Below are 72,089 nucleotides of genomic sequence, written 5' to 3'. Positions count from 1 at the left end.
TTACTTACGATACATCGAAAATCCCAGATCATTATGCTGCAATGTGTGTTCACACACACAAATCAAATAGTTTTCGCCACTTGGAAGACTGTATACGCCGATCGCGATATCACAAATATCATAGCGCCAGAATGGAAATGGAAATGCCAAATGGCTAGGGCCTCCCGCCGGGTAGACCGTTCGCCTGGTGCAAGTCTTTCGAGTTGGCGCCACTTCAGCGACTTGCATGTCGATGGGGATGATATGATGATGAAGACAACACAACAACCAGTCCCTGAGAGGAGAAATCTTCGACCCAGCCGGGAATCGAACCCGGGCCATTAGATATGACATTCCGTCGCGCTGGCCACTCAGCTACCGGGGGCGGACAGCGCCAGAATTAAGCTCTCAGGTAAGTTACAGTATATACACTGATATGACAGTAGAAAATTTACAAAAGTATAAACGTTTCATTACATGCAATTTACATCCAATGAGGATTGATTACAAATAAAATAAATATTGAAAGAATACTATTTACGAGAAAACGTTATTGAAATGAATTACCGTGAATATTATGGTATGTTAACGCAGTGACACTGTTAAGCACGTAACGCACCTGGCGAGGCCACAGTGTCTGTCCAGACCACTACCCATCACAAACGAAGAGACAGTAGTAAAATTAATTATTTAATTCTGATCACAGATTCGAGCTCCCAATAATATTCCGAGTAAATTGATACCAAACACGGACAGGTCGGTCAATTAGTTAACAAGTCGTCAATCTTAATTACTCAACGAACACCACTAAACTAATTTCCCCAGGTCCACAGACACTACCGAGGCTCTATCTCCATAGAGGATCATCGGTTGGAGGGGGTAGGATACTTTTGGCATTCCTCGTTTAGTTAATATAGAAAACGCTCAACATGGTGAAATCCAGCTGGGTTTACTGGCCGTTCGAATCGTCGTAGAAGCCACGCGGTGGCGGAGACGTGCAAAGTCTTCCGCGTTGTGGGAATCGGTGCCAGTTTGGACCACTCAACTTGAAGGCAAGAACTTGGCCGCTGCAGTCGGCCAGGACAGCGCGAACGGTTACACCTTCAAACTCTGTTACGCTGGCTACAGGGAACTTACTGTATACCATGGAGGTGCACTGCATTTAATCTACCGAATCGTTAAGTATTCCAAGGAGCAGCTCTCCATCCCGTTCCGTTGCAGTTACTAAAGGTGTCGATGTCGTGAGGTCGATCGTGCAGCGGTTACTGCCATTTTGTGGAAAGTGTTGTCTTCCTTTACCTTGCGAGCAGCCTTGTATTGACCATCCACAAGTTGCTCGAGATGTTTAGAACTACGAAGCACGTTGCAACTATGATGGTTGGGTCTGTGCTGTAGCTACGTTTGCATTGCGAGATAACAGCGCTGCAAATCGATATGTAAAGTGGCAAGCTCTATTGTCCCAGTCCTGTCAGTGCGAGCACATTCTTGATACGGATAGCTTCTTTTGTTATAGTGAATCATGTTAATTCATCTTGCGCTGTCTCTAGGGACTGGTGTTTATTCTGAAGACGTTATTGTTTGTGTGAGCTCCTGGTTTTTTTAGTTGCCCAACAGCAAGTCCATTGTTCGTCTAGTGGCTGCTTTATTGTGTGAGATACGTTAGGAAATTTGTGACAGGGTTACCTCTCATTTATGTGTCAATTTCCGAATAGAATCATTGCCAGACTGTGCTGACTTGAATCGGTCTTTAGCTTCCCTACTGCCAAAATTTTGTTCATCAGTTCTTCACTAAACGACGAAACCGCTGTTGTAAGAAACGAAGTCCAGCGCCTGGTACAAAAGACCAGTAGGTGAGTCATCTACCAGAAGGCAATTCCTTCCATCTTTCGGTAATGCGTGTTAATTCGGACTCTTGAGAGCAGAGACTGTAACGTTGTTGTCGATGTTGCCTGCATTTATCTTATCTAACTTGTTTGTCTGTTTTTACTTAATGTGACTTCTGTATCACTGAGCTCTTTGATGAAAGATATGTAAATATTTTATTCACTATTTATGTCAATGTAATTACTCTCTGGATATAATTTTGAACATAATGTTCTGTAAAAAATAGAAATATTAAAAGTAGGTCCGTAATCATGTTAAACTTGAAAACAAATCGCTCCGCAACGAAACTGGCTAGGCGGGGATAACAAAAGGTGGATTTCGCGGTCGAACTGCAAGGCTCCATTTGGACAAGAGGCAAGAAGCGCAGCAAGATTATTTCACATAGCCTCGGATGTGGAAGAAATTAGGCTCATTATTCATGGCATTTATTGGTTAGCTCTGAAATACGAAAATCCTACGCCAAGAAGAGAATATTCAGAGATTGTAATACAGCAACAGCCATGGATATTTTTGTCGCCTTTTTTTGAATAGGCACAAAAGATCGATACTACTACCACTTTTATCTCAAAGAATCAGTTCAGTACTGTACAACTGGATGGACCAGTTATGTGTTTTATTAATCAATAATATGTTTGTGTTCTTTAAACTTTCTGTGGGGCACCCATATTTTATCTTCGTTCATTGACTTACACAGGGTCCAAGTACTGCAATAATCCGAATATCCTATTTTATTGAAATGAAAAGTAATTACCTTCGTTAATAAAATCTAATAACTTTTGCGGAGTAGTAAATTTCATAATTATTCAATCTGCCCAAGTTTTGAAATACTCTGTGTATTTTTCATAACAGAATAGTTGATGCTTTACTAAAGTATATTTGCCGAGAAAAGATTTAAAGTATTCAGCTTAAAGATTGTCCTCATTGCAATCTCAGTACAGTATTACAGTTATCTGCAAACATTGTGATAATTCGTAATAGTTACTGGCTAGTAGACTTGAAGGGTCAGCTTTGTTAATGAATGGCAAAATATCTGTGGAAGCGCATGGCGACGTTAAGGGAACTGGTTCGTTAACAAAGAGTGACATCTTTTTCAGCTTTCTAAATAGTATAGCTGAAATATCTATAGAGTTTTAAGCCCTTCTGATGCTTACCATCTTATAACAGATCTTTTGAGAACAATTTGATGTATGAACTAAAGCTTTTGGTCTCACGCCTTTTTCTGAATTGTATTTTATGTTGCATGTGAAATAAAGCATGTTAATTATTTATGTACAGCATAGCTACACATATCTCGAAATAAAAACAAAGCAGAAGATTGATTTTTTCCGGAAGTTCTTTACACTATTATTTTTGAAAGTAGACTTTTAGAAAGATGTTGCTGCCATAAGTTACTATTCAATATTTTTAATAATAATTATCAAAAATTTTAGTAATAAACTCAGTTTTTCTTTTAAAAACCCTTAATTTTCAAATTCAAACCATAAGAATAGTCTTCTTTTCAGTTAAGTATATTTTAAGACAGTATACAAAATTTCAGCCCTCTATCTTAAATAGTTTTTAACAAATGTGTACCAGAAAATGAGAAAAGTGAACATCGGTGAAATTAAAGTTAAAGCTTCTGTCTCTACCTATCTTGCATAACAGTAATGCATCCTAGTCCATATTCATCTTATTTCTGGAGTTGTTCTCCCTTCCTTTTCTTCTTCAGACTACTACTTATTCTTGCTTCTTTGGTGGCTCCCAACACCGACTTTTCTGCTTCGAAGTAACCCCTGCGGTCAAACGGCAATTATAGCTCCTGGTGTTTTTAGGACACTAAGCATTCTTAGCAATTTCATAACATTAAAACTTGACACTGGACAATCACTGAAACATAGCAGAGCACTCAGCACATCTATTTTCTAAGTATTTAGTCCTACAAGAATAGTTTTTGGCATCCGTTCCCATATACAATTGTTCAAACTCTCGTTTGTGTTTTAAGTCCGACGATGTAATTATTCTCTAATAATCTTTGTCACTAAGACATCAGAGATTAGTCATAAAAACAAACAAGTGAGAACAAAATTCTGTTTTTAACAGAGTTTTTCTACGTGATATGGGGGCGCGTCATCATGTGTGCGGACACTTCAAAATTCCTCTAATTTGGGATCTTTCTTCGGTACAATTTCCTCGAAGTAAACTTTTACTTTTTCAGAAATCTACAAAGAACTTAAGAAAAACTTAAAAATCGATTTTTTGACACTTATTCATGTACTAGTCCCCTTAAAAGTAAATTTGAGGAAAAGGTTACAAGATGGAGAGAACATCTGCAAAGAACGGATCCTGAAAGATTACAAGTAAAACGAAGTACAAAACAAAAGGGGAACGTAGACCAGGAAGACTTAGAAACTCACTGGGATTCGAAGCAAGTATGCAAGAAAATTCGCTTTGAGAAGGACAATGATACAATAACTTCCTATTACGTCCACGCATCTGAAGTAATGGTGTAATCGATACGGCATGGAAAGGTCAACGCAGTTATTTCCCAGTGCGCCCTCTTAACGACGAAGTCTCACGAAAATACTGTGCGCTCTCAGACAACAGTCTCTGCAAATAGAAGCGCGCATACTCAACCTCGGTGCCGGCAGCACAAAAATTACGAGCACGTAACGACAATCATTCTTCGTCGAGGGCAGCCGCTGACAGACTGAAGAATAACCCCACGTTTTTCGAAATCCTGCGCAATCGTAGGTATATTGCTGCATATAAGTATCAGCGATGCGAATGGTAACAAACTAAAAATAGACTTTCTTGACTTTTCCTTGGGAACGACTGCAATACTTTTGTTTCGTTTCACGCCAAAGTTTCTAAGACAATGTAGTGGAGAAGAACAGAGAGTGAAAAAGGCTGGGATGCTAGAAAAGAGTATTTCCTCTGGCAGAGATCGTACCGATTGTAATGATGTAATGTAATGTGTAGTTATCCTTCAAAAAGCCGCGTTACAAAGGTCGGCACATCCTGATAAAGCTCCATTTATTGAGGGGAAAATGGTGTTTCTACGTCACATTCTCTCTCTTATAATAAACATTTGTCATGCAACTAGTTTGTTGTAAATATTCGTACTTATACCTTTATCTGTGGTAAGTCGTAGGTATTACGATAAGGTAGTGTTTTGTTGAAGTAAGTGAAACAAAAGAAGACACAGGAGGTCAATAACGAAACTGGAATGACAGAAAATCAAGATTCTGACAGAACCTGCGAATTTACGAAATGAAAAGGATCGTCGGCCTGTCCTGCGTGCACTCGAAAACACCATAGCTACAGTGAAATTCAATAAATAAGCTTTTACTTGGCGTCATCGTTTCTTACATTAATGTAGGACCAAATATCTTTGAGTGCACTGACTCGGACATCTGCAGAAAGCATTCATTGCCAAAATCTGATGTCATGCAAAGCGTATGCAGTTTTAGGTGGCGAACACTCTCTCCTCGACCCAGAAATTTGACGAATATTGTTACAAGACGACAGTAAGCAACTTTCGCAACTGTTATCTGAAAAAAAAAGAAAAAGATGTAATCACATACACAGCTCTTGAGGTCAGGACTGATGAGAAATATTTTACATTTTTTTGGAGTTCAAAGGAGTGGATGTAGGATTTCGTCGTGGCTATGAGGGGTTCAACCACAGGCACTCACAATGTAGATGACAATAAGTGCGTTCGTTTAGACTAGTAACACGAAGAACGAGGTGAAAAAACGTTTTGATTTCGGGAACCGACAGTTCAAGTGGTTCTTACCTGTGTGAATACAGGCGGTTGAACGAGATATAATACGTAGTTTAGATTTAATTTCATTGAGTAATTCGAACAAAACATTCCATATAACATGCGTCCAAATTTTATTGATTACAGAGACTGAATTGGTTCATGAGGTAAGTTTTCATTTCGCGTGTTGGTACTCTAGTTGCTTTGGATTTATTTATCGATTTCCTAGCCGCAGAGTACAGGGTTCAAAACTGTTACTCAGACTTTCGCTAACTTGTGTGAGACTAGTACAGTGCCCGTCAGTTGTATCTCGTCTGAACATGCAAATGAACAGTGTGTGGATGGAGTATAAGACATTGCATGGGGGCTTAATTAAATATGATTGAAAATATTTTTTAGTTTTTTGTAGCTGTATGTCCGATTACGCTGTGTCTCGTAATCGGTTGGCCCTGACTAGTATTATTACGCTATCTGACTGCAAAGAACAACAACAAGAATGAAATGAAATTTTTCGTTAACACAATTAATTAATTAATTAAGTCCCCAGCAACTATAAAACCTACGAAACCAAAGCATAAGTATAACTGTTCTGTATGTGGAAGTATGACTCAACGGACATCTGGCACGGTTCTTCTTCAACAAGACAAGAATTTTTAAATACCAATTTTACTGACGTGATAAAAGAAAATTAGAAATACGATAATTGCGTAAGGAAAGCAGAATTACACTCTAATACAAGAACACACGCCAGATGCTTTGTTGACTGAACCTGTAATGACGCATTATTTAGGACACTAAAATAAAAACCAACTGAGTTAATTACCTCATTTATATTGATGAAAATCATTCTAATCCTTACATTATATCTCAACCAGAACTCTCCAATATCACATCTCAGCAAGCACTGCCTAATAGCACATCTCAACAAACACTCTCTGCTACAACATCTCAGCACAGACTACCACGAGACCTCGACAGGCACTGACTGCTACGAGTTCTTAACAGGCACTGACTTCTACGAGCTCTCGACAAGCACTGACTACTACGAGCTCTCGACAAGCACTGTGGAGGCGGCTTAATAATACTCTTTGGCGCAATCTCTGGCGCAGTGGCTCAGTGTAGCCACCTTTCAACATTCTGTTGGTTCACCGGAGTGTTTCACAAGCACGTAGAGAACTTCTACACGTACTGGAATTTCACATAAAAGATTATGGTGGACATTATTTAGGCCATTCCTCTATCCTTTTTCCTCCAGTGTTGTACGTATGGTCATCACTATTCTTCTGAAACTGCGATGGGTTATTTGTGACGAATTTCATTACCAAATTGTGCAGGTAAAATGGCTAGCTTCTTGAAGATATTAACCATAGAAATTTAAACGGAATTACTTATTCGTCAATACGAGAAAAATCAAAAACTCAATAAAACCCAGTGCTTCTCACTGGGTCCTTTTTTTAATGTCACATATTATACTTATTGCTGAGCTTTGTGCAGTCAGTACTTTCTTCCTAACAAGGGAACCTCCCCATCGCACCCCCCTCAGATTTAGTTATAAGTTGGCACAGTGGATAGGCCTTGAAAAACTGAACAGAGATCAATCGAGAAAACAGAAAGAAGTTGATTGGAACTATGAAAAAATAAGCAAAATATACAAACTGAGTAGTCCATGCAAAGATAAGCAACATCAAGGATATTATAAGCTCAGGAGCGTCGTGGTCCCGTGGTTAGCGTGAGCAGCTGCGGAGCGAGAGGTCCTTGGTTCAAGTCCTCCCTCGTGTGAAAATTTTAATTTCTTTATTTTCGCAAAGTTATGATCTGTCCATTCGTTCATTGACGTCTCTGTTCACTGTAATAAGTTTAGTGTCTGCGTTTTGCGACCGCACCGCAAAACCGTGCGATTAGTAGACGAAAGGACGTGCCTCTCCAATGGGAACCGAAAACATTTGATCGCATGGTCATAGGTCAACCGATTCCTCCACAGGAAAACACGTCTGATATATTCTATAGGACACTGGTGACGGCATGTGCGTCACATGACAGGAATATGTTGTCGACGCACCTAACTTGTACACTTGGCGAATGGGGAAAAAGATTCTTCTACGTTGCCCAATTTAGGTTTTCTTGTGGATGTGATAATTATTCTCAAAAAAGAGATGAAAACATAAGAGTTTGTCACATAAACTGCAACAAATGAATCCAACAGTTTCACAGTCGCACACTTTTCCCTGTACTCTGTCAAAACATATGTTTCTAACGTTTTCAAATTTTTCCATGTGTAGACCGTCAAATCCTGCATATGTCCAAGCAAATCTGAACATGTCCTGGAATTTTGGAGAGCGAAGTTGATTATGTGTGAGTGCCTGAACTTTGATTATTGACTGAAAATAAAAATTAAACTTTTCGCTCGAAGAAAGACTTGAACCAAGGCCCTCTCGTTCCGCAGCTGCTCACGCTAACCACGGGACCACGGCGCTCCTGAGTTCAGTTTGCCCTTGATGTTGCCTATCTTCCGCATGGACTACTCAGTTTGCATACTTTGCTTATTTTTTCATAGTTCCACACAACTTCTTCCTGTTTTCTCGATTGATCTGTGTTCAGTTTTTCAAGGCCTATCCACTGTGCAACTTATAACTAAATCTGAGGGGGGTGCGATGGGGGGGGGGGGGGGGTTCCCTTGTAAGTAGCAAGTTACCCCAGAGAATTATTCTGTAAGACATTATTGAATGGAAAAATGCAAAATATGTGGGCGGCTAATTCGATGGAATCCAAGATTACCAATTACAGTAAAACTTGATCAATGCGGAACGTGTATAAGTCGGAAATCTGCCCAAATCAGGACTGAGACGTACAATACACTTTTACACATTAATTTTTTTTTTGTAACGCAGAACTTGTCTAAAGCGGAAACGGAGAGAAAATTTTAAGACTTTTGTTAATAATTCATTCTGTAACACGCGGCAAGTTATTCACGACTCTACAAGAACGCTACTCATAACACAAAGCGGCGCAAAACCAAATTGCACCGCTCTGTGCAACAACGAACAAGTTAACGCGTAGTGTTGATACATGGAAGGAACTGATACCCTCGTGAGCGCTCTGTTTGTCAGGGTTTCTGGTTTTCCGTTGTTATTGACCCATGGAGGACGCACACTGGAACACTGTAGCGCAACTGTGGACACTGCTGCAATCTGCGCAGTGAAAGAGGTGTGCACAATGAAAGAGGTGAATGGTGTTCTGATAAACAGTGGTTTTACCCGGCAAAGTCAAGGTTTCCAAACGAATGCACTAACTGCATTATTTTCTGTCCGTTTCAGTTGACTAGTAGCGCTTTAAGTGATAAAATGATGTCGAACAAAAAGCATATGTGGCTAACACTTTGGTAATCGAGGCGAGTGAGAAAGACCAACTCTCTGTGCACGAAATAATGTGGCGTTTCAAATGCCAAACACAAATTTACGATACTTTAAGAAACAAGAATAAGATACTGGTAGAATGGTTTATTGGGAACGGGCAAATGAAAAGAAACGCGAAGAGCCGCGCGGGATTAGCCGAGCGGTCTGGGGCGCTTCAGTCATGGACTGTGCGGCTGGTCCCGGGGGAGGTTCGAGTCCTCGCACGGGCATGGGTGTGTGTGTTTGTCCTTAGGATAATTTAGGTTCAGTAGTGTGTAAGCTTAGGGACTGATGACCTTAGCAGTAAAGTCCCATAAGATTTCACACACATTTGAACATTTTTTTGAAAGGCGAAGAAGAAGGGAAATGAACAAAATAATGTGGGAACGGTTTGTTTGCGCGGGAAAATAACTTTGTCTGGACCTCGTTACATAGTGAGCCAAAGAGCTTGGAAATACGTGGTTTGTATTGTATTGTATGTTAACCGGGGACCTAGAAACGACGGAGAGGCTCCGTCCCCGCCGCAGTGGTCCACAACCCCACGACGACTACCGCGGTCCACTTCACCCCTCCGCCGCCCCACGCCAAACCCAGGGTTATAAATACGTGTTTTAGGCATACACGGAAAGGCTGGACAGTTTCACAACATCCTGTGGAATGAAGTGTGTGGGTGAGCTAAGGATGTGCAGGAAAGTGTAGCAACAGAACGGAAGACAATAATGTACGTCCTAATTGCGAATTATGACCCGAAAGACGTGTTCAGAGCCGATAAAACAGGTCTGTTTCACAGCGCACTGCCTTCAAAAGCTAGCAATTCGAGGTGAAAAGGAGAAATCAGTGGTGATTGGAAAGGCGGCAAAACCGCGTTGTTTCGAAAACATAGACGTCAGTTATCTGGCAAAGCAATAAAAAGGCACGGTGGTGTGTGGTCTTACGGAAGAATGGCAGGGATCTTCAACGCCAAACTGAAAACAGGAAATTGCAAAGTTTTCCTTTTCCCAGACAATGCAACCTGCCACCCGGAAGTCAAGTTATCAAACGTGAAACTGGCTCGGTTCCCGCCACAACCAATGGACCGTGGGTTTATTTACACATTCAAGTCAGATTATGTGTGATTATAGATGCAATATCGTATTCTTTGTGTTGAGGAAGCAGGAAGTGCATTTGCTCTTGCACGGTCAGTTTCTGTCCTGGTTGCAGTAAACTGGATTGACTTGGCATTAAGGGAAATGACTTCTGAAACTGTTACCAAGTGCTTCAGCAAAGCGGGGTTTGGAGCTCAAGAACAAGACGGTTTTGTGGCCATCGAAGCTCAAGGAGTAGTGCAGATGACAACATTCGAAGTTATAACTTTCTGTCATTTCATTCCACTTTTACGTCAGCAACAAATTTAACAGGAATCCGGAACACAGAAAATGATAAGGACGAAGAAAAGGACCAAAATTATGTCCATAGCGTCCGCCCCTGGTTGCTGAGTGGTCAGCACGATGGAATATCATACCTAACTGCCCGGGTTCGATTACCGGCTGGGTCGGAAATTTTCTCCGCTCAGGGACTGGGTGATGTGTTGTCGTTATCATCGTCATTTCATCCCCATCGACACGCAAGTCGCCGCAGTGGCGTCAAATCGAGACTTGCACCAGGCGAACGGTCTACCCGTCGGGAGGCCCTAACAAGGCATTTCCATTTCCATGTCCCTTGCAAAATTAATTTCCCGAAGAAGCTATTGCAAGCGTAAACGATGATAGCAATTTACAGTCCACAGAAATTCTCCCATGCTGTTGGAACTACAGTACAGTGCAAAACATTGCGTAGAAAAAAAAAAAAATTCTGAAAGGGAAATTCATACAGATTTCCCTCCTTGATGTGTGGCAAAAAAGTGAAATGTAAAGCAAACAAACACAGGAATAAAGTGTATTAGATACAACAAAATAAACGAATTTAAAGTTGAAGTAAAAATACAGGAATGCCGTATTATTTATCAGTTAGTGTAATAGTCTAGCGTTCATTTGTACAATATAGAGTAAACGAACATCTATTGTGCAGGAGTGCACATACTGCGTAAACACGTTTATAAATTTATACCTTTGTGCATGATACCTGACAAATTTTATGTAGCCTAGTGAGTTTTGTGTGATCCGGAAACATGTCCAATGTAGAAAATTATTTTATCCCATTGGATTCCATTTTGAGGGAGTTTTACTGTATACGAAGAAACGTAGCTGAACTTTTTCTTTCTTAATTTTGACCAAACAAGCCTGTAGATGGAGAATATTCTGTCAATGTATACAGTGTTGGCAGGGCAAGAAATGAGTCAGTAATACAGTAGTTGTAGGAATGGTTTACTATACTGAATAAATTAATCATATGAATTTGAAACTAAACTATTTAATCATGAATACGAAAAAATCCCAAAAACCCAATAAAATCCACTGGGTCCTTTTTCTTAACACTCAGGTTTTTCTCAACCCTACTTCTTCCAGTTCAAGTCTATGTACACCGAAAAATTTGGGGCATTCAACCGTATTTAATGTCTCTTGAAATTTATCAGTTCCATCAAATATGGTAAACGTATGACTTGGCGGGAGGCGATTACCGTGGCAATAAAGGCACCCCTAGCAACATTATTTCTGGTGAGTGGGAACGTAGTGAATGGCAAGTATAAACGTCGAATACCTGGAGTAGTTTCAACCAGACTCGTTACTGTACTCTCAAGCGCCAAAGTATTACGCCGCTGCCCACCGCGAAACTGAAAGCAGCTTGTTGATATTGCGGACACGTGACACGGTAGGGAAAGTATGTAAGCGAAGCAATGAAGGGTGGGGAATCATTCCATATGGGTATTAAATGAGGAAATGAACCAATATGAGGTATTCTGACAAAGGGAAGATTGTTACGGGCCTGTGCCTGAGAAGGAACACCTCTGAAATTGCGAAACTGGTCGACTGTCGCTGTTGGTGAGCTGCAGTCGTGAGTATTTACGGTAAGTGGTTGAAGGAGGGAGGGACAAAGTGTAGGCGACCAGGTGTTGGACGTCGACGCCTCGTCACAAACAGTGGAGGTCGGAATGTCGCCTGCTGTGTAACAACGGCGATCTGTGACAGATCTGACGGCAGAGTACAATAATGGTGGGAGGTCAAGTGTTCCGGAGCGCACAGTCCGTCGCACACGTTTGAACGCGAGGTTTCGCAGCAGACGTCCCTTACGTTTTCCCGTGTTGGCTCAACGACACGCGTTATCTGACCATAATGTGAAATTGATCACTAGATGCCACGAGAGTCGGACCCGCTAGTGAAATAGCGGGTGAGGAGAATTGCGTTGTCAGCAAACAATCAATAACAGCAGAACGAGCAGGTCAGAAAAACTCTGTGTCTTCGAACTTCGACTGGTCACTAGATGTCATGTGGGTAACAAATTCATCTGGGACATTTCAACAATTCCATAGCTACGCAAGTCCACTGTTGGTAATGTGACAGTGAAGCGGAAATGTGAAAGAACAACCGCAGCTAAACCAAGACCAAGCAGAATTGCTGGAGAAAGTTAACTGCATCGTGTGTAGTGCCAAGAGTGAAGCACTCAGGAGCTGGTGTTACGATATGACGGTGTTTTCCGTGGTTAGAGTGTGGTCCCTTCACTGCCCTTATGAAAACGCTAAGTACGGAAGGATATGAACACGTTGCACATCATTGTGTACTGCATACAGTAGAGGAACACTTCGGAGACTATCGTTGATTCCATCAGCATGATAAAGGAGCCTGTCACAGAGAAGCACTTGTGAGTGACGACCTGAACGCTAGGGAACACCTTTGGTGTGGGTCCAACGTCTACTTCGCTCCAGACCTTAGCGACTATCATTACCAACATCTCTGGTTTTGCTTCTAGAGGAAGAATGGGCTACCATTCCTCCACCTTACTGAAAGTGTTCTCAGCATAGTTCAAAGCGTCAAAGGCTAATAGGTGTCCAGAAAATTTTGGTCAGATAGTGTAATCAGCAGGATTGCAGTGGGCACAGGATCATCCAGACTGCACTCTGAATCAATGTCAACGTGTCGTCCGGTCGGATTAATCACGTTTCTAGTCGATTAGGCGATCGGCTGCTCGAAACACACTGAAACGACAAAGAAACTGAACGGGCATGCGTATTAAAAACAGGGATATGTAAACACGCAGAATACGGCGCTGCGGTCGGCAACGCCTATATAACACAAGTGTCTGGCGCAGTTGTTAGATCGGTTACTGCTGCTACAGTGGCAGATTTTCAAGATGTAAGCGAGTTTGAGCGTGGTGTTGTAGTCGGCGCTCGAGCGATGGGACACATCATCTCCGAGGTAGCGATGAAGTGGGGATTTTTCCGTGCGACCATTTCACGAGTGTACCGCGAATATCAGGAATCCGGTAAAAACTCAAATCTCCGACATCGCTCCGTCCGGAAAAAGCTTCTGCAAGAATGGGATGACTGAAGAGAATCTTTCAGCTAGACAGAATGCAACCCTTCCACAAATTTCTGCAGATTTCAATGCTGTGCCATCAAGAAGTGACAGCGTCCGAACCATTTAACGAAACATCATCGATATGGGCTTTTGGAGCCGAAGACTCACTTGTCAACCCTTGATGACTGCACGACACAAAGCTTTGCACCTCGCTTGGGCCCGTCAACACCGACATTGGACTGTTGATTGGAAACATGCTGCCTGGTCGGACGAGTCTCGTTTCAAATTGTATCTAGCTAGCGGATGGACGTATACGGGTATGGAGACAACCTCACGAATCCATGCACCCTACATGTCAACAGGGGACTGTTCAAGTTGGTGGAGGCTCTGTACTAGTGTGGGGCGTATGCAGTTGGAGTGATATGGCACCCCTGATACGTCTAGACACGACTGACAAGTGACACTTACGAAAGCGTCCTGTGATCACCTGCACCCATTCACGTCCACTGTGCATTTCGACGGATTTGGGCCATTCCAGCAGGACAATGTACTCCGCACACGTCCAGAATTGCTACAGAGTGGCTCCAGAAACACTCTTTTGAGTTTAAACACTTTCGCTGCCCACCAAACTCCCCAGATATGAGCGTTACTGAGCGTATCTGGAACGCCTTGCAACGTGCTGTTCAGAATAGATCTCCACCCTCTCGTACTCTTACAGATTTATGGACAGCCGTGCAGGATTCAGACGTTAGTCGTGTCCATGCAACGTCATGTTGCGGCACTTCTGCGTGCTCGCGGGGGCCCTACACGACATTAAGCAGGTGTACCAGTTTCTTTGGCCCTTCAGTGTATATACCACGCCAAGAACGCACGGCGATGGGAGCGGGACTGTGCTATAGGGAACATTCGCCAGGGCTTTCTTTGGCATTAATCGGAAGCACCATGAGAGAGTGGCATGCGTGAACACTGTTGAAGAGCATCTGCATCCCTTTCAACTTCTTGTCTTTCACGACAACAAGGCCAGAATCTTGCTCAAGCAGCTTGGAAAGGACGTCGGAGAAATATCGCCAATGTCTCGGCCACCTGGAGCACATCCAGGTCACTTGCGGGCGCCAGCTACTGCCCATAATGTTCGAGAATTGCACAGACTCTCATGTGGAGGACACAGTAATAGGCCTCCATGATGTTGAGAAGCAGCTTGAGAGTAGTCCTCGGCAGTGGCCTCTGACGCAGTTTGCATTTATAGCTAATCTCTTGCGTTCCAGGCGATTGAAAAGAAATCACAAGTGACGCTCGATTATAAGAAGGGTAAAATAATGGACCCGAAAAACTACAGACTAATATCGTTAACGTCTGTTTGCAGTACAATTCTGGAAAAAACGACATTTTGTCAATGGAGTGATTTATTATTTTGTAAATTTTTTTTGTTTATTTATAGACGCAATCACATTCTTATGACACAGTCATAATCGGTTTCGGCCATACAATGACCATCTTCAGATTCTATAACAAAAGAAAATTTATATCAAAACCTAAAAACAAGTGCAATATTTAACCAGGCTTATTAGTAATCTAACTGAATTTATGAGAAATACTACGAACTACATGTCATAAGAACGTGATTGCGTCTATAAATAAACGAAAAATTACACAACACATTTCTTTGTGACAGCAAAGTTTCTGCCCACAGATCAGTACGGCGAAACTCAGCTTGCCCTGGCACAGTGTACTGGGAACCACGGATGAATGGCAACAGGCAGATTCCACACTCCTAGATTTCCGGACAGCATCTGACACGGTGCCCCACTGTGGAACAGCCTTTTAACTAAGGTCTGAAAGGTCCGAGGATACGGAGTAGGTTTCCAGACATGTGAGTGGTTCGAATACTTTAACCGCTAAGGGTGGAGATGGTGACAGGAAGGGGTAACATGAGCGCCTGGGGTGACTTCATCCCAACTTAGTACTATACGACTGTCTGGAAAAATACTGTTGCCGTATGACACCCCTATCACGCTTAGGAGTGGAGAGCGGGACTGAAAGGGTGAAACGTAAAAATACCCAAAAAAGGCCGATAGTTGTGTTGAAGACATAATTTCGTGGGTCGCTGCGCTGATTGGTCACAGTTCTGTGAAAATTTAACCCGTATGTAAAGCGTAACTTCCTAGACTCCATTCCTTTCCCTATCAGTTATAAAAATGGGGTATAACAAGTATCCGGACAATTGGTTAGTAATCATTAAAATCCTTCTGTAAGATATATCAGCATCTGCCCTTTCAGACAGTAATCAAAAACAAGTATTCTACAAATGATTTTAGTGATAACGCCCTAACGTATACACTTGCGTAATCCAGAATGTAGCTTAAAGAATATTTGTATATTTCCAAGCTATACGAACGTAAAACTTTTCGATTGTGAAACTTACACTTCTGGCCATTAAAACTGCTACACTACCAACATGACGTGCTACAGACGCGTAATTTAACCGACAGGAAGAAGATGCTGTGATATGCAAATGATTAGCTTTTCAGAGCATTCACACAAGGCTTGCGCCGGTGGCGACACCTACAACGTGCTGACATGAGGAAGGTTTCCAACAGATTTCTCATACACAAACAGCAGTTGACCGGCGTTGCCTGGTGAAACGTTGTTGTGATGCCTCGTGTAAGGAGGAGAAATGCGAACCATCACGTTTCCGACTTTGATAAAGGTCGCATTGTAGCCTATCGCGATTGCGGTTTATCGTATCGCGACATTGCTGCTCGCGTTGGTCGAGATCCAATGACTGTTAGCAGAATATGGAATCGGTGTGACCCTGAGGGTAATACGGAACGTCGTGCAGGATCCCGTCGGCCTCGTATCAGTAGCAGTCGAGATGACATGCATCTTATCCGCATGGCTGTAACGGATCGTGCAGCCACGTCTCGATCCCTGAGTCAACAGATGGGGACGTTTGCAAGACAACAACCATTTGCACGAACAGTTCGACGACATTTGCGGCAGCACGGACTATCAGCTCGGAGACCATGGCTGCGGTTACCCTTGACGCTGCATCACAGAAGGAGCGCATGCGATGGTGTACTCAATGACGAACCTGGGTGCACGAATGGCAAAACATCATTTTTTCGGATGAATCCAGGTTCTGTTTACAGCATCATGATGGTCGCATCCGTGTTTGGCGACATCGCGGTGAACGCACATTGGGAGCGTGTATTCGTCATCGCCATACTGGCGTATCACCCGACGTGATGGTATGGGGTGTCATTGGTTACACGTCTCGGTCACCTCTTGTTCGCATTGACGGCACTTTGAACAGTGAACGCTACATTTCTGATGCGTTACGACCCGCGGCTCTACCCATCATTCGATCCCTGCGAAACCCTACATTTCAGCAGGATAATGCACGACCGCATGTTGCAGGTCCTATACGGGCCTTTCTGGATACAGAACATGTTCGACTGCTGCCCTGGCCAGCACATTCTCCAGATCTCTCACCAATTGAAAGCGTCTGGTCAATGGTGGCCGAGCAACTGGCTCGTTACAATACGCCAGTCACTACTCTTGATGAACTGTGGTATCGTGTTGAAGCTGCATGAGCAGCTGTACTTGTACACGCCATCCAAGTTCTGTTTGACTCAATGCCCAGGCGTATCAAGGCCGTTAATACGGCCAGAGGTGTTTGTTCTGAGTACTGATTTCTCCGGCATTATGCACTCAAATTGCGTGAAAATGTAATCACATGTCAGTTCTAGTATAATATATTTGTCCAATGAATACCAGTTTATCATCTGCATTTCTTCTTGGTGTAGCAATTTTAATGGCCATTTGTGTATTTTTGTCGCAGCTGGACTTCCACGTGACCACTGATTGCAAGTCCTCTAGCGCACACACCTACAGACGTCAGAGATCAGAATAACGAGATTAGAATACTGTTGACGCGAACCGCTATCTCAAGGCGTCGGCCGCGACTGACAACGAGCCACTCACGGACAAAGGCTGGCGCGCACGCACAGATACCCTCTAACCACGGCACAAGGCTCGAAACACTACGAATATTCTACCCTTTTACCGCTCCATTACGTCCTGTGTTCCAGCCCTCTAATCCATTTACGATGTCTGTTCAAATAATTCCGGAACATTCGTAATTTCGCGCCAATGGTGAGGTGCAGCGAAATGTGATTGGCATCCCTGCACACGCCTGTGCCTAATGTGTAACTGCCGGAAGCTTCACTGTCGTATGTCTTTTAGTTATTGTTCACTGATGTATTGAGTAAAACGTCATGTCACACAGTTCGCGAATTTCGAGATAGTAGAGTTAGAGGAGCAACGCGTGTGCATTAAATCCTTTGTGAAACTGAAGAAAACAGTTACAGAGACACAGCAAATGATACAGGAAGCCTACAGTGATCTGTGTTTAAGCCGTACTAGGCGTTACGAATGGTTGGCACTCTTTAAAAATGTCCGGACGGAAGTTAAAGATGACCGTCGTTCAAGAGGCCATTCGACAACTGCCGACGACGTTCATTTGTCAGGAACGTCAACGAAATTGTGCGTGCCAATCGGAGAATGTCTGTCCGAGAGACTGCAGAAGAATGTAACATTTCAGTTGCATCATGTCACGAAATCTTGACAAAGCATCTTGAATGCATTGTATTCCCGCCAAGCTCGTCCCACGGTTGATGAACCAAGACCAGACCTTCGCCTCGCAGTCTGTGGAGAGCTTTTGAGAACGGGATGTTTGTTAAGACAATCATAACTGGTGATGAGACGTGAGTCAACGGTTATGATGTTGAGAGCAAGGTTCAGTCTTCACAGTGGGTCGCGAGAGGTTCTCGAAGACAAAGAAAAAAAGCTCGCGTGGTCAGGTCAAATGTCAAAGCCATGTTGATAGTTTTTTTGACTTTGAAGGATTAGTTCATCATGAATTCGTGCCACAGCGACAAACTGTTGTTAAGCGATGGTTCTATCGGGACGTGTTGCGACGCCTGCGAGAAAATGTGAGAAGGAAACGGCCCGAAACATGGCGAGACAATTCGTGGCTTTTGCATCACGACAACGCAGCCGCACATTTCTCCCTGTTGGTGCGTGACTGTTGCACAATAAACGATATCACTGTCTGCCTCATTCTCCGTATTCTCCAAACGTGGCTCCTGCGGACTTTTTTTATTTCCAAAATTGAAAACCCCGTTGAAAGAACGAAGATTTGCAACGTTAGACGAGATAAAGGAAAATTCGCAGACGGCGCTTCGCGCGATCTAGCAAGAGGCGTAGCAAGACTGCTTCCGGAAGTGGAAACAACGTAGGGAGATTTGTATCAATTGTGGAGGAGAATATTTAGAAAGAGACCAATCACAATAAGTGAAAGGTAACCGTGAAAAAATTTTGTGGACAAAGGTCCGGATTTTTTTGAACAGACCTCGTACAATGTCTTGCATTTGCTTAACTAGAATACCGCTGTCCTGTGGCCATAGTTCACTAGAATTTTGTATTCGTCAGGACAAAAAAATGTACGCTGTATGTTAACAACTTGTGCGAAGATGGGGCACTGCAGACGAGAAGAGTTGGTTAAAATTCTAACATATATAGCGTCCCATACTTGCTGAATGAAATGCTGGGGAGCAGATACATGAAACATGCATCGGCATCCTGTGCAGTGTCCCAATGGTTCGCCGTTTCCTTCCTGCGTCCTGTTACGAACTGTCTGGTGTGTATCTGTGTCGCGTGGATGAGTGCTTGGATAGTGTAGTGTTAGTCTTCTGCTCCTACGTATGAAGGGCAGGGGGAGGGTGAAACCCGCTGCTGGCACGTAGCCTTCCCCTCTCTAATAGCACCAAGAGGCTAGCCGAGCGGTTGGGCGGATCACAAACAGTGTCCCATACCCATACTTCATGAGAGACTGCGGAAAGGTTCCGTATTTAAACCAGGACACTGTCGCAATGGCTTTACGCCACCAGCATCTCTCCCTCCCTTACCGGGCAAATACTGGAAGCGGAAATTATCCACTGCCAAATCCGAATGCGAATTACTGTCGAGTCGTGCGCCACCGCACTAGAGTCCGTCAGCGACATCGGCTACGGGGGCGGGTGTTAAAATTCTAGAAAGGATCAAAACAAGGGAGTATGGTCTCCCGCCTGGATGGAAGACGTAACTTATTTACGAATCAATTTAATAGTGACAGAAGAAAATAAAAAATTAGAAAACGCTTGAAAACTAAAATGGTGTTAGTTAATCTGTTAATTTATCTGCTACTGTTTCTACTTGTCACCTGCACCCTAGTAGCAACTTCAGGCCGTGTTTCACAGCTATTATTATTATTAGTAGTAGTAGTAGTAGTATTGGCGAATTCTCCCCAGAAATGGAAGACGTTAAGCAAGTAACTATCAATTTTTCTCTGACTTGTTCTTCCAATAGGCTTTCATTCTTTCCGAAAAGGCTTGTTTACGCTCGTTCAACCACTTTGGTCTGTACTGTTTTTCTTTTGATTGCTGTGATATAACTTTCCATTCGTCTCTTCCTAGAATGTCGGCTGGTCTTAGGCTTGCATTATTTAGGTCCTTTCGAATTTCATCTAGCCAAGGTGTGGTATTCTTAAGTGAGGTTACATAAGCTATTATTCTCTCCGTCAATCGATTTTCTGGTAGTCGGCAGAGGTGGCCAAAGAATTTCATTCGCCTTTTCCTTATATCAATTTCGATGTTTGAAAACTTTTCTATTGTTTTAACTGATTGTAGCCTATAACCGTCTTGGGTATGTCTTCCCCCTAGAATTTTCCTGATGCTCTTTCTCTCTTCTTTTTTGATGTCTTCAAGTTGTTCTTTTCTGTGAAGGGTTAGTGTCTCACTTGCGTAGATGATTGTTGGTTTTACAACAGTATTGTTGTGTCGGAATTTTGCCCTTGTTATAATTATCATCATCATCATCATTAATTCTCCTTGAAGGAGAGTGCTAAAGCACAATTTACATAGCATTATTTCTTTCTTTTTTCTTCCGAAAAACCAGCCCCCATATATTCACTGTGTTTCTTCATCCTCTCTCCTGTCCACTTCTTTCCTGTTCTCTTTGGGCGTTTGCTGACATTTCTGTTTCCTGAATTTTTTCTCTGTTATTTCCCTGTCTGTCGTCGCCTGTGGAGATGTTCAATTTCTTGAGGTCTTCTCGGATTTCCTTTAGCCAGTTCGTTTTCATCGCATTAGTTGTCATTACGTTAAGACTCTTCTAGTTCAGTCTGTTTTCGTTCATACTATGTATGTGTCCGAAGACCTTTCCCCTTCTTTTCCTGATTTTCGATCTTCCCGGGATTACTGCTGTTTCTGAGGCATACAAGGCCTCTTGTGCGATTACTGCACTGTACTGTCTTGCTTTGGCATTGAGGAAAATACTTCTGTTGTTGTAATGGTTCCATGTAAGTCTGTATGTTTTTTGTAGTTCTCTGATTCATTCTTCATTGGATGTTGAGTTCTGTCCTGTTTTCTGTATACTCTCTCCCAAGTATTTGAAACTTTCTACTTGTGTTACCTTTCCATACTTCATTACCAGAGGGTATCTGTCTATGTATTTTGTGTCCACGTACTGCGTTTTTTCGTACCAGATTTGTAGTCCTGTTTTGGCTGAGATTTCTTATAGTGTCTCTAGAGCTTCTTTGACAACTTTCCTCTTATTTGTTATGATGGCTATATCACCAGCAAAGGCCAGACATTTTACGATCAAGGGTTTTACCTTCGTGTCTTTGGTTCTCTTTTGCTGCCTTTGTCTCGTATTTTCAAGGTGCCGACATGTCAATTTTTGGTTGTGGCACTGTCAGTGGACGGATGCCCTTCCTGTTACCACCCCCCCCCCTCCCTCCACCCTTTCTGTGTACTCCTACTGTCTGCGTCAAGTGTTATTCCATGTGAAAAAGTTTTCGAAATGTTTGTGAACCGTGTAATTGAGTCGGGACGTGGGTACCTGTCTGCTAATCACGAAGTCGGATGTGGGAAACCGCCTAAAAACCACATCCAGGCTGTCCACCACACCGGCCACCCTCGTTATATAACCCTTCTCCCCGAAACCCGGAAACGGCGTGCAGACGCGCACGGTCATCCGGACTGTAGCGCCTAGAACCGCTCGGCCACCCCGGCCGGCTTGTACGGTGTACTTTTATCTGCGCCATCCTGTATGCACGAAAGATAAGATAACTCAAGTACATTCACTCTAGGGGAGTTGGAGCCCCCTATTTGCAAGTGGAACAGGAAAGGAAATGCCTAGTGGTAGCACATGGTACCCTCCACCATGGCTTGCGGAAGATATACATGTGGGTGCTGTTATATCGACAACGTTGTATTTTGTTACTTGACTTCCTTGTACTTCAGAAACCACTGTAGTAATGGACATGAGAGTTTCACAGGGCATTACACGTTATTTTCTTTGTGTACTGAATTAAAATCACTGCATTTCAGCCAGTAGTTTCGGAAATACAATTCTTTACCTATAGTTAAAATTTTGTATATTTTGTACGCTCTGCAAAATAATTTTAATCGTAATTCACATTCTGTTTTTATTTTAGTTCAGTAGACTCAGTATAGATGTGTTGCAACTCCCTGAAAATTTGATTACTCTACTCCAAGCGGTTACAGAGATTTTCAGAAACTGTTTCTAAAGTTGTGATTAAAAGTTACTGAATACATCTACATTGGATCAAAAATCCTTAAAGAGGAAGGCGACCTTTACCACAGTAACTACGAAACAGACTTTAAAAATGCTGCACAGTTGCTCAAAAATATTCGCTCGTTTCTTATGAATTTCTTTATTGTTTCTTCTTACGACGCGTTTCGGGACTATCTCATCATCTTTCTTTTTATATATGGTACATGTTACATGAGTCTTATAATGGTCATGCATCGACGCATCATATTTACTGATGTACCTGTTTTTGCTCCTGTACTCCTTGTTGGTGCTACTGTGGACATTTTATTTCGGAAGTTTTATATATTTGACAAACCAGTGTGGAGCTGTATTATTGTAATTGGAGCATTTCTCAGTATGTCGACGCGACTGATGTGTAGTTATATTTCTGAGAGATCTGAAGCTGACAGCTAGTTACCGTTGAAAATAGTCATGGAATACACTATTTCACACCAAGCGATCTTGGCTTCTAATATTACTAATTACAACGTTAGTTCGCCGTAACAAATTGCAAATTATATGTGACAGATATGTTCTGCTCGGTCCACTGATTTATTATAATTTTTTTTTCTCCAGAATCTGGACTTCCCAGTATCCACACTGGACACTGCAGCAACAGAATTCTTAGAACTTGTACACACTACGTGGGTTTCTGTTATGAAAAGCTACTTATTGATTTTGACGGTGCTACCTACAGGATCAACGTAATTTCGCGTTTGTAATACTGCAGTTCATAGCCTTCAACATAAAAAGTTACTGACTTCATTTGATCTAGAAGTAATGCGAATGATTTTTTAATTTTTTGAACAGGTCCAGACATTAAAAAAAATACTTCCCATTCGAGTTTACAAATTTTTTTACGAAAATTGCAAGGTTTATAATGGGATAAAAATCCGAAAATGTAAAAAAAATCCGTTCTAACTCCTCTTAAGTGAAACATTACAGCGTGACGCTGCAAAGACCTACTGTGTAGAATTAAAGGAACATATCACGAGGAAGCCTTTCAAATTACATGTGAAAATATAGGGTTTATCACTAAAAATTTTCCGTTGTAGTAAAGTCCTGATGATAACGAAACCCGCAGAACGGTCCAGAGCAGACCAGAAAGGTTGTACAAAGTCCAAACTGCCTACGCGCCTAGCGCTCCATGCTGAAACGTGGCTGTTCCTTTTCGACGAGTCTGTGTCATTAACTACATAGCTTTAGAGAGACTTCATGCAGAAGAATGGCGAGGGCGCCGCACTGCAAGGGGGTGGTGAGACAGACCCTTGCCAAGGGCGCAGAGGGGACGCAAAAACTGACCGGAAAAAAAAAATAGAAAGACAAACCGTCTTTGGATGAACCTGGAAAGGTATGCTAGTTTAGCAGGCACCACGTTGTCGCAGTAACATTTCGTCCAAGTAATATCATTAACAAACCGCTGCTACCGTATAGACTTCTATAGCTGACATGGTCTGTGTGACACCAGAGCGCATGGTTCACTCAGGCCGCCTACACACACACACACACACACACACACACACACACACACACACACACACACACAGTGCGCTCATGTTCGACAGTGGAGTTCTTGAAAAATGTTCGGAGGATGTGTAATTTACTCGTCCCTCCTGATGGTATTTTTGCTACTCCCCAGTTCCGATTTGATCTGCTTTGTAAATGAACAAAGAATTAAAGAATAAGCCATCTGTAGGTGATTTTTTACTCGTACTTGTAGAGAAGTATACTCTGTTCGTCTAACAATAAACTCATTCCCTGTGTGAACATCCCTGCCATTAGTCATCGACTGCAATACTCATGCAAGTGTTGTCGTAAATCTACTGGACGTAGGACTTGTGTATGGATGTCGGAATTTTGTTGTTGTTATAGCGAGAATGAAACTGACACACAGTACAGCATCGAATGTCATAAGTTTCTTTGTAAACCACGGTGTTAAACGTCTAATCCATATAGCTCTTTTATCAGGTGTCAGACAGTCGATTCTTGGTACCTGCCAGTCGTGCCCATGAGAACCAATGCACAGTAGCTGCAGTAAAGAAAAAGGCATGGATTTCTTTTTACTTTCTATGTTTACGTTAATTTTAAAGTATTAAAAGTTTATACAGCTTATAATTTGTTTACTATTGTTATACACTTAATTTGTTGTGTGCAATTCTTGATCAACACGTAATATTTTCAATAATGCTTGTTTCATTAAAGCTGCTTAAAATTGTAAAAATTTGTAGGAAAAATTGCAAAAAATGTAGTTTTACTGTGGGTACGGCGTGGTGGAGGGAGCAGCTATTAGAGACGCTGGATCACTTCGCCACGGCTCTGGGAATGACAAGCGTTAGAACGCCAGAGATGGCTAAAGAACGGTCTATAGCAAACATCGTTTGTAAACGGAATTCAATATTTCAGCCTCCATTTTACTATTTTCCACTACATAAGGCAGACGATGGACGATAGAAATAATTATCGCTTCTAAATTTGCGCCATTCTAGCGAAGGGTCTTCCATTAAGACTGATACTTTTTAAAATTGTAGTTTCCAGTTCTAATATATTTCTTCTGTGCTTCCACGTGTGAAAATATCCAGTACAATTTGCAGTTTCATCATGCAGCGAGCGACTCGTGCTTTCTGGACGTCGAGAAATCATTAAAACATTTCACCGAAGTGGCAGCTCAGTTGTGGGCGATCATCGTTTGTCAAGTAGAGAACTGGGTCGCCATCGGCGTTTCTCTACCCCGGCTGTACGCCGCACTGCGGCCAAGTTTGAGCGGGATGTCACTCTAGACGACCAGACGCCACCAAGATGGCAACATGAAGCGCCGAGTGAGGGCAATATTGCCGCAATAGAGACCAGTATTGAGGAAGAGCCGACTGTGTCACTATGAGTACAATCTCAACGCTTGTGGCTAGCTGAGACATCGACTTGGCGAATCTCGCGGAAGGTTTGGGAACTACAGCCTTACAAAGTTGTACAGACTCAAGAGTTGAAGCCAAAAGGTCACAGATTGCGCCGTGAAGTCCGCTGACTGCGCCGTACAGCAATTGGAAGCTGATCACGATTTCAGTGGAAAAATCATATTCTCAGGTGAGGCGCATTTTTATCTTAGTGGCTTCGTCATACGCAAAATCGTCGTTATTGGAGCTAGAAGAACCCACAAGTGGTGTATCAGGTACCATTGAATAACTCAATGTGTAGTGCGGGTTAAACCGTGGACCTAATTTCTTTGGAGATGATGCGAGAAGAACCATCAATGGCAACCACTTCAGATCCACGTCACGAGAATTTCTGTGACCAGGTCGTGAGACCACAGATATTGAAAACATGTGGTTCTAGCATAATGGCGCTACATGCCACACAGCTCATGGATACGTTCGATTTGCTGAGGTAGACGTTTGGCGACCGGATCATCCCAAGATGTGGATGTGTGAATTGGCCGCCACGTTCGCGTGGCTAAAAAAAATGGTTCAAATGGCTCTGAGCACTATGGGACTTAACATCTGAGGTCATCAGTCCCCTAGAACTTAGAACTACTTAAACCTAACTAACCTAAGGACATCACACACATCCATGCCCGAGGCAGGATTCGAACGTGCGACCGTAGCGGTCGTACGGTTCCAGACTGTAGCGCCTAGAAACGCTCGGCTACTCCGGCCGGCACGCTTGGCTAAAACTCACTTTGAAACGTTTGGAGCCGAACATACGCCAGGCTACTGCAGACATAACGCAACTATTGTTGGATAGAGTGATTAACAATTGGAGCCATTGTGCGCGTCAGCGTGTTCAAAGCCTATTCAGAACATATCCGCAATGTCTAAGTTTCAAAATAAAGCACATTTTACTTCGACAGGTTGACTGATTTATCTTTTTTTTCAAATTTTAAAAAGTATCATCATTAATGAATGGATAAATTACTGCACGGGAGAACTATAACACAGACGACGCAAAACCATTCTTTTAAATGAACAGCAACTTTGAAGTCATAGTAGTCACAATAGGAAATGAGCAACTGTCGCGGCATTCGCCTGAATAAATCTGTTACGACGTCCGGACATATGCGGACACGGGGACTTTGAGGATAATCGCCTCTCGGCCGTTACTTTGCCTCCCCCGCCCCCCCCCCCCCCCCCCAACCATCCCACAGGGGCTGTGTGAACGTTGTGCGAGATGAAAAACAGATCTCCGTGGTTACTTTGCTTCCGAAAGAAGAGCACGACATGGTGGTGTTTCAACAGAATGTAGGCAAATTGTTCAACTAAGGAGAGTTGGAACGCTCTATCCCGACAATGACAAATTTAGTGACTTGGCTTCCCTGTATTTCAGGAACCACTGTAGCCATTGACATGAAACGTTTATAGGACATTAAACTGTATGTTCTGAGTCTACTGAACTACAATAATTGCATTTCAGCCACTGCTTTCAGAAATACAATTTTTTAATTACAGAATTAAATATTTGTGTACTTTTTTTGTACGTTATCCTAAATAATTTTAATTATGCATAACACTGTGTTCTTCTTTTAGTTCAGTAGTCTCAGGATATATATGTAATTACTCCCTGAAAATTTGAATACTCTACTCTAAGTGGTTTCTGAGATTTAGAGAAAAATGCAACAGAAAATGTAAATTTTCAGGAACAGCTTCTAAAGTTTCAAAAGACTTTAACTCAATATATGCTTAATTTTTTATTTTGGTAACTCAGAAGCACCATGCACCATATTTTTTATTATCCTCTTGATCTTTTACCAAGTTTTTTCTTCTTTTCTTCTTTCTGGACTCCTTAGTGGCCAACTGTTTTGCATACTCTGCTTTATCAATGCGAACCTTGTCCATCTGTCCAAGTTCTCTGATGCAGTTTGCTCCAGGATTAATCCCCATACGCTGTAGCACTTTCACCCTACCAATGTTTCCATCATCAAAAGCAATATCGGCATCACTGACCCCCCACTTTAGCGTCTTCATTTAACAAAAACATTTTTTGGTAAGCGAGTCCATATGAGATTACTGAACGACTCATTGGGGTTTTGAGTCTAACCATGCAGACACTTCTTCAGTAACTCAGGATTTGCCAGGTCTCTATAAACAGGTTTTATGATATCCATGACTGCTGCTGGGATGGAATGTTTATGGCTGTATGAACTGTTTGAGTACTGAGCATTGCGGTTATTGCACCATGAATAACGTCCAGGAGGCCAAAGGAGGTGTACTCAGTTGACAGTCTGTGGAAGAAGTTAGCCATACTGCCTGCTTAATTTTCCACAAATCCTCAGTATTATTACTAATGGCCATCCCATAATACTGCCGTAGTTTGTCAATCATTTTGTCTGTCAGCCTGCCTCTTATCTTATGATTTTACCCTCAGTCTTGTCTCTCAAACTTTGTTGCAACTTCCTCAACCTGGTGCCCATCCTCTTCAGCACGTGACCAATACATTACAGTTTTGTGATAATCTTCTCACCATAAGGCTGAGCGGCTACTGCACTGTTATATACTTTTGAGTTTCCATCACCTAAGAACTTAGTGTAACACACTCCCCTTTCGTTCACAGATCGACTAAAAATTTCAATAGCTGCAGACGCCTCCATACCTCCACTTGTTTCTTCATAATTTCTGTCACAGATATCCCCTTCTTCATTCCCTGATTTACACTTACAACAATGTTTGGTTACAATCTGAAAATCTATTACCTTTCCAGTATCCACACTGGTCACCGTAGCAACAGAATTCTTAGAACTGTAGCCGCACTTCTGACAAGTGCCATCAAAAGCTACTAGTATGTCAGTAATACCATCATTTATTTCAACAGCTTCGTTTGCAGCACCCTTCATTGACTCACATGCAACAGATTCCACAGCAGCTCCAATAAATCCTGCACACTTGTCGATTTTACAAGGTGAGCGTGGCATATTCATCATGGCACACATTGTTTCTGCTGCAGTGTGTCCTTTGCCAATAGCTCTCAATCCATAAAAGCACCTAAAATTTATTTCAAAATAATTATCTTTACACTTATCAGAATTCCAAAATGAATGAGTATATCTACAACTGGCACAATTAATGTTAAGTTTCCTGGCTACTCCATTTGATACCACACTGTCTTCATGTAAACTAACTGACCCTCCACATATTTTACAACACACACATTCACTTAACACCCTTGTTAGGATATGTAAATATCGGAATATAGCCTAACCTACCATTTATATCACTTTAGTTTTGAGAAAACTGTGTATCACAACGTTTTATTTTAATCTTCGAAGCACTAATGGGTGTTTCTCTGGATACTGGCGAGTTTGCCTGAATTTCATTGTCTGTAACATCACACACCACATGTTGAACACATTGTTTCCCTTTATTCGAAAATCTATTACCATTTAACCAACATTTCTTAAAAACCACTTCGTTTTGCCTTCATACTTCACTTTTTGAGAGATTTACAAATCTATTCGTCACTTTTCCTCGGAACAACGTTAGCACTGCGCGTGTGTATACTATAAAACGATACGATACTGTTTTAGACAGTGCTACCAATACAAACACGTAATTTAACCTTTATACCCTTTATTTTATTCGGAAAATTGCAAATTATCTAATGAGATAAAAATATGAAAATGTGAAAAAAGTTTTTCGTTCTAGCTCCCCTTAATACTGCATGGTTTCTAGTCTATAAACAAGCAGAAGACGTTGTTTGGCCTCAGAATACGCCTGAAATAGCACTACATGCATCCATTCGTATCTTTCTACTACATATTAAAAAAAAACTAGTACCTCAGAGTGCAACTTATTGAATAGAATTGTGATGCAAAATTCTGACGAAGCGTAAGTCTATATAAGAATAATATTTCCCATTTCGGAATGTGGTTTATAAATGATTCTCTGCGGCACTGGTTCCATTTTAAATATTAAAACACAATTTCCGCTTGTTGGATTAAGTTACAGCGGTAGTCTACATTGCAGATATGGAAAACTGCTTCACTTCGAACTTCTATGCAATAAGAGATAGTCTGTAAAATGCACGCCAGTCTCACAAAATGATAACAAATGATTAAGGAATATGGGCAGCCAGATGTAGCAACACTTAGTTACGGGCTGATGAAAATCTGAAACAGTTTATATTTAGACTTCGTCCGTATCTGTTTATATTCGCATGTTATTTTACAGTAGCATCGATCTAATATATTACAGGATAATAATCAGAAAATTCTGTTTCTTTCTTTACCTTTAATTAGCTAAAAGCGTTATTGCGCAGCAGACATAATTGCTTTGAACAGTTATACTGCTGGCTTATGCCGATATTACAACACTGAGCATCACTCAAATGGAGTTCCTGTTGGCAGAAATTTCAATCACGCCAGTCTTTTTGCAACTGTAATTTCCTCCCTAATTAGCATATTTTCTTTCCCTGTTCTGTCCCGGGACATCATTAATAATTATTCGTACGCAAAGAGACATCGGGTTTCAGTGAGCAAATTAACACGGGGTACATCGTGTACCTGTTTTTTCCTTTATTCTTTCTACAGGTGGTGTCTGCAAACCTCGGAAAAACCTTGTTCTCATTTCTCCGACATCGTGTATCACAAATTGCAAAGGAGAATACTTGCCTCAGGAAGCCATCATGATTACTCATTACAGGAAGAATAGTTGCTGAAGTCGCCCCCCCCCCCAAAAAAAAAAACCTTGAATTATTTAATTTTTTTTTAATGAATTGAGTTATATTCCTTGAATCGCATTCCTTGTATATTGTCGGAGGGCTCGCTGAGATGTGGAACGTGGTCAAAGATGACAGTTTATCTTAGTGAAATACTGTAAGATAACATGACGAAATAATATTTTATTACAGCGCCAATGCTGGTAGATAAAAACATTAAGAGTTTCTGTAAAGATATCTCCAATAGATTAGACGACGGCCGAATAGAATGTTCTTTAATTCAGCCTTAAGCTCCCACATGTTAATCATAATGCCAATTAACATGTTCTGGCGTGTTGTTAAATACACGTAACTCCATCAGCTTCAACATGATTTCCTGTAAATTTGAAAATACTTGCACGACGTTGAAGGAACAGCCTCGGAAACGGGTGTGATATGGGAGGACGCAAATCCAGTGAAATGCTGATGATAGAAAGAAGAAAACAGCAATTTTTTCACATGATACGACGGTGTCAAATATTGAAAGCTGTCAGAACAATGTCACAGCGCTGTGCACCAGGAGTACATTTTATTTGGGGGAGGTAAATAGGGCGAACGCGTACACTCTTTAGTGGAAAAGAGTCGGAAATTCAAACATAAATAATTCATCACACGATAAACTGCATTCTGCCGAGCACTACGCGACATAATAGTTGGAGGTACAACACACATGCGCACTGTTTGTCAGAAATCAAAACAAATGTCAACCACATTCGTGGCGACTTCAATACAACCTTCATTTCACACCTCCACTCGAAGACCACACATACACGGAACGCTTGAGGTGAACCATGGAGCGAAACGAGCCTCAAGTTGCTGCTGTCAACTATCTACAACATGTCACGCTTCTGTGCGACAACCAGTGTGAATTGCAAAACATTCACCGTGCGTTCCACCAATAAGACGCCGACGACAACACATCAAGGTAAACTGGATACATGGGTGTCTCAACTCTCCAAACACGATTCAATTAGATATCGCAAAGCTCTTCATTAAAGCATACACACTTACACGCGATACCTTAATGAGTCTGTATTTAGAAATTTCCTCCCAGTGGAAGGAAACTCGTTATCCTAGGTGCAGCGTCATCGACAGTCTTGCAGGAAAATTCTATCGCGTGGCACCTTCAAGCTATTACAGCAGTATACTGGCAGCTTACTAAATAATATTAGAAGTCGTAACAAACTTGATGTAGGGTGACAGGGCCGGCCGAAGTGGCCGTGCGGTTAAAGGTGCTGCAGTCTGGAACCGCAAGACCGCTACGGTCGCAGGTTCGAATCCTGCCTCGGGCATGGATGTTTGTGATGTCCTTAGGTTAGTTAGGTTTAGGTAGTTCTAAGTTCTAGGGGACTGATGACCTCAGCAGTTGAGTCCCATAGTGCTCAGAGCCATTTGAAGCATTTTTTAGGGTGACAGGGTCACAGTGAAGGGTACTGCGATGCACTGCGTGAAGTTCCAGTATCTGTGTCAATCTTTTCTCAAACATTTTACATATATGTTATTGCTAATGTTTGCTTACAATGTTTCGTTACCCCTACTCACAATGGAACTCCCGCACCATCAGCAAATGGTTGACCCTTCGTAATATTAAGAAGGTACTGCCTTTTCTTTATTAAGAAACCTCACGATGAATGCAGGGCTTTGCATGCTGCCAAACCGCGTCTGTAAGAATTAACGGAAACAAATGGTACAACTACGGATTTCCAGAAACGTAATGCACGTCATAAAAATTCCTCGTTGTACAGACGCTTGGAGATTCTATCCGGACCAATGAAACTGATTTACATGATGGGCTGGCCAACTGGCAAAGTTTGACTTACTGATAAGACACGAGGATGTTACAGCACTTCCGTGAAATAGGCTGCTGATAAAAATGTTTGTCAGCCTAATTCGAATACTGCTGAATTATATGCGAAACGTATCATATTCAAATAGGTGTGAAACAACGTTTTTAACATGAAAGGAGGGAAGGGAGAATGTGGTTTAACGTTCCGTCGACGTCGAGCTCAATAGAGACGGAGCACGAGTTCGGAATGTTGCAAGAAAGGGGGAGGAAATCGGCCGTGCCCTTTCAAAGTATCCATCCCGACATTTACCTGGAACTATTTAGGGAAATCAAGGCAACCTAAATCTGAACTGTCGGACACGGATTTGAACCGTCGTCCTCCCGAATGCGAGTCCAGTGTGTTGACAGCTGCGCCGTCTCAGTGTATTCAACATTGACTTCTGGGGTTCATACGAAAAAACAATTACGCCTAGCTTCCAGCTGACAGTAATTAATTCAGGTACAGACCACTCTTCCCACACCCCGCAAAAAAACCGCACCAATAAATATCGGCATGGTAAAGAAAAAGACAATGACCACTCACAGACGGATGTACGTGTATGATGTATGAGCATTAAGATTTATTAGCCCTCACCCTTGAAATGATTGCGAAGAAACTTTGTAAATAGTGCACACTATACAGGCAATTGTACAAAAGTAGTTTCCCCATCTCATTTGCACAGGCCTTTAACCCTCACAATACCATGAGCGGAACTTCATGCCCACCTTTTGAAAATATTGTGCCATAGTCATGTACTCTAATTAAAAGTTTGGAAAATATTTATTGTTTCCAATGATCCCTTAAACCAGATTTGGTAACTGTCTTACAGCAGATTCGGTAACTGTCTTATTAAATTTTTCAGTAAGACGTAAACCAAAAATCTAAGTCACATCACCTTTGGCAACCAATGTCATTCATATTTTCAAGTTCAGCAACCTTCTTCTACAACTATATATGTATAAAAAGTATGTTACAAACGTCAGTGACAATTAACGAAACCTGTTTTTTTAATGTTTTTGTGATGGTTATAAAGCACCCGTCACCCTTGGAAAATGGGTTGTGCTGCTATGATTCTCTAAAAGATATTTTCAGGTTCAGGATCCAACTTACACGTCAATAATTGTTTAAAATGGATGTTATTAATAAAAGTCAACAGCAATTCACGAATTTTTTTTTTAAACGTACCTGTTAGCGGTAGTAAACGTTATGAAAATTGCATTGGTATTGTATTACTATGGTTAATAAGCCAACGCTGTGACCAGTTTCGCCCTACTAACCCAGAGAGCCCAGCAGCTTAACGGGCGTTTGTTGACATCTGCTACGCTCGAAGTAAACAATGCGCATGGCTTCCTGAATGTGTCAGCTGTCAAGATGTTACTAAAGTCGTTTGACAGAAAACACAACTTTGTACCGCTCCAATCATCACGCATTTCTGTTCGATTGTCAAGGAGGAGCACTAAGATAGTTTTTCACACGATATTGCTAACTATTACGATCTTGAATGCTTAAGAAGCGTCGCGTGCGTTCAGAAACCGAGCGGTGAAGAGTACATTAGACAACCAGTCGAAAATATCAGCGCCTGAAAGAAAAGCAACGAAATGCACGTAACAAACTACAAGTTCCGAACTTTACAAATAGGTAAACAGAACTTCTGTGCTATCAATGCATCTAGAACCACACACTTTCGTTTGTTTACATATATGACGGGAAGAAAGATTTCGAGCCAACATGATCATTAATAAGAAACTTGACAAAGGGGCAGAATGGTAGCAATTTCTCTTTCCGTACGGAACTACGGCCTGACATGCGAATTTAGAAGGTCCTCATGAACCAATCACAAAAATGTCTGTGTCACTCAAATTTCGACATCAAAACCACAGGTATTTTTGTAAATATAGCATAAACGTGTATTGCAAGCACTTTTGTCCATAAGTAATGCCTCTGTCTCTTTATATTGAAGATCGTCTCTGAATGTAGTCTGTAATTATTAAGCAAACTCGAATTAAGCTTCGCTGAAGAATCAGTGGTTCACAGAAATTGAGTTTACGGAAGTTCAAAACATAGTACGTTTGTAAACAATGAATACAAGGCAACCCCCGTCACTGTTTAGGAATTGCGAAGATCTCTAACAGGCGCACGTATTCCGTGAATTATCGGAAAACATTCCGAAAACACGGTGAAATGTACTGTTATGAACACAATTAACCGCATACTTTTACCAGCACTAATGTAATGCGTCACAATATATGCTATCTTGTAAAAAAACTGAATATAAACATTTAGCATTAGAAATATTATAATTGAGAATATTATGAAAAAAATAAAAAGCAGAAAAGCAGGGAAACAATGGTATTTACCCAACCATTACAAACAAATGACTATCACCGTAAGTGATTGTATTACGAATTACGAAACAAGTCGAAGGCTGGACAGGTTTCTAGAACGATGCAAGTATGCCGATATCCGCAATGTGAAACATCTGTTTCTCCAAACATTTGTGAAATTCGTATATTTATTACGCGATTAAAAGCCTACGGAAGACGCACACTAAGCTGTTTTGCCGTCTACATAAATGTTGCTGACAATACAAATGAAGATTCTGAAAGATTTCGTTGACACAGTTTTTTCCTAAACACATGCTATGTTTCACGAAACCACATCAACGTGATTTCGAATGTTCGTTGAAGTAACAGTTTGTTAGCACACTACTACAGGACAATAAATAAATAAATAAATAAATAAACTGCTCTACAACTATAAAGATAAGTGCCTGACACATCAGCTGCTCAACGGGACACCAAAGACAACGCGCACACTCATTCAAAACCTCATCTTTCAGATGGTTCACTTCAAGCAAGACAGCCGCACACAACTTTTACTTTCGTTCTCACTCTTGCACGATTTCGCACGTTGTACAAAACACATCTTCCAGATTATTGTGTCCACCACCGCACCAGAACGGTAAACTGTCAAAGCAGTGACGCTAACGCCACGGGACAGTAACCACCACGCGTGATTCCTGACTCACGTGCGCCTTCTCACTTTCAAAACGAGTAACACGTCATCTTCAACCGTCGCTGCGGGGCGTAATTCACATCACTGGCGCTCGTTTTCCCGTGTCCGCCGGTCCCCTGCGCCGCACGCGGGCTCTGGATGAGGGTACTCACCATCGTAATCCGACAGCATGGTGTTGTGGTCGTCGCGTGTGTTATGTATGTAGAACGGCGGAAGTCCGTAGCGGTTACTCGACACAACCCATGCACATCCTCACTGCAGCACGGCTGCGCTCGCACTGAACGACTGCCGGCTAGCGGCGCTGGAGGGGGTCTGTGCGGGAGTAGGAGGGTGGGGTGGAGGGGAAGATAAGGGGGGTGGGGGGCGGCCGTCCCCCCCCACCCACGTACCAGCGAACCGCAGCGGGCAGGAGGCCAACGAAAACACGAGCAGGCCTGCTTCCGCTCGCCGAGACAAGTTGCATTCACTACGTACTACACGCACAACGCTGGTCACTGAAACGGCTACTGTTCTCGAAATTACTTCGTACTTGAGGCTGTAGAGCACGTACCGGGAGATACGCAGCTGCAACGTTGACGAAACAAATTCTAACTGCTCGAGCCAAACCAGTACGAGGCACTACAAAGGTGAGCAAATTCGTTCTTCTTTGGAAACTATACTCCGTTCATCGTAAGAATAAACCTGATGTAAACAAACATAAACAGGATGATTGGTCAGAAGCCGTATCACACGTACACTGGTGTTGTTACGCTCTTGGAAGTTGTTGTTGTTGTCTTCAGTCCTGAGACTGGTTTGATGCAGCTCTCCATGCTACTCTATCCTGTGCAAGCTTCTTCATCTCCCAGTACCTACTGCAACCTACATCCTTCTGAATCTGCTTAGTGTATTCATCTCTTGGTCTCCCTCTACGATTTTTACCCTCCACGCTGCCCTCCAATCCTAAATTTGTGATCCCTTGATGCCTCAGAACATGTCCTACAAACCGGTCCCTTCTTCTTGTCAAGTTGTGCCACAAACTCCTCTTTTCCCAAATTTTATTCAATACCTCCTCATTAGTTATGTGATCTACCCATCTAATCTTCAGCATTCTTCTGTAGCACCACATTTCAAAAGCTTCCATTCTCTTCTTGTCCAAACTATTTATCGTCCATGTTTCACTTCCATACATGGCTACACTCCATACAAATACTTTCAGAAACGACTTCCTGACACTTAAATTTATACTCGACCTTAACAAATTTCTCTTCTTCAGAAACGCTTTCCTTGCCATTGCCTGTCTACATTTTATATCCTCTCTACTTCGACCATCATCAGTTATTTTGCTCCCCAAATAGCAAAATTCCTTTACTACTTTAAGTATCTCATTTCCTAATCTAATTCCCTCAGCATCACCCGACTTAATTCGACTACATTCCATTATCCTCGTTTTGCTTTTGTTGATGTTCATCTTATATCCTTCTTTCAAGACACTGTCCATTCCATTCAACTGCTCTTCCAAGTTCTTTGCTGTCTCTGGCAGAATTACAATGTCATCGGCGAACCTCAACATTTTCATTTCTTCTCCATGGACTTTAATACCTACTCCGAATTTTTCTTTTGTTTCCTTTACTGCTTGCTCAATATACAGATTGAATAACATCGGGGAGAGGCTACAACCCTGTCTCACTCCCTTCCCAACCGCTGCTTCCCTTTCATGCCCCTTGACTCTTACAACTGCCATCTGGTTTCTGTACAAATTGTAAATAGCCTTTCGCTCCCTGTATTTTACCCCTCCCACCTTTAGAATTTGAAAGAGAGTATTCCAGTCAACATTGTCAATAGCTTTCTCTAAGTCTACAAATGCTAGAAATGTAGGTTTGCCTTTCCTTAATCTATTTTCTAAGATAAGTCGTAGGGTCAGTATTGCCTCACGTGTTCCAACATTTCTGCGGAATCCAAACTGATCTTCGCCGAGGTCGGCTTCTACCAGTTTTTCCATTCATCTGTAAAGAATTCGCGTTAGTATTTTGCAGCTGTGACTTATTAAACTGATAGTTCGGTAATTTTCAAATCTGTCAACACCTGCTTTCTTTGGGATTGGAATTATTATATTCTTCTTGAAGTCTGAGGGTATTTCGCCTGACTCATACATCTTGCTCACCGGATGGTAGAGTTTTGTCAGGACTGGCTCTCCCAAGGCTATCAGTAGTTCTAATGGAAAGTTGTCTACTCCCGGGGCCTTGATTCGACTCAGGTCTTTCAGTGCTCTGTCAAACTCTTCACGCAGTATCGTATCTCCCATTTCATCTTCATCTACATCCTCTTCCATTTCCATAATATTGTCCTCAAGTACATCGCCCTTGTATAGACCCTCTATATACTCCTTCCACCTTTCTGCTTTCCCTTCTTTGCTTAGAACTGGGAAGCAGGTCCTACTTATGTTTTAGACATTATTAACCCTCTAACGGTAAGGTTGGGGTTGGATCCGACCCCAGCGAGTCTGTTTTGTTTATAACTCCCCACTCCCTTTTCTGAGAGCGCTGTGGTTCCAGCTACCCTACCAGCCAGTCGTCCCGAGAACGCCGAGGAGGCCACGTCAGTCTGGTGAGTGACCTGTAGCTGTCCTCTCTATCCGAAACATTACCTGCGCTCGGGTTGGATCCGACCCCACCCTACTGTTTACGTCACACTTATTAGTTTCTTTTGTGGGCAGGATTCAACCCCATATTGATGTTTATAATACATGTAGTGTTAGCAGTTAGCCAACACTACGAACACTACCTGAGTGAGGAAGCCGATATGCACGCGTTAACCCACGCTGGCTAGAGATAGGTCTGAAACAGGATACGTAATGAATGCTATAAAGAAAAGTACGTAGCTGCTTGAATACTTCACTTTAATCCATCATTGTTGTACATCGCTCTTGACGATACAAGTGAGACTCTGTAGATACATGCAATGTTACTAATGGCGCCTTGCTAGGTCGTAGCCATTGACTTAGCTGAAGGCTATTCTATCTTCTCTGCAAATGAGCGAGGCTTCGTCAGTGCGCATCGCTAGCAAAGTCGTCCGTACAACTGGGGCGAGTGCTAGTAAGTCTCTCGAGACCTGCCGTGTGGTGGCGCTCGGTCTGCGATCACTGAAGTGGCAACACGCGGGTCCGACGACATGTACTAATGGACCGCGGCCGATTTAAAGCTACCACCTAGCAAGTGTGGTGTCTGGCGGTGACACCACAATACATCTAAGTTTTGTTTTCTCTTCTAGTATCTTACTAAAATGGCGCATCAACTCCTTACAACCGCTGATGAGATATACGAGTTTCTCCGACAGGAGGCTGAGTCAGAGGATGGTGAAAATATCGATGCAGAAAACTGTTCAGAAACCGAGGATGAAGTATTTCATTGTTCGGCAGGAGCAGTCGAGTTTGATAGTTCTCAGTCAGATGTAGATGATGAGAGAAATTTTGAGCTAGGTAAAGACTTAGAGACAATATGGACCAATAAACCCATCCATTCAAAATTTTCTAGGACACCAGCGTAAAATATTATTACTCATCTCCCTGGTCCACATGAGAAGTCACTAGCGAATTGGAAATATTTTTATTATTTATAGATTCGAAAATTATAGAAAAAATTGATTTGCACACAAATACTGAAATCGAGAAATTTAGGTAAAAGTACAATACGGTCCAATGGTTTCATTCACTAACAGAGAGCGTTGAAATAAAAGGGTTGATGGGCCTTCTCTTCATGAGTGGTGTCCTAAAAAATTCTATGCTCAGTGTACATGAGATGTTCTCAGCAACCTATGGACCTCAAGTATTTCGTTGCACTATTCTTCTTCTAGAAAACCTCTGTTTTGATGATAAAGCCACCAGAGAGGCCAGAACAGTCGACGACAAATTTGCGGCTTTCAGAGAAGTGTGGGACATGTTTGAATGTAACAGCGAAAAAAATTATAGTCCATCTGAATATGTCACAGTAGATGAAATTCTACTGAGTTTTCGGGGTGCCTGTCCATTCAAAACGTATATCCCATAGAAACCCGACAAATATGGGTTGAAAATAATGTCACTATGCGACGCAAGGACATTCTATTTTTTGCGTGGCTTTCCATAAACTGCCAAGGACAACATAATAAAGAGGAGACCTGGAGGTTTGCCTTTACCTGCCCAGTATGTTTTGCGCCTGACGGAATCTGTCAGAGGTTCTAATAGAAACATTACAGCGGACAATTGGTTCTCCTCACTGGAGGTGACTGACGCCCTCCTCCAAATGAAACTCACACTTGTAGGTACATTGAGGAGGAACAAACCGCAAATACCACCATCAATGCTGCTTTCCGCTTCAGTAGGCTTTTCAACATTTATGTATCAGGACGACAAAACTTTGGTGTCATTTACCCCAAAGAAAAATAAAAAAAGTTTTACTGATATCGTCTATGCACTTCTCTGGAGAGATAAAGGAAAAATCAAATAAGCCTGAAATTGTGGAGTTCTACAACTAACTAAAGGAGGGGTCGATGTATTACTTATGCTTTGCCACAGCAGGACCACAGAAAGAGAATCGAGAAGATGGCCCATGCGGTACTTTTATGCTATTTTAGACATCGCTGCTATAAATAGTTTTATCATTTACAAAAGCAATAGAAAAATGGGCAGCTTTTCAAATGACTCGAGAATGTCATTTCTCAAAAATCTTGCGCTCTCTTTGACAAAACCTCTTATGGAAAAGAGGTTGAATAACGCACATCTTCCCCTTGAGCTCTGTTCGTCTATTGGAAAACTTTTAGAAAAAGAACCAATCGAATTAGATAAGCCTACCCAAGCACAGCCACTAAAGAAAAGATGATGTGATTTTTGTGACAGATCAAAAGATAGGAAGGGGAATGCTTTTTGTAGTAAGTGTAATCGTTCTATACGTGGGGAGCATAAAGTTATTATATGCCCTGGCTGTAAAGAAAGTGAGATGTGATAAATAGTGCCAAATATGTATTTTCAGAGCAGTATGTGATCGCTTCCAGGATAAAATTATACATTTATTATTTGTTCCTATTACATTATGTGTACAAAGACATTTATTATTGAGAACTTTATATTTAGAAACTGCTGACACTGTATTTATTTTCTACAATTAGTAAGAGATGTTTCTCATTTAGTTCCTATCTTTAGAATTTCTAAAGCACTCAAGTTCCTAGTTTATGACTGAATCTATTGATTTTTACTATGTTTTTAATAATTTTATAGAGAATATTTCTATTAATGTATTTTTTTTTGTAATCAAGTTCCAATTTTTTTCCAAAGTACTTTATATTCTTACTTACTGACTATAAAAATAAAAAACTTGTTGCTACAACAAATATGTGTGTTTAATTGATAATAAAACTTTTTCCCATTATTAATTTTTTATTTTACCCCGAAAAATGGATATTTGGAGGGTGGGGTCTGATCCAACCCCACCTTACCGTTTATGTCAGGAAACTTCACCTTACCGTTAGAGGGTTACTAAGTTACGTTAAATGAAACTTTAAGATATTCAAATGTATTAACAGCCATCAAAGTTTTTCTTAATTACGCTTTGGTTACGTAGTTTTTATTTCAAAAATCGTGTATAGTCACAGACTCTGTACACTTGAGCTCTGATTGTCACGCTGTTAATACGCAGTATGAAAATGGCTCAGGCTTCTTCCTGTTCCGTAGTGAAACACACGTGTGGAACACGGTTAAAAAGTGCCGAGCAGTAGGTTGTTCTTAACATTTCTCACAAATTTACAGGTATAATCGGCTTTGAAATTTTCCAAGGGCCTATATTAGGTACAGTCGAACCGAAAATGCAGTTATTATGCAGCGCAATCGGTTGTGTAATAGCATGATGGCTTAGTGCAGCACATGGCTCGTTAGTTTCAAATCACGCCTGAGTCAATTTTCTTTCTCGTACAATATGACCTACATCTCGTAATTGTAAAATTCATCATCATGTTTAATGAATAATGCACGTCTTCTTGGTTTTAATTACTTATTGCGTGCGAAATTCCTGTTTTCATTTCAAATATAAATTCTCAACCATCGGTATTTTATGAATGACTGTAAAAAAAGGTTGCTTAAATTAAGGAAACATAACAATTTAATTTTTTAAAGCATAAATGAAAATCTAAATACTCTTTATGTGGACTGTGTTCATTGTTTTATACGACAAATGTGTCGTACAAACATGGAAAGCAATCATTTTCCCAGGATCGGGCACACCATACAAATGCTGCATTTTTACATTTGCCTCTATACCTTTACAATATGAACCCAACAGAACTGACCAGGATTTGGCCCGAGAAATAACGAGACTGTTTAGCTGCCAGACGTAGCCTACTGTATCTAACGCACGCAGCTTTTTCATGTCACTGCCGAACGTTGGCGGGATGTAGAACGGCACTTCATAAAAGACGAGGGGAAAATGCGGCGCCTGGGTGGCTCCGTGGATTCTGTTCTTGATCGACTCATTATCAACGTAGCAGATGACAGATCCTTCTCGAAGTCGGCTAAGGAAGGAGCTAAGAGACTACCAGACGACTGACTGTAATTAATACCTTCAGTGGCTTCAGTATTCGACAGTACGGTGAAATCCCTGCAGTGTGCTTTTGCATCACACACAGCTCACTCAGAAAAGTTACGATGTTTATACATTAGGAATTTTCATCACTCTTCTTTGTTATTATTATACTATGTCAAGTGAGAACGAGAGCATTTTATACCTTCCGTCTGGCCACCTAGGAAGTGCGCGGTAATGCTGAAGTTTTGAAAAATATTATTTCATTCTCTTTAAAAATTAATTGACATTCAAAGCGATGTTGTTTCTTTGCCCGTCTCTTTTTACGTCTGAACTGCAACTGTTCACACCATTGCATGCTAGATGGATCGCTGGTTGTGCTGTCCCAGTCTAATACGCAGGTTAAGCTGTTGTCCCGCACATTCAATGTGCATAAAACGCATCGTTATGATCGTACTTGACTGTACTGGTCGCAGCTTGGCTACCACTCCACGTGAAACTAAATCCAATGAGATTCAAGCAAACGAGGAAGAATACATGGCCTAATGTTTACGTCAGGTTTACTCTTATGGTGAACAGAGTATAGTTCACTGGTTAGTTTCATGTTGCGGATGTGAGTTAGTAATCCCTGCCCACCACCTTTTGCACATTACAATGCTAGAAATTCTTCTACGGAGTAGGAGGAGTTATCAAGGAGAAACTTTTCCAATTTGTTTTCAAATTTTACTTTGCTGTCTGTCAGACGTTTTATATTACCTGAAGGTTATCAAATATGTTAGTTGCATCACTGTGCACCGCTTTTTGTGCTAGAGACAACCATTATGTGGAGTAATGAATGTCATTTCTCCTTCTGGTACTGTAATTATGTACATCATTGTTCCTTTTGAACTGCAGCAGATTATTTACCTTAAACGTCATGAGGGAATAAATAAACTTTAAAGCAGTAGTCAGTATGTCCAACTCTTTGATGATCAGGGGTGAGCACAACACATTATTCTTACAGCACGTTTTTGAGCAATGAATACATTCTTTCTTGAAGATGAGTTACCCGATAACATTATTTGAAATGCCACCGTGGGATGAAAATATTCAAAATATGTCAACTTACTGATTTGTCTCTCTCAAAGATTTTAAATGATTCTAAGTGTAAATGTGGCTGAATAGAGTTGTTTTGAGAGTTCCAAAATGTTATTTTTCAGTTTTAAAGTCTCAGCAATATGGAACTTTAAAGTTTCCTCCGTATTTATTATTTCCTTACCATGAGTTACACTTATCATTGATGTAGTACGCCTAGATGTGCAGAACTGAATGTGCTGTATCTTATTAAAGTTAAGACCATTCGCAGAAAACCACTCAATGATACTTTTAAGAGCGCTGTTTACCATTTCTTCAGTTTCTCTATGTCTGTTTGGATTGATTACAGTACTAGCGTCATCTGCAAAACGAACTAATTCTGGTTGTTGTATATTACACAGAAGATCGTTTACATATATGAGGAACAATAATGGACTTAAGACTGAGCCTTGGGGAACCCCATACATGTTTTCTTCTCAATCACACTGTTTCCGGGCTACAGTGATAGAATCACTAAAAACAACTTTCTGCATTATTTTGGTCAGCTATGGCATTATCCATTGCTTGGCTGTACCATCAATCCCATTGTTCCTTTTTGGGACCTGTTCATTTTCACTCATTCACCATTGCTTTTTATCTAAATGTGTGCTGTATGGATTTTAGACAAATTTCCACAAAAAATGATCAAGTACGCATACACACCACTTCTGCTTGATAAATTCATCACCTAATGAAGACATGTTGTTTACTTCGGTTTCCTTAGTTGAATATGCTCACAGCAAGCATCACATTGGTTGGGTGATGCGACAGACCAGTGACAGCAAGCCAGACAAAGAGAAGCCAGGGACACCTGAGTGGATGTATGGATTACTGAACCTATTTACAACCCAGCGCAGACAGCCCCAGTCGCCATTCACGTTCGAGGTAAGCTCGTACTTGTAGCAAGTGAAATGTTTTGGTTTTCACTTCGTTTGAAGAAAATGATATTATTATTGTGCGGGCATTACTAGCAAGAAATAACAGAAAGTAAACTATCAATAGTTTAATCAGTTGTTTTCTTTTACAATTTGCGGGTGTGTAAATTAACTACGCAACAAAGTCTCATACTGAATGGGATGTAAAAATTTGTTTGGAAAATTAAGAACTTTTGATGCAGGATATAAGATTCTGCACACTAAAATTAAGTTTGTATCGGCAACGGCGGTAACTACTTGAATACTCTGAGGTGACAGAAGTCATGGGATAGCGATATGGTCTTATGCAGAAGGCGCTAGTGTCGGGTACACAAAGTATGAAAGGACAGTACATTGGCTGAGCTGTCTTCGTATTCAGCTGATTCATGTTAAAAGGATTCCAACATGATTATGGCTGCACGATGGGAAGCAACAGACTTCGAACGCAGAATGGAACTGGACACAACGGGCATTCCATTTCGGAAATCGTTAGGGAATTCAATAATCCGAGATACCAAATTTCAAGCGTTACCTCTCATCACGGACAACGCAGTGGCCGACGGTCTTCACGTAACGACCGACAGCAGCGGCTATTGCGTAGAGCTGTCAGTGCTAACAGACAAGAAAATCCGCAGAAATAAATGTGGGGCGTACGACGAACGTATCCGTCAGCACAGTGCGGCGAAATCTGACGTTAATTGGCTATGGCTGCAGACGACTGACGCGGGTCCCTTTACTACCAGCGCGACATTGCCTACAGCCAGCGCCTCTTCTGGACTGGTGACCATGTCGGTTGAACCCCAGACGACTGGGAAACAATGGCCCGGGGAAATGAATTCTAATTTCAGTTGATAAGAGCTGATGGTAGGTTTCGAGTGTGGTGCAGACCTCACGAAGATATTGAACCAAATTGTCAACAAGGCACTGTTCAAGCTGGTGGTAGCTCCATAATGGTGTGTGCTGTGTTTACATGAATGGACTGGGTCCCCTGGTCCAACTGAACCTATCACTGACTGGAAATGATTATGTTTGAGTACTTGCAGCCGTTCATGGACTTCACGTTCCGAAACAGCGGTTCATGGCAGTGGGCTACAGCTGTTCGCAGTTGGTTTGAAAAACATTCTGGACAGTGCGAATGAATGATTTGGCCATACCGATCGTCCGACATGACTCCCGTAGAACATTTATGGGACATAATCGAGAGGTCAGTTGGTGCACAAAGTTCTGCAGCGTCAACACTTTCGCAGTCATGGATGGCTGTAGAGGCAGCGTGGCTCATATAATGAAAGAGATTAACAAGTTGTGCTGACTCTACTGCCACCATCGACAAAGAAACTGGGACAATATCACTTTATTTCAAGATATCTTAAATGAGCTTCCTCATGACTCAACTTCTTTTCCACCAGTCTTAGTGTTATAGAAACAACAGCTGCCAGACAAAGTCAAAGAACTCGTACAGTTTCCTCTTACCAGAAAATTACGACACAAAGATCTCATACAACTAGCCTTAACAAATATTGCAAATACAACTGAAAAGCGCACAAAACCTTATATGAAGGCACAAGACAGTAAATTCCACATAGGACAAAAAGTTCTAGTTAAATCTCACCCGATATCAAGAAAATGTAAGTCTCTTAGTCAGAAATTCTTCCTTCTCTACAATGGAGCCTACAGAATTGAAACAATAGTGCACAATAATGCAACTGAGGTTGAAACACTGGGTGCGTTGAAATCCAAAGGAATGCACCACATATCACACATAAAGGGATTTGATGAGTAAATACTGTTGACAATATGTGATACTGTAGATAGTGATACATATGTAATTTTATGTTATTCATTAGGTATGCAATGAACTACTAAGTTGGTACATGATAACATGTATATTGACAGTGTTGTATACAATTCCATGACGTATGTAAATTTGCCAATTTGTGAAGACTGAGCAGAGAACAAGAGTTGTACTGGAAAAGTAATGAACTTTTATGAGATATGTTATTTGTGCATTGAAGCCACTGGTGTTATATTTTGAAGACGATGTATGACGAAGTTTGATGAGTAGCATGATATATGTTGATGATATTAGAGCCAATGATGAATAGTGATTTGTTGTAGGCTTTGTTTTCTGTTGACACATGTTGTTGGAAGAATGACAGCAGTATTTCTTACAAGTTTTCTTTAGAAACTTTGCGAACTTAAAAATAGTTTTACCACTTTGTACTTATCACCAGACCTCTTGAAAGTTCATGGTGAGAAATTTTACTGAAAATGTTTACATTCTGAAAGATCTTTGGGAGAGAATTACTCAGAACTACGAGAAATGAGATAGGAAATATGTCACAAAGAAAAAAGAGCAAAATTTTAATGATTACTAACAGTTTATTTTCAGCCAACACTTTTAACTTACGATATAACACATATTTAGTACAAGCAGTACATGGTACACCAGTCTAAGTAAGCTAGTGTAGATAATCGTATATTCTTGTTTTATGTTTCAATGTCATCCTTCTTCACTTGACAGGGAGATTAATTTATGTTGGTGTGCAATACATTTCGCATTGGTTACATGATTTTTTGCTAGGATGAGGTATGACAGTTTACTTGTCTGTGATTTTGCATTTCCGTTGTTTCTTGAGTGCAATAGCATTAGTGATGAAATTTCTTTCAGATATGTTGTATTGTTTGGTTGGTGCTTCTTTTGCTTGTAGTTAGATGCTTTGTTTTTTCTATATTGTGTGAATGAGTGTGTTTTGTACTATAATTTAGTGAGATCTCCCTACTTTAAGTAATAGATATAAGATACAAACTCATGAGTTAGCAATAAGTTACCAGGGGTATATGTTAAGATAATGGTTACCATGAGTGAGAAAATTAGAGTTAAGGAAATGATTTCAAGTGATGTTACAAGATACAAGTTTTGATGAAAGAAAATGATTTTATATGAAGTGCTGATCTGAGAAGTCCCCAGTTGAGAAAGGTTTTGAAGTTATGGTTTTAATACCATAGATATCCTGAAGTTTCGGTATGAAGTTTGAGTTCTATGGAAGTTATATGATTGAAACATGAAATTTTAGGAAAATGTAAGTGATGAATAATTGATTTTGGAAGTAGATTCTGGGAGATTTACGAAGTTGAAGCATGGAAATAATTTGAGGAATTTTTGAAGTGTAGGTGAGAAGTACATATTTGATGCATGCATGGGGATGTTTGACAATTTTGGGTGAACATAAATTGTTTGCACATGACTCTATCTCAGCCCTCTTTTCCCTTCCCTAAACGTATGATCAAGAATCCAAGGCAGATATCTGAAATTTTAAAGTAGTGATTATTTTGGTAGGAAAGAATATATATTTCTAGTGACAGGTTTTTTTTGCTTTTCATGGTTTGAATGTAAAGATTCCTATTTCTAATACATCTTCGATTTTTTTATGAACATACATGAATCTGTTTTTATTACACTACCATGTTTCTGATTTTGTGGATTTCTTATTAATGTCTTATGTGATTTACCTGCATATCTAATATGTCATACCTTTTCCTTTATCATGAACAATTTATTCTGAATTTTTGAATTTTGATTATTATCTGTGTATTGTGTAAGTGTATGTGTCATGTTTTATGTAATTTTTATATGTGTTTATGTAATCCTTTTTTTGTGGTTGTAGTTCTGTGTCATGTAAAAAGATTGTATATTGTATATTATTTTCATACTTTGTAATATTTTTGTAAGTGCCAAGGATAAAACAATTAGTGCACACTTTTCTCAGATTAGGTACAACTTTCGGTTTTGTTAATGAATGAAGGATTGTGTCGTTATCTGCACCGTGATTTTTTGTGCAGTACTTAGTTTTTTCTCTAATTTGTGACATTACCAGGCAAGAGACAGTGTTTGCTTGTTAGCCAAAAACCTCAATCGTTATTGCAAGAGACAGTTTTCAATGAGTGTAGGAATTTATATTGGACAACATGTTAATTTGTTAGGGAAGATATTATGTTGCTCAGCGAAGGACTTTTTGTAACATTCCTGATCTTGAAACTTCACCACTGCTAACAACATTGGTCACGATTAGCAGAAGACAATTTTCTATGCTGGTCGCTTGGTCAGATGTCAGCTATGTTTCTCTGTAAGAGGAGTTTCCGTTGGTCGCTTTCCCAGACTCCAAGCACTATTCGATGTTCCGCTTGAAGATCATTTCTTGCTGATCATTTCGATTAACTCCAACCCTCATTGGTCATTCTACTGCAACATTGGTGATGTTAATTCACGAGTGGACTTCGAGAAACTGAAATATCAGCTTCATATGCAAATATAGTGATGCTCAGTGACTGAAGCAAATCATGCACTATTAAGATGTTAGATGTGATAGCAATGTATATGGACTGCAATGACTTCTATTCTGCAATGATATTTTCGTGTGACGAATAAGTATTTCATTTGTGTGCCTAATCAGAACTTGGAAATACCTGTGCACAGACTTTTAAAGAAAAACCACAGATTCAATTTCTTTATGTACACGTTTTCAGTTTATATGTTTTGTAAAATTTTGTATATTTATTGTGTCGAATTTCCGTAGTTTTGAATTGTAAGCCAACATAAAAGCGAACGAAAATGTTATCAAATGGGATGTGGGATTATGAAAGGTGGACATATATAGGTGGACTAGACATTTATTTGCGGGTAGTCTCAGAATGAGTGGGAATTTCATGTTACAATAGCGGAGCAGTCGCATGTGACATCTGTGGAATAATTGACTTATGGCAGTGACAGTGGTATCTCTGGACTTGTGTATCGTTGGCTCAGTTGTAGAGCGCAGAGTAGTCGAGTATTGAACGTGGAGTAAGCTGGAAGAACTTTTAGCGTAGTGCGTATTGGAGTTTGATTTTGCTGAAGAAAGTTGTAGGAATTATTAATCTGGTGGAAGGACGTACAGACGCAGCTTTTATGGAACAGAGAGAATGAATTTGCATTATGGATATGTTTTTAAGGTAATAATTTTTGCTGGCGCTTACTGATAATGTTAGCGATTCTTTCAAAGCACAGTCCACCTCCCCACCTCAGTTTAGGTCATTTCAGCCCAATTCATTTCAATTTGCATGATTGTTAAAGCACTGCCCTGTAAGACTTTGGTAAAGTTTTTGGTTTTTTGTGAGTTTTATGTTGTTGTGAGATAAGAGTTTGAAATACAGCATTATCATTATACCAAAGGGATTAGTATTTTCATATCAAGTAAGAAGTTTTTTTAGTGTGAGAAAATCATCCTAATCTTTCTCCCAGCAGTTTAGTTTTAGTTTAGCATATTTCAGCTGGTGCGATTTCTTCATGCTGTGCCATTACTGCTGATTATGGTGTAATTTTTCAGGTGAGATTCTTTCCATACTTTGTTGAATCTTTCGTTTCTCATCTCACGTTTCCACTGCGCAAATTCTAGGCATTTTCTTGGTAATTCAGATTTTTAGTGTGCCAGTGAACAGTGTGTGTTTCATAGTGTTGCTACGTAATTTCAGTTTTTCAATTGTTTTGGGCAGTATACAGTTTGATTTTGGTAATGGTTTTTGAGTAACAGTTTCATTTAATTTCCTGCACAGTGAACGCCAGTTAGTGTTGTCTTTATGTAAATGTGTACACTGAGACACCCTGTTTCGCAGCAGTAATTTCAGTTCAATCTTTTTATAGCAGAGGGCAGTACACTCAGTTTTGAATAAAAACCAAGCAAACATTTTAGTGCTCTTGAACGAACGAACGATCGAGTCAAGGCAAATAGCTTTCATAATATGTAATGAATGATGCTTTCGAAATTTCTCCATCTTCGTATTAGGCTCTGATGCTGACTGCTCAAGACTCTGCAGTTTTTATCCTGTCAGCCTCGCTAAGCAATATTTTTTTTCCTATCTTTCTTTACATTCCATTCCAGGAACGAGACCGGCCAAGACCGAGGTGAATGGTGAACAACCATTCATTAGAATTCCTCGGTCCGTCCTTTCACTTTAGCGAACCGTTTCTCTGGACCCCTTCATCGTGAACCATCCACCTCTAATGTACTTCTCGGCTAATATCAAACAGAAGGGAAAGTAACATGAGGTACGTCCAGAGAAACTGTAAGACGAGTGTGAAAGTTTTCTCTACACATAAACGAAAACTCAAAAATGGCCAAAAACAGCTTATTCTACGTCAATAGCTGTTCCAGTGCACTCAGAGCTGTTGGTGTAGTGCTTTGGTCGGATTAATACCCCTTTTTGGCTTTTTTTCCTCTTTTTTCCCAACAGGCTTCTTTAAAATATTTGTAATGCGAAATGCCCATGTTTAATTTTCATACAAGACAGTAAGGGACAAAATTTAATGTAACGCTATACACTTAATTGATTGAAAGTGTGGAGTTAATTATTCTCATAACAATATGTTTCGTCGTGTTTTCAGATGATATGACTGGGTCGGCGTGGTGGCTCAGCATGTTCGGTCAAGGAAATGCTCAACCTCTGAAAAGAAAAAAGACGAATTGAAGTGTTCAGTAGTGGAGTTGAGAGGTGCCAAGCAACAACTGCATAGAAGTGCTGAAGATTGATGGCAAAGAAACAAATAGATAGAACAAAAAAAAACTTGTTAGCATCGCTGCCTGTGGATGATGGGGTTCTGGGTTCGGTTACTAATTGGGTCAGAGACTTTCCTTGCAAGGGGGTTGGGTATTTTTGTTGCTCTAATCATTTCATCTGCTTGTTATTGACATGCAAATTGCCGAACTGGCATCATATACAAAGATTGCTCCATTTGGTTAGTCTGAAGAGTAAGGTCCTGCAGTAAAGTTGGTACCTCATGGCAGAACCACAAGCTAAGGACAGTCACTGCCAGACACCAGCCATGAATGGAAGATGTCAACGAAGACCCGCCGTCAAGACGTTCCGTACACAGCTGCTGCTGGAAGTCTGAGTGCACTGCTGCTCGCCGACTCTTTGATAGCCTGGTCTAACAGCAGCATCAGCATAGCTCAGATATAGGAGTGTTAGTGTCATTAGTCAGAACTGTGTATCAAAGTTAATACTTAAATACAATATGATATGTGACTGTAACTCAGCACTGTTCAGAGCAATAAACAGTTATCACTGTCTTCTGCAACAATACTAAAAATAAATTGTCATTCATGTGGACATGAATTTCACCCAAGTTAAGTATTCTGTATTAAAGAGTTTTACTAAAATGAACTAATATTCTATACTTGTGTTGTACTATCTGCTAGGGCTCCTCCAGAAGCAAAACTGTTGACCTGTCACTAGGTTTGCTACGAAATACCACCTAAACGGATGTGCTTGGTGTACAGCTAGTTACAGCAGCATATGATTTGTGTATTGTACCTAATACAAAGTATTTAGCCATGTCTGAGCCTCCACGTGTACTATCGCTAAACAACGTTGTTCAGTTTCAGGCTCTGCAGATTGAATGACTGCTGCTCGGTGCTCAACAGATGACGAACTTAGTGTTGAAACAAGCAGTACCACACCCAAGTTTCACCAGTTTCACAGCAGATGCTACGGAACTGTTTTTCCAAAACCTGTCTCACAACTGACATAAAACCAGAGCTGAGAATACGAGTCGAATCAGAACAATTAATCGCCACTGATAATGAGACGTGTATTAGTACCAATGATTGCTAGCACTTAATGTAGATCGCATTTTTATACTGGATTGCATGGCTCACCTAAATAAGAGGCCACTATGAAGGTCTACTTAGCTGGGCTGCAGACACATGGGCGTGCAGCATGTCATGTTAGATGGATAGGGGAGGTTGCCCTAGGAAAATTCCCAGAAGGACTTACTGGCTATTGTGGAGGCCAATGCCACTTGGTTGGGCTAGCCTTTGCTTTGAAGAGCTGCCCCTGGGCGTCACTTGCCGGAAGTCACAATGCGGGTATGATCACCTGTAGAGCAGAGCCACCAGCAGAGCCTGTGTTAACAACGTGCATGTATGTGGAAGGAGGAGCTGTGCTATTTTTGATGCCGACCAAAGAATATTTTTATGAACAGAACATAGCAAGTAGAGCTTCTTTGAAATATAGTGAACACAATTGATAACACTGAAACGTGTAGTGAGAACTTCGAAGATCGCATACTTTTCAAGGTGCGGAATGCCTCCAAAACCAAATGTTTAACACAATGAAAGAACAGTCATAACTGGCTAACAGAAATGATTTACAAGTTAGAGAGGGAAACCTGATGTGCTGTTTAAGTCCAGTCTCAGTGGCTATGGACGGAGACAGAGAGAGAGCAGGTCACAGTGTTTCAGTGCCGTTTTAGGGAGTGTGTTATTGTGTAACCACCTGAAACAGGAGCCATGACACCTTTTTACTGATCGGCATTCAGAATATCAATAGTTGAGCCAAACGAAATGATGAGACGTACGAAACATGTGTAAACATGGGTTTTCCTTTTAGGAAGCAGACAGTACAACATCACCTCTCGGCCATGCTTTTCTGCGGCAGTACCTGTCTCCACCAGACCTCTTCTTCTTCTCTTCATCAGCTGAGCATGTCTGTAGCCGCATGCCTTTTCAAACCGATGGATGGGGGGACATAGAAAAATTTTCTGGCTGAGTTGAACTTAGCCAGAGATGCAAGTTGTTCGTATGAAACTAATGACTGATTTTCCTACCAGTTCAACCTCCACTTGTAGATTAACATAGTGAAATCTAACAGTGACAGTGAGACGAACCATAGGGACAGTCAAATAATTTTTTGCTAGATTTCAGTAATTTCAAGCTCCATTCTGAAGTCTTTCTTGCTGATTCTATGGTCGATATACTTTCAGCTCTGGTCACAGTTGCAAACACATTCCCATCTCGAACGCTTTCTGCTTAGTAATGCTGACATTTTGCCAATCGAGGTACTACTTTACAAATATCATTGCTTCACAATGATATGTGTTAGTTGTAGGGCACTGCCAGCATGAGCCAGCCTTCAAATTACCTTTCAAGCAGCACTTTCAGCTACTGACAAGTGACTCAGTTGCGCATGTTATATTCGCCGATGTCAGCACCAGAACTTCCTTACCTCCAAGGCCATTCCAGGAATCATGACAGCCGGCCGGGGTGACCGAGCGGTTCTAGGCGCTACATTCTGGAACCGCGCGACCGCTACGGTCGCAGGTTCGAATCCTGCCTCGGGCATGGATGTGTGTGATGTCCTTAGGTTAGGTAGGTTTAAGTAGTTCTAATTTCTAGGGGACTGATGACTCAGAAGTTAGGTCCCATAGTGCTCAGAGCCATTTGAACCATTTTTTGAATCATGACATCCAGCCACATGAGCAGGCCAAGGAGTGGAGGGGGTCTGCGTGTCATACCACAACAGCATCAGCACTTTCTTATTTTCTCGAGGCCACTCTGGGAATTATGTCACCAGCATCATTGCATCTGACCACATGCCAATGGCCTGGGGGAGGGGGGGGGGCGGAGGGAAGGGAGGGGAATGGGAGGGGGAGGCTACTACGCCTTGGGATACTGGAACGAGTAGACAGTGTCAGCATTCTTGGCCAGAATGCACAGTAACCCACTACTTATTCCTTCTCTGTAATGGATAAATTCGATTTGTGAATCATATCAGTGTGAGTCAGATGGACGTAGTTTGGTGCATTATAATATTTCAAAATTAATAAACTACGTCAGTAGCAGTCGTCTTTCATTGTAGAGAATCCCATCATCACTGGTTATTAATTTTATGTGGCAGTTAATTACAGGCGCGTCACGGGTAGTAGGCACACAGTCTAATCATTTTACCCAGTGTGAACTGTTTGTTAGTTGCCTCCTTTCGAGAGATCCGATTGGCATCAAATTAAATTAAATATAGTATTTCGGAAAAAAAGGATAGGGAGATTACATCAGACTGCAAGAAACTCTGATATTTATCGAAATATAAGAAGATGCGTTTTAGAAGACAAAATTTCCTGACAGGTCTGCGAAAAGTCTGAGATAGCAGCCAGCACTGTCCGTCAAGTCACTGGAGTATAACAAGTGATCTTATCCTCCTACACATCACCATTCAATTTTTCTGTCTCTAAAAGTTTCGAAAGCTTCGAGAGGCTTAATATATACAAAAGAAAAACTTTTTACTTATCTTCATTTTGTATTGTTGTTGGCTGCAGTTCTCGCGTATAGGGGTATATTCTTGAGGCTGAAATTTTGATTTTGTAGGTTCCTGTTGATTTGAATAATGTTTGAGGATTTGCCTGTTTTACTCTTGAATTTTATTTTTTGTCACATTTTTCAATAACACACCGATTTTACAATATGCACTTCAAAATAGTCCGCCTCCCTAGCGCAGCGGTAGCGTTACTGCTTACCACGCAAGGGGGCCCGGGTTCGATTCCCGGGAGGGGACTGGGTGTTGTGTGTCCTTCATTATCATTTTCATCGTCATTGACACGAAATTCGCCGAGGTGGCGTCAACTAAAAAGACTTGCAATGCGGTGGCCAATAAATGCCACACGATCATTTCACTTCAGGATACAAATGCACAATGTTACAGTTATAAATACGTCTGTTTCCATCAGAGGCATGGCCACTACTCCCAGCATTCGGCGTTACTCCCAATATTTCAAAGAGTTTACAAACTTTCTTGACAAAAGAAGAATCATCACCAAGATATCACATTATTTTACAAATGAATCCAGAAATAAATTTAATATTTAGCGTTAGACTGCGCAATTAACAGTATGAATTTAACTATACCAAATATTTCGTAATTTCAAATATTTATAAAAGAAGAATAATTTTAACCGTACATACAGAGTGTAACAAATTAATTTCTTTTTATACATTTTAGTCTGAAATGTAATACATCACATATAAAATCACGTGAAATTCATTTAGTTAACCAACTGAGACAATGTTCACATATACAAGAATCGATAGTATATAAATGGTATCGGTTATTTCTATAAAAAAGGCAATGCCAGAAAAGCGTGTCCCATTACAAACATGAACAGCAACGCTCATATTCGAATCCCCTGGGATACACCAGATGTTAATACTCGTATACTGTCCGTTCGACTCTCCACACAGCATAACGTGCTGCCTGCGAGGAAACTTTTGAACCAGTTGCAAACCTGTCAGCTATCTCAGAGGAACGTACTTTTCTTAGATGGCGTCCATGTGGTAGTGATTAAATAGTATTTCGAAGGACTACTACCCCCAAATTAACCTGATTTCCGGTGTATGTCGGGGATACCGCTCGTAAAGAGCCCGAATTATATTAGGCGTGATCCACATTCTCGGAATTCAGAATATATTCGAGGATTCTGCAACAAATAACTGTAACTGACGATATTCTACTTACAGAAAAGTATCGTCGTTTGATATTTGCAATAAAGTATTCGACGAGTTGCCCAGTAATTCTACAGTTTAAGGAGAACGGGGTCGGTAGCCGTGTGCCACGCAGGAATACCCACGTCATTCACAGGGAACAGAACGGACGAAACGCCAGCTGTTCTGCATTTGACACATATTCAGTTCTGTTTGTTTCTCGCAGTAATTTGATTCGCTAGTGTTCTATTCATTTTGTTTCTGAAACTCTGTTCTAAATACACACTCACTGCTCGTGACGTTTTTAAAAACAAGAGAAATCTTCAACAAACAGTATGTCGATCCCATTCCATTCAAGAAAAAAAAAAGGGCTAACTGTGAACAGAACCTCTACTAACGAGAAAAAAATCACGGTATGACGGCACAAAATCTACTGACATAATTCCCGTGCACCGTGACCGCGTGAAACAACATCATTACGGAAATTAACTCAGGTAAAACTCATATGCAACTACATTTACGTAAACGAAATGCGAGCAGCGGAGAGAATTTTCCAGGTAGCAGCCTCGGACTTGGTACGGTTAGACAGGAACGGCTGGAAATTCATATAGGTGAATATAGCTGGGTGCCTCCGGTTTTCGTCAGAAGGTTTTGGTACGTTTCTGTATAAAAATTATCACCAATCATCCTATTTTATGTGCTTCAGAGGGATTAAAATGTTGAGAAGAAGAAAAGTGTAAAAAATCTGCTGTTACCTTTCAAATGCATGCGAATGAAACGTTTAAATTCAGAATAGTGATTTATCTATAAAACTAGCTTTTTGGTTGGTGGGATATAAGTAGATAATGTTTTACAAGAGGATGAAATTGTCAGAAGTGAATGGAGAGGTTCGAAGATCGTGATTGAGTTTAAACAGGAATGTCTGTAGTTTTGATACGGAAAGCAGGAAACATTAATTGAAAACAATAAAAATTCTTGTTTTTCTGTGTAACAAGGAAACAAATACTGGATACAGCCAGTTGAATGTTCAGTAAATTAGGTAAAAAAAACTAGTGTCAGAATCCACTGAGGAACTAGTCGATTTACATAGTGGTTCCAAAGTTAGCGTCCAGTCGCACGCAAATGAGATGGGAACTGAGTGAAGCAAAACAAAGGCTGAAACGCTTAACTCCGTTTTCAAATGTTCCTTTACAAAGGAAAAACCCAAGAGAACTACCACCATTAAAGAGTGAAACAGATGTTAGTGTCTGTAGTGCTGAGAATCAGGTGAAATCGTTAAAACTGAACAGAGCTTCTAGGCCCATTGGAATTTCTATCAGATTCTATACCCAGTTTCCGGCTGAGATAGCTCCTCTTTTAACTATAATCTATCGTAGATACCTCGAACGACAAACCTTGTCGAGTAGTTGAAAGAAAGCAAAGATCACATCTGTTCACAAGAAGGGTAGTAGAAGTGATCCACAAATATACTGTCCAATATCCTTGACATCGATTCGTTATAGAATCTTAAAACAAAGCAAAGATCACACCTGTTCACAAGAGGAGTAGTAGAAGTGATCAACAAATCTACTGTCCAATATACTTGACATCGATTCGTTATAGAATCTTAGAACAAGTTCTGAGCTCAAATATAAGGAGGTACTTGGAACAGAATGACCTACTCAATCCCAACCGGCATCGATACCGAAAACATCGATGATACGAAACCCAATTCACACTTTTCTCAAATGAGATACTGGAAGTTTTGGATCAAAGCTGTCAGGTAGATGCAGTGTTTCTTGATTTATGAGAAGCATTTGATTGTGTAACACATCTACGCTTGTCAAAAGCGAAACTGGATCGAGGAATTTTTCGTAGGGAGAATACAGCAGGTTCTCTTGAGTGTAGAATTATCAAAAAATGGTTCAAATGGCTCTGAGCACTATGGGACTTAACATCTATGGTCATCAGTCCCCTAGAACTTAGAACTACTTAAACCTAACTAACCTAAGGACATCACACAACACCCAGCCATCACGAGGCAGAGAAAATCCCTGACCCCGCCGGGAATCGAACCCGGGAACCCGGGCGTGGGAAGCGAGAACGCTACCGCACGACCACGAGATGCGGGCGGAGAATTATCATCAGATGTAGAAGTAACTTCAGATGTGCCCCAGGGACCCTTGCTGTTTATGTTGTATATTACTGATCCTGCATATACTATTCATAGTAACCTCAGAGTTTTTGCAGATGTTGAAATATTATCTGAAAGAAGCTGCATAAGTATTCAGTCAGACTTTGACAAGGTTACCAAATGGTCCAAAGACTGGCAACTTGCTTTAAACGTTCAGAATTGTAAAAATGTGCACTTGACAAATCGAACAAGTTCTGATATGAGTATAATACCTGTAAGTCACAATTGGAATCGGCCAACTCATGCACATACCTAGGTGTAACACTGTATAGGGATATGATATGGAATGATCACATAGGCGCAGTCGTGGGTAAAGTTGGTGGCAGACCTCGATATATTGTTAAAATACTGGGGACATGGAGTCAGAGGAGGCTGCTTACAAATCACTCGTGTGACCAATTCTGGAATATTGCTCAAGTATGTGGGACCCATACGAAACAGGACTAACAGGGAATTTAAACGTATGCAGAGAATGGCAGAATGAGAAAACTTACTTACAAAATTTCAAGATCCGGCTTTAAATGATGACTCTAAGAACAAACTACATACCCGTATGTGTCGCCTACATAGCAATCGTGAGGACAAGATTAGATTAATTACTGCATGTTCAAAGACACTGAAAAAAATCATTCTTCCTGCACTCCATATGTGAATGGAATGCGAAGAAACAAAAATGTTCAAATGTGTGTGAAATCTTATGGGACTTAACTGCTAAGGTCATTAGTCCCTAAGCTTACACACTACTTAACCTAAATATCCTAAGGACAAACACACACACCCATGCCCAAGGGAGAACTCGAACCTCCGCTGGGACCAGCCGCACAGTCCATGACTGCAGCGCCTTAGACTGCGAAGAAACCCTACTGACTGGTACAGTGGGACGTACCCTCTGCCACACACATCACAGTGGTGTTAAGAGTATAGGTGTAGATGTACATATGGAGCGGGAACTATAAATAGAATGGATTTGTTTGCTTCTCCGCGTTTTATACCAGCTGTTATACATCTTATCTTTGTTTTGATTCAAAACGTATAAGCCTTCCTGATGCTCAGGGTTGGTTTGAACGCTGCAGTGCCGTACACGCACACACGTCACATAATTTACTACCTGGTGTCTTCTGCACCGTAGTAACTGCGCCATTAAGTGGACTTCGCCTGTCACTATAGTCTAACCATTATGCATCCGCATGTCCACACTTCAGCACCTGACCTGCTGCCCAGGGGAAAATAAACATTAATGGCTCACTCTTGTCACAAGAACCTGGAGGTAACAAGTAGCCTAAAATATGCTTCTCGTAATAGTTGCAATTATTAGCTTGTAAATGAAGTAAACACAGATGTAATGTTGTTCAGCACACTGTCCCCAGTCACTAATAAAAATATCCGCACTTATACCCCTGACACACTGAATTTTCTAAAAAATTTCTTGTCATTCTGTGTATACTTAAATATGTACATTTATACACACACTGCAATACGTCGTTTTCAAAGTTAATTGTATTGATCAGCGACTCCACAAATACTCCTTGTTATCGCAGAATGTCAGACGTTGGATTTTCATTACAGTTTTAATTATCCGCTTTCATGTACGATTAATATCCCACAGGACATACCTGCTACGAGCCCGTATCTGTTTATTGCATTCGAGTTTAACATGGTGCTCACGAAAATTAAATTTTTCCAGGTTTCGCGTGCGTTGCGTACAGTCTATCACACCAGTTTCGCCCCTGTTACTACAGGGATTTCTTTCTTTGAGAAGTACAAGGGGAAAAGTTACCAGTCCGGCGTTGAAAGACTCCGTTCATGTAAAAGATGCACTCATTTCCCGGTATACTTTCCCAGAAGTTCTCTGAGGAATTCGTCCTATCCCAGATTATGCAATATTAGTTGGAGGCGACTTTAGCCTACTGAGTACAGACTGGGATGTCTATGGATTCACTGCGGGAGGGGGAGGGTGGGGGGAGGGAACAGATAGACAGTCATGCGAAATACTCTTAAATATGTTATCTGGAAACTGTCTTGAGCAGCTAGCTCGGCAGACCACAGGCATTGGAAATATCTTAGATCTTGTAACTACAAATAGGCCAGGCCTTATCGACAATGTCAGAATAGTAACGGGGAGTAGCGATCAAGTTCTCATTATTGCAACTACGGTTACGAAAGTTTCTAAATCCGTCAAGAAGGCTGGAGAGTGTTTCTGCTAGAAGGAGTAAAGAAGCAGTTGTAAACATCTTACTTAGAGAGTGAGCTGGGAAGAATCATGAGGAAAGTTCAAGCAGATTGTAAAACGTGATTTGGACCGTTGTTTGTCTGGTAAGTGTGTAAGGGAAAGAAAAGATCCACCATGGTTTAACGAAATTCGGAAGATGCTGCGGAAGCAGAGGCTGTTGCATTCTAGGTTCAAACGAGAACGCACAAATGACGACAAGCGAATGTTAGTAGAGATTCGTGCGTCTGTGAAAGGTTGTGTGCGCGAAGCATGCAATACAACAGCTACCACCGTCACACCTTAGCAAAAGATCTGGCAGAGAGTCCGAGGAAATTCTAGCCTAATGTACAATCGCTAAGCGGGTCTAAGGCTTCCAAAGAGTCCCTTGTTGACCAGTTTGGTATGGCAGTTGAAGATAGAAGTTTTAAATCACGTTCAAGAAATCGTTCACACTGGAGGATCATGCAAACATACCGTCCGTCTTTCGACCATCGAACAGACTCCCATATGGACGACATTGTAATAAGCATCCCTGACGTAGAGAAACACCTGAATGATTTGAAAGCAAATAAATCACCAGCTCTGGATGGAATGTCAATTCAGTTTTACAAAGAGTACTCTACGGCATTTTTCCCTTACCTAGCTTGCGTTTATTGTGAATCTCTCGCCCAGCATAAAGTCCCCAGCGACTGGAAAAAGCGCAGTTGACTTCTGTACATAAGAAAGGTGATAAAACGGACCCCCAAAATAACAGACCAATGTCCCTAACTTCGGTTTGCTGTAGAATTCTTGAACATATTTTCAGTTCGAATATAATAAACTTCCTCGAGAGTGAGAAGCTTATGTCCACTAATCAGAATGGTTTTAGAAAGCATTGCTCGTGCGAAACTCAGCTTGACCTTTTCTCACATGATATACTGAGAACTATGGATGAAGGGCAACATGCACATTCCATATTTCTACATTTCCGGAAAGCATTTGACACGGTGCCCCATTGCAGGCTGTTAACGAAGGTACGAGCATGTGGAATAAGTTCGCAGATACGTGAATGTCTCGAAGACTCCTGCGAAACCAGGAGAGCTTCTGTAAAGTTTGGAAGGTAGGAGACGAGATACTGGCAGAAGTAAAGCTGTGAGACCGGGCGTGAGTCGTGCTTCGGTAGCTCAGATGGTAGAGCACTTGCCCGCGAAAGGCAAAGGTCCCGAGTTCGAGTGTCGGTCGGGCACACAGTTTTAATCTGCCAGGAAGTTTCATATCCTGCTACAGATATTTTAGGTAATCTACTATATGGATTTATAATTTCTATCACGTATTACTTTTTACACATTACAATAACACAAATTCTTCTACGGAACAGAAGCAGTTGTCAAGGAGAAACTTTTCGTTTTTTTTTTTTAATGTTACATAACTTGGTAAGTCATAAAATATTTTTTGTTGCAGTATTGTGCACCAGTTTTTGTGCTAAAGATAATCTTAATGTGCAATAATGAATGTGTTTTTTCCTTCTGGTATTGTACTTATGTACCTAATTGTTCCTTTTGAACTGTGGTGGATTATTTGCAACAAACTTCATGAAGGGAAGCAATAGTCAGAATGCCCAACTCCTTAAACAGTGTCTACGAGATGATCGTGGATGAGCACCACATATTATTCTTACAGCTCATTTTTGCACAATGAAGACTTTTTATCTTAAAGATGAGTTACCCCAGAACATTATTCCGTATCTCATTATTGAATGAAAATATGAAAAACGAAGGAAAATATGCAAAAAAGTCAAGTTACTGATTTGTTTCTCTTCAAGATTTGCAATGATTCCAAGTGCAAATGTGGCTGAACTAAGTTGTTTTAGGCGTGCCAAAATCTGTTTTTTTCCAGCTTAAATTCTCATCAATATGGACACCTAAGAACTTTGAAGTTTCCACGCTATTTATAATTTGCTCACCATGTGTTACACTCATCACTGGTGTAGTACCCCTAGATGTGCAGAACTAAACATGTTGTGCTTTTTTAAAATTTCGGGTGAGACCATTCACAGAAAATCCGTCAATAATACTTCTAAGAACATTTTTTAGCATTTCTTCTGTTTCTGTACGTATGCTGGGATCGATGACAATACCAGTGGCATCTCCAGGAACAGATATTTCTGCTCGTCGTATATTAGACGGAAGATCATCTGTATGTACGAGGAACAATAGTGGACATAAGATTGAGCCTTGCGAAACCCCATGCGCGATTTCTCTCCAGTAAGAGTTAAGTCCACGGGCTATATTGGTTGCATTACTAAGTACAAATTCCTGCATTTTTTGTTTAGAAAGGACGTTATCCATTGGTTGGCTATAACATTAATTCCGCAAAAGTTCAGTTTGTCTAGGAGAATACTGTGAATCACACTGATAAATGGGTTAGGTTTTGTCTCTCCGTCCAAAAAGGTCTTGGAAGGTCCAACGGTACCGACCGACCGCCGTGTCATCCTCTGCCATTAGGCGTCACTGAATGCGAATATGGAGGAACACGTTATCAGCACACCTCTCTCCTATCCCTTGTCAGTTTTCATGACCAGAGCCGCTACTTTTCAGCTAAATGACTCCTCAATTGGCCTCACAAGGGCTGAGTTCTTCCCACTTGTCAACAGCGCTCAGAAGACCCGGACGGTCCCCCGTCTAAGTGCTAGCCAAGCCCGACAGCGCTTAACTTCTGTAGTCTGACGGGGACCGGTGTTGCCTCTGCGGCAAGGCCGTTGGTCAAAAGCCTTAGATAGGTCGAAGAAAATACCAACCGGCACTATGTTATCATTGAATGCTTGTAAAACCTGGTGAACGAATCTACGAGTACAAATGGTATTCTCAGTAAAGCAACTCTTCTGAAACCGAACTGTGATTTACTCAAGATATTACTTCTGATAAGGTGAGATACTCTTCTAGAAAACATCACGTCCTCAAAGATTTTGGAAAAAACATGTCCGCAGTATAACAGGTTGGTAGTTTATTGACATCTCTCTTATCACCTTTCTTAAAGAGGGGTTTCACAACGGCACAGTTCAGTCTCTCTGGCAAAATGCCTTGAGTTTGTGATGAGTTACATATTTCATATAAGACTGGGCTTATTATATGGGAACAAATCTTTAGTACCCTGCCGGAAACAAGATCAAAATGAGCTTTTATTTTAGAGAGGAGTTCTATATTTTTTTAATTTCAGAAGGAAAAGTTGGTGATACATTCATATGATTTGCTTTGCTTAAAAACTTGCTTTGTACTCACAATGTATTGTTCCATGTTTTCCTATGTAACAAGCAAAAAGAACCCGCGTGCACCTCGTAACAAACACATTTTGGCCTTAAGCTCTTCGGAATAAATTTGCGCTGAAATGCTGAACGGCGTTAAGTCCGCCAAACAAGTTGTGTTAATAAACATATCAGGTGCTTTCTAAAAAATCAACAAAATATCTACCTCTCATCCGAACAACTTTGAAAGGTTGCGTGTTGCGAGTTTTTGCTATGGTTTTAATGACATCATTACGAACAAAATGCTTCTTCACCGTTACTTCTTTTATCAATCAACGGCCTCTTTTAGAGTTACTAGTTTTTCTGTTACTGTCTTTCCTGAATTATACTGAATTATACAAACCATTGTACCGCCAATGAAGATACGCAGGAGACGGGCTACAAAACAGCAGGAACAAACGGAAGTTTATGATCTCTGTGTCTGGTACAGCCAACTCGTGTAAAGTGATGAAACAAGGAAAAATTAATATTATCCACTAGCAAACAGACGACGGCCGTATCACTTGCTGCAACGCACTGAGACGGGATTTTTGAAAGCTGTATCGGGTTCCCGCTGGTTCGATAGCTATACCACAGCGCTCAACTTGAAAAGCAATCACAAAATATCTCCTATATGTCGATTAGAGTCCTTTCACCTTCAGATAAAACTGATGCCCTCAGAGTAGCAACTCGTTATCTTTTGATCGCCGAGAACAAAGGCATCGATATGCCAGCACGAGAGAATGACAAGTGGAAAGTGTTTGGATACAAAAGTTTTACATCACCCGCATCTGTCACAGAGAGACACACATCAAGGTGACAACGGCTGAATAAAGCTCATTTGCACGATGTGGCTACAGAGGGGTGGGAGGGGGGAGACTTTCTTTTTATTTTTTCACACAATAATTGTATCGCACCGCACTTCGGCGGTCCATGCGGTCCATACGACTTTGAAGTGGTTCTGTCTGTCTCTCTCTCTCTTTGCACTTCTTTCTGCGTCTCTTTCAGGGAATATCTGTAAGCTATGTTAACAATGGCAGCTGTCCGCGAGAATAATAGAACAGAAGAATTAGGACACGACATGCGTGTAAAAGAGGGCGTAATTCATCAGGTCCATTGTATGCAGCGGAGAGAATAAAGTGAGGGAATGCGTAATTCAGGAGAGGTACAAAAGCACGAGCGGGACAGTTACCTCTGCGGACGTTAACAGGAGATATTGTCCCTCTAGCGGAGACTAAATAAGACACAGCAGCGGTGTCAAATGAAAGTAGTCACAGTGACCCTACCGTCGTTAGCACCTGAGTACAAAACTGAGTCTCGAAGCAGGAACTCGTCAGTTTGGCGAGCAACGTTGCGCCAGTTGAGCAAACCGAACAGATCACGGCCCGACTGACAATAGAAAGTTCGAGGTTCGAGTCACTCCCAGGCAGCGGTTTCTGTAACTACACAACGTGCTGTCTCCCATTCTACGGTGCGTGGCAGAGGGCACTAATGGTCCGTTACCCCTGCAGGACTGGTGCGTGGGTAGAACCGACACCAGGCCGCCCAGCAGTGTTAGTGACGTCACACTAAGCGGCCCACAGCCGACGCAGCAGTCCACGGACACCTCCGTACAGACGCGCCTGATGCTAACCATCTTCTGTCCGTCATACAGAAAGGAGCGAACTATAATTCGAACCAAAGACCAAATTATATATATTCTTGTAAACAGCATAAAGGTTCATAACGAAATACCGATTACATATACGGGCAGGAATAGGTTCTAGAACTCCTCTGAAAAGTGTTTATCTTCAGTACCAGAATGAACATCAAATTGTCAGGTTTTCTAAATAGAAAAGCATTTTATTAGTAACAGACAGCAATAATGAGACTTGCAGTTGGTGATTTCTACGTGGAAAAGGAAATAAGCTGTAGAGAGATTGAAAATGGTAAGCAAAGAGAGCCTCAGCCTTTTGCTCACTTTCTCACATGTAATGCACTTGGTTGTTTTTCATTTCCTTACCTTTCATAACATTTTTAATATTGTTTCAAGAAGTGTATCTTCAATAGCAGAGTGAACTTCAAATTGTCAGGCTTTTCTTAAAGGAAAGAGCAGTCCCTTAGTATCACAGTGCAAGACAGAATCTTGTGTTCAGTGATGTCAATGTTAAAAGGAGAATATTTGATATCCATCTTTTGTTTCCATTCTTTATTACTGGGGATATACTTGTAAAAATTCTTGAAAAGAGCTGTCACCATGAACATATGAGTAAATTCACAATAGTCATGTGTTTTATGAGATAAAGCGAACTCTTGTTACCTTATTGTAAACGAAAGTTGTGAGGGTTTTGCTATGTATGACAGTGTTTAAGATAATTTACTTTCACTGTAATAGCTTGAAAATGTTAAGTCCTGCTGTCAGTTGGCATTTGTCACCACCTGTATGCGAGTTTTAAAGCTAAATAGTGTTTTGACAGTTATAAAATAGTGGCAAAGTTCTTCAATCGATTAAACTTATTCCTGCCCGTATATGTAATCGGTATTTCGTTATGAACCTTTATGCTGTTTACAAGAATATATATAATTTGGTCTTTGGTTCGAATTATAGTTCGCTCCTTTCTGTATGACAGACAGAAGATCGTTAGAATCAGGCGCGTCTGTACGGGGGTGTCAGTGGACTGCTGCGTCGGCTATGGGCCGCTTAGTGTGACGTCACTAACACTGCTGGACAGCCTTCTTATCCCGGGGGTGTCGGTAGAACGCCTGATGAGCTCAGAACCCACTGGGCACTACTCGTATTAATGCTATTAATTCTTAGTGATTACTGTCATTCGTAGCTCATTAGATGTATTCAAAACTTGTTTCAAATAATTTTTCATTTTAAAGTTGAGACTTTGTTGCTGTTTACCATATGAAAATTAATATAATTTTCGAAGTTGCTGTTAATGGTAAAAGCACAGTATGCGGAAGAGACGGCCTAAAAGCCGTTACGTGATCGTGATAAATAAATAAACATGTTAACTAATTCATAAAGTGATTAACGTGCTATGTAAAATGCGTATGGGCTTGTGTAATACGAACAATACGAAAATATAGGTATGTTTTGGCCAAATAACAATATGTATAAGGAACGATCAAAAAGTTTCCTTTTGAGGGTGTTGCTGCAGTGTGTAGACAACGTAGAGCGACTCCGATGCGCGTATATAAGCACCGACACGTAGGCAACGGATTAGTGTGACATCGCCGCGCGGGATTAGCCGAGCGGTCTGATGCGCTGCAGTCATGGACTGTGCGGCTGGTCCCGGCGGACGTTCGAGTCCTCCCTCGGGCATGGGTGTGTGTGTTAGTCCTTAGAATAATTTAGGTTAAGTAGTGTGTAAGCTTAGGGACTGATGACCTTAGCAGTTATGTCCCATAAGATTTCACACACATTTGATTTTTTTCACACAGTGTGACGTTCGTGTCTTTCCGACGTGCGAGCGGTAAACGCTGAAACGTGAGCTATGACAACGTTATTACCAGACGCGTCCAAACAGGACCAACGTGCTGTTATTCCTTTCTGGGCTGCCGAAGCACAAACACCGGTACACACCCATCGGAGAAAGAAGTATGTGTGCGGCGGCATGTGTGCCGAAAACCACATTTATACACTGAAGAGCCAAAGAAAATGGTACACGTGCCTAATATCTTGTAGCTTCTCCGAGGGCACGCAGAAGTGCCGCAGCACGACGTGGCATGAACTCGACTAATATCTGAAGCAGTACTGGAGGGAACTGACACCATGAATGATGTGGGGCAGTCCATAAATCCCTAAGAGTGCGGAGGTTGGGGGGGGGGGGGGTGGGAGGAGATCTCTTCTGAACAGCGCTTTGTAAGGCATCTCAGATATGCTCTGTAATGTTCACGTCTGGGGAGTTTGGTGGCCAGCGGAACTGTTTAAACTCAGAAGAGTGATCCTGGAGCCACTCTGTAGCAATTCTGGACGTGTGGCGTGTCGCATTGTCCTGCTTGAATACGTCCGTCTGAATGCACAATGGATATGAATGGTTGCAGGTGATCAGACAGGATGCTTACATACGCGTCACTTGTCAGAATCGTATCTAGACGTATCAGGGGTCCTATATCAATGAAACGGCACACGCCCCACACCATTACAGAGCCTCCACCAGCTTGAATAATCCCCTCCTGGCATGCAGTGTCCATGGATTCATGAGGTTGTCTCCATACCTGTACACGTCCATCCGCTCGGTACTACACTCCTGGAAATGGAAAAAAGAACACATTGACACCGGTGTGTCAGACTCACCATACTTGCTCCGGACACTGCGAGAGGGCTGTACAAGCAATGATCACACGCACGGCACAGCGGACACGCCAGGAACCGCGGTGTTGGCCGTCGAATGGCGCTATCCGCGCAGCATTTGTGCACCGCCGCCGTCAGTGTCAGCCAGTTTGCCGTGGCATACGGAGCTCCATCGCAGTCTTTAACACTGGTAGCATGCCGCGACAGCGTGGACGTGAACCGTATGTGCAGTTGACGGATTTTCAGCTAGGGCGTATAGTGGGCATGCGGGAGGCCGGGTGGACGTACCGCCGAATTGCTCAACATGTGGGGCGTGAGGTCTCCACAGTACATCGATGTTGTCGCCAGTGGTCGGCGGAAGGTGCACGTGCCCGTCGACCTGGGACCGGACCGCAGCGACGCACGGATGCACGCCAAGACCGTAGGATCCTACGCAGTGCCGTAGGGGACCGCACCGCCACTTCCCAGCAAGTTAGGGACACTGTTGCTCCTGGGGTATCGGCGAGGACCATTCGCAACCGTCTCCATGAAGCTGGGCTACGGTCCCGCACACCGTTAGGCCGTCTTCCGCTCACGCCCCAACATCGTGCAGCCCGCCTCCAGTGGTGTCGCGACAGTCGTGAATGGAGGGACGAATGGAGACGTGTCGTCTTCAGCGATGAGAGTCGCTTCTGCCTTGGTGCCAATGATGGTCGTATGCGTGTTTGGCGCCGTGCAGGTGAGCGCCACAATCAGGACTGCATACGACCGAGGCACACAGGGCCAACACCCGGCATCATGGTGTGGGGAGCGATCTCCTACACTGGCCGTACACCACTGGTGATCGTCGAGGGGACACTGAATAGTGCTCGGTACATCCAAACCGTCATCGAACCCATCGTTCTACCATTCCTAGACCGGCAAGGGAACTTGCTGTTCCAACAGGACAATGCACGTCCGCATGTATCCCGTGCCACCCAACGTGCTCTAGAAGGTGTAAGTCAACTACCCTGGCCAGCAAGATCTCCGGATCTGTCCCCCATTGAGCATGTTTGGAACTGGATGAAGCGTCGTCTCACTCGGTCTGCACGTCCAGCACGAACGCTGGTCCAACTGAGGCGCCAGGTGGAAATGGCATGGCAAGCCGTTCCACAGGACTACATCCAGCATCTCTACGATCGTCTCCATGGGAGAATAGCAGCCTGCATTGCTGCGAAAGGTGGATATACACTGTACTAGTGCCGACATTGTGCATGCTCTGTTGCCTGTGTCTATGTGCCTGTGGTTCTGTCAGTGTGATCATGTGATGTATCTGACCCCAGGAATGTGTCAATAAAGTTTCCCCTTCCTGGGACAATGAATTCACGGTGTTCTTATTTCAATTTCCAGGAGTGTATTTGAAACGAGACTCGTCTGACCAGGGAATATGTTTCCAGTCATGAACAGTGCAATGTCGGTGTTGACGGGGCCAGGCGAGGCGTAAAGCTTTGTGTCGTGCAGTCATCAAGGGTAGAGGAGTGGGCCTTCGGCTCTGAAAGCCCATATCGATTATGTTTCGCTGAATCGTTAGCAACGCTGTCACTTGTTGATGGCCCAGCATTGAAATATGCAACAGTTTGCCGAACGGTTGCACTTCTGCGACTGTGAATGATTCTGTTCAGTCGTCGTTGGCCCCGTTCTTGCAGGATCTTTTCCGGCCGCAGCGATGTCAGAGATTTGATGTTTTACCGGATACACCCGTGAAATGGTCGTACGGGAAAATCCCCACTTCATCGCTACCTCGGAGCATTGTAGCAACAGTAACTGATCTAGGAACTGCACCAGACACTTGTTGTCTTATATAGGCATTTCCGACCGCAGTGCCGTATTCTGACTGTTTACATAGATCTGTATTTAAATACGCATGCCTATACCAGTTTCTTTGGCGCTTCAGTGTAGAATAATGCTTCAAGTTCCACAGCCTGTCCCCATATCGCAAATGTCGTGACACAGAAGTTACGCCAATTCATGTTTCTACTGACGCTTTGAATGTCACTAAAAATGATCCTTATTTCTTTAAAAGAGTGATAACATCTGGCGCATCTTGGGTTTTCGCTTATGATCCAGAAACTAAGTGCCAATCCTTGCATTTGAAGCACTAATCTTCACGGAAAGGAAAAAATCTCTTATGAGCAAATTAGGATTGAAAGTGATGATGAATGTTTTTTTTTTCGATATTGATGGAATTGTGTACCTTCACTAGGTTTCTGAAGGTGAAACTGTTAATCAACACTACTACCATGAGGTTCTTGCTCAGTCCATAAGAAAATAAGAAAACAGCGACCCAGATTGTGGAAGAACACATCATGGTTCTGCGTCAAGAGGGCGCACCAGCTCATCCTAGCGAAGTACAGCGTCCCATTGTTAGACTACCCACCTCATCTGGCTGACCTAGCTGCTTGTGACCTTTATCTATTCTAAAGATCAGATCTACAATAAAGGGAACAAGATTTTAGTCCGTTGACAAAGGGAAAGAAAAAGCGGCACGCGTCGTCAAAGAGTTTCCAGAGGAAGATTTCCAGCGCAGTTTCTGTCAATGGAAAATTCAGAGGTAACGTTGCAGGGATAGAGGACGGGAGTACACTGAGGGTGACCATAACTCAATAGGTATGTTTTTGAAATAAATGTCTGCAACTTTCTTTTAATATTTACTATCGAATGAATGAACGAAAACTGGAGTTATCGTGTAGCTTGTTGTAGCTGCAAGTGATGCGCTTACCCTGTGTTACTGTTAGCAAAAACTTTATACGAAGCGATTGGGCAATGCGACTCCCAATACCAATAAAGAAATACAGTCACTGCAATATACATTCAGACCCTTAGGCACTGAATCCTCTGGCCCTGTTCAAAAATGATCACTTTGGCCCCTGTTCACATAACAAATAAATGAATTGTCTTCCTCTAAAGCAGCAACGATGGAACGCGATATACTCTGGTCTCTCACGAAAAATAAAGCTATGATAGCTACAAGCTCAGCGGTGTACAATGCTGGCCGTAGTTCTAGGAAATGCACATGAAATTCTTTTGGCTGATAAATGAAAACTTTTAAGAAAGAAACAACGTCTTTGAAAAACGTATGACCTGGACAGGGAGGCGGTACTGATTTTGTGAATTGCTAACAGTGATTTGTTTTAGTGAATTATATTCCAAGTTAAGTTTGGCTTTTAAAAAATACCTGACTGTTGAAACTACATCATTTTTTCTAGTTAATTGACAAACAATGAGATTTATACAGCCAGTGTTATCTGACCTCACTAGAAAGTTATAAATACACTACTGACCTTTAAATTCCTATACCAAGAAGAAATGCAGATGATAAACGGGTATTCATTGGACAAATATATTATACTATAACTGAAATGTAATTACATTTTCACGCATTCTGGGTGCATGGATCCTGAGAAATCAGTACCCAGAACAACCACCTCTGGCCGTAATAACGGCCTTGATACGCCTCGGCATTGAGTCAAACAGAGCTTGGATGGCGTGTACAGGTACAGCTGCCCATGCTGCTTCAACAGATACCAGAGTCCATCAAGAGTAGTGACTGGCGTATTGTGACGAGCCAGTTGCTCGGCCACCAATGACCAGACGTTTTCAGTTGGTGAGAGATCTGGAGAATGTGCTGGCCACGGCAGCAATCGAACATTTTCTGTATCCAGAAAGGCCAGTACAGAACCTGCAACATGCGATCGTGCATTATCCTGCTGAAATGTAGGGTTTCGCAGGGATCGAATGAAGGGTAGAGCCACGGGTCGTAACACATCTGAAATGTAACGTCCACTGTTCAAAGTGCAGTCAATGCGAACAAGAGGTGACCGAGACGTGTAACCAATGGCACCCCATACCATCATGCCGGGTGATACGCCAATATGGCGATGACGAATGCACGCTTCCAATGTGCGTTCACCGCGATGTAGCCAAACACGGATGCAACTATCATGATGCTGTAAACAGAACCTGGATTCATCCGAAAAAATGACGTTTTGCCATTCGTGCACCCAGGTTCGTCGTTGAGTTCAGCATCGCAGGCGCTCCTGTCTGTGATGCAGCGTCAACGGTAACCGCAGCCATGGTCTCCGAGCTGATAGTCCATGCTGCTGCAAACGTCGTCGAACTGTTCGTGCAAATGGTTGTTGTCTTGCAAACGTCCCCATCTGTTGACTCACGGATCGAGACGTGGCTGCACGATCCGTTAGAGCCATGCGGATAACATGCCTGTCATCTCGACTGCTAGTGATACGAGGCCGTTGGGATTCAGCACGGCGTTCCGTATTACCCTCCTGATCCCACCGATTCCATATTCTGCTAACAGTCATTGCATCTCGACCAACGCGAGCAGCAATGTCGCGATACGATAAACCGCAATCGCGATAGGCTACAATCCGACCTTTATCAAAGTCTGAAACGTGATGGTATGCATTTCTCCTCCTTACACGAGGCATCACAACAACGTTTCACCAGGCAACGCTGGTCAACTGCTGTTTGTGTATGAGAAATCGGTTGGAAACTTTCCTTATGTCAGCACGTTGTAGGTGTCGCCACCGGCGCCAACCTTGTGTGAGTGCTCTGAAAAGCTAATCATTTGCTTATCACAGCGTCTTCTTCCTGTCGGTTAAATTTCGCGTCTGTAGCACGTCATCTTCGTGGTAAAGAAATTTTAAAGGCCAGTAGTGTACGAATGATCAAATTACATATACTTGTGTTAACAAATCTTAGAAATATTACAAGATGGAAATATCTAACTACCCTCTCATAAATCAGATTACGTACATTCTGGGGTTACTCAACAGTTACAAATTATCATCTAACTCATCATCACTAACGCGCTGGCAAAACGAGAGTCATAAATATTTAATATCGTTACCTTGCTTGCGAGAAGACTTCTGCTTACACGTTCTCGTAATTTGTATGTTAATCTAACACTTGGTGGCTTCACCGAGCCCACCACAAAAACTGCCCACTTCATCCTCTTTCGCTCACCGACAGGTACCCACTACTGTGCACCAAGCGCTCTCTTACTCCAACACTAAAATCTCAGACGTGGACAGTCAGCGATCCGCTTTATAAAGCCTATCAGAGACATACATGGTTTATTGTGTTATTATCATATTCGGATGCCACATACAAATGTACTCCAGTGGACTCCTTTCATGTTTTACAGCAACACTCCTGTTTTATAGCCATACCTCATATGTGCATACCAGGTGTAGAAGAATGAAACCTGAATTTGGTTGCAATAACTACACGTCTGTTGTTTGAAACTGATAAACAATATCTTATTCAAAATAATGTCCATTGCTATTTATACATTTCTCCCACCTCTCCGGCAGGCTATGAATGCCGCGCCAGAATAACAGTTCTTCTGAAGCGAACCAGTCAGTGAGCCACTTTAGTACATTTTCATACGAATTGAAGCGTTGTTCAAGAATAGCGTTTCCCAGTGATGCAAACAGATTATAATCGGACGGAGCCGAGTCTGGAGAATAAGCCGCTTGCCCTAGTATTTCCCAACTAAACGCCTCGATCGTTTCCCTGATCAGTTTTGTTCTGTGTGATGAGGTGTTGTCACGGAGCAATATACCTTTGTGTTGCCTTTTTCCATATTCCGGTTGTTTTTCGCGTAATGTTCGATTTAAATTGATCATTTGCTGTTGACAGCTTCAAATGGCTCTGAGCACTATGGGACTTAACATCAGTGGTCATCAGTCCCCT

The 72,089-nt window shown here is 41.7% G+C and overlaps 1 long non-coding RNA gene and 1 other non-coding gene across 2 annotated transcripts; both read left to right on the top strand.

The window, feature by feature from the left end:
• Positions 1-35,065: 35,065 nt before the first annotated feature.
• Positions 35,066-50,253, top strand: LOC126458238 (uncharacterized). The gene is made up of 3 exons (XR_007585603.1): positions 35,066-35,229; positions 42,962-43,122; positions 49,567-50,253. It is a non-coding gene; the product is annotated as an uncharacterized LOC126458238 (long non-coding RNA).
• Positions 50,254-53,438: 3,185 nt separating this feature from the next.
• Positions 53,439-53,511, top strand: Trnag-acc (transfer RNA glycine (anticodon ACC)). The gene has a single exon. It is a non-coding gene; the product is annotated as a tRNA-Gly (tRNA).
• Positions 53,512-72,089: the final 18,578 nt, after the last annotated feature.

This window comes from Schistocerca serialis, chromosome 2, assembly GCF_023864345.2.
Source record: "Schistocerca serialis cubense isolate TAMUIC-IGC-003099 chromosome 2, iqSchSeri2.2, whole genome shotgun sequence".
NCBI lineage: Eukaryota > Metazoa > Arthropoda > Insecta > Orthoptera > Acrididae > Schistocerca > Schistocerca serialis.
This window is presented reverse-complemented; position numbering and strand designations above follow the sequence as displayed.